Genomic DNA, 72089 nt, shown 5'->3' with positions numbered 1-72089 from the left:
CAAAGTTTGTTCTTTTGTAAATTCAGTTCTGCTTTTTCCAGTTTAACTCTGTATATGTATGCTGTAAATATATGCTCTGCTGTTTTAATCTACAAGCTCGCCTTTTGTCCATCTTCCAAGCCGAACGACACTAGAGGAAAGGTTCATATATGACCACGTCAATAATTTATTTGTTATCCCCCCCCCCCCCTTGTGTAATGCCAAACCCAGGGCCCATAAGGGATAATAAGTGATGATGACGACTCTCCGGAGCAACGCGTTAGGGCACACTGCCACTTAACAGCGCGTAGTGATACACCTCTTTTTTTTTGCGCACTACTTCCGTATCCTGTCTACAAAAAATTATATTTACATATGTACACATGCCAAGATTACCAGATGCAATGACATTCACAAGTATACTTGACGCTAAGCATGTAAGGCGAGCCAATTAAAGAGCTGCAATAAGCATATTTGAGCAACTAACAGGAATTGCTTGTGGGCGATTTAAAACGGGATAGCATACCTATTCACAGAAGAGTGAAACAGCAATAATCTGACACGGAAAAAATGACCTTAGCGACAGTTTGGTCTAAGGACCAGAACAAGACGATAGCTGTTAACAGAAATGAATGGGCACGACCACTGCCGCAGGAACTGTTCCTCTCCCAAGAAAAAGAGTTCCTCTGACAAGAAACTGATCAGCTCGCTTCGAAGACGGCCAAGTATTGGCCACACAGCTCGGCGTCGAAAGCCACCAGCGACCGCGGTGCATCGACTGCGCCATAAAGTAAAAGGACCCGAAACAATCAAGAGGCGAGCAAAACGGCCGCTGGGGAAACGGCCGCGGGAGACAAGGATCGAAATGCCCTGCCCACGGAATCCGGCATGAACAGCGCGCCAATAGACACGCGCTACCACGCAGGTGACTAGCGTGGCGATTAGATTCCGGAAGCGGGCAATTCGGACAGGTACTGCAGCGTAAAACACCCCATCGCTCCAGCCGATCACAAGTAGGCAGCACTGCCCAACCAAGTTTCCAAACAAAGAAGCGTAGATGGTCCGGGATACGTGTCGACGCTATGCGCGCCCATTGAACGCGGCGCATCGGTGAGCGGCCAGCCGCCGGCACAACAGGCAACAGCGAGCCCATAATGTCCACCACACGGTCTGCAACGATGTTGGCATGACGGGATGCCCCGATGACACTATTGCTGTGTTCCATGACAGTATTGCTATGTTACATGACTTTCCTTTTCGTTGCTGCGCAAGCCCGCTTTACTCAATATGTATTCACTGCGCACAGCAATAAACATTGTTGAAGTCGGCACTTTGTGGTGTCTCCCCTCGTGTTTGTGTTCGACTTTGCGCCTGTGAATGTAAACTTCGGGTTTTGGGGAATTTTTTTTTCTAACCCTCCGCGGTGGCTCAGTGGTTAGGGCGCTCGGCTACAGATCCGGAGTTCCCGGGTTCGAACCCGACCACGGCGGCTGCATTTTCATGGAGGCAAAACGCTAAGGCGCCCGTGTGCTGTGCGATGTCAGTGCACGTTAAAGATCCCCAGGTGGTCGAAAATATTCCAGAGCCCTCCACTACGGCATCCCTTTCTTTCACTGCCTCATTTATCCCTTCCCTTACGGCGCGGTTCAGGTGTCCAACGATATATGAGACAGATACTGCGCCATTTCCTCCCCCCCCCCAAAAAAAAAAATTATTATTTTGGTTTTTTTCGCAATTTTTTTTCTCATTGCAGGTTGCATTTCGCGCGACTTGAATGAGAACTTTCGTTCTGTTCAGAATCGCTTGAATATTATGCCGTGTTTCGAAATGAACTGCATGCATCTGTTCATTTGATGCGTACAGCGTTATTGTGAACTGTCCGAAATTCGTTGTCAGTGAGCTCGCACCGCCTTTAAGTCATCAGTGGCGTTTTCCGACCCCATTTTGCAGTATTGTGACTATACTTTATAGATGCAAGCGAGAAATATGTGTACAAAAAGATGGCGTTCATTCATCAGGTTTAATTAATTACCACGGTGGTGAGTGCTCCGCCGAGGCCCGATTAACAAGTGGCCGCCTGCAACTTTTGATTTCGCCGTTGCCGAGGAACCCACTCTTTTAGCAAAGGGGAGTTTTGGGAGAGTTGGTAATTCATGATTTGCAGGTTGGCTTAACGCGAGACAAGCGAGGACAAGAGAGGCACACAGGATGAGCGCTCGTCCTGTGCCAGCGCTCATCCTATGTCCTTTTCTTGTCCTCGTTTTCCTTGCGCTAAGCCAACCTGCAAACCCATTCCTTTGTGGGCCTCTCAAAGTACCTTGCATGTTATGAATTGTTCCGTGCAACCAGTTAGCGGCGGATGCAGTCCTCGCCAAAACAGTCTGGGACGTCGTCGTCCTCGTCGTTGTTATTGTTCTTGACCTCTGTTGGAGTGCCACTTAGCCAGAGCAGGGGATTTGACAGGGTGCCTTGTACAGTCAAATAATTGCGAAACAATGGCTCATTTAAGGTAGTCGAGGTTTAATTTTGTTCTGAAAAAAAAAGCGAATTATAAAATTGAGGAAGGAGTCTACCAGACGCAATAGTGAAATTATACAAATAATCGCACACTGGTTTAGGACATAACCCCTGGCACTTGCCCCGAAGGAGAGATGAACCGGAATAGAAAGAGGAAGCCCTGATAGAGCGGAGGAATCAGCAGAAAAGATTTTCGCTCAGAAGCAAACCGTCAACAGGAGAGGAGAAAGTGATTTAGTCTTTCGATTTCACCACATGCTGCACAAAGGTTAGGCAGAGAGTACCCCGATCGGAACAAATATAGATTTAGTCGTGGAATTCTGCACCGCGAGACGGTCACAGACACCTCGCATTGCCGTAAACTACATAAGCGCACACTCCAAAAGAAGGCCAAACGTTGAAAATCCGCTGCAGGAAGAATAGGTTAATGACTCAAGGAGTGCAGTTGCAGGAACCGTTGGAAGCGGGCTGTTGTCAGTTGCACAGTGTTTCTAGTAAATGGTCCCACGGCTCTGCAGAGGGCAGACAGCTAAAAAATCAGCCATCACACTAGCATCAATGCCGTTATGTCCTGGTATCCAGTGAAGGCACACTCTTTAACATGAGGTGGGATGAATAATCTTGAGGAACGGCCCTGAAGAGCGTCAGAAAGGATACAAAGGCTGTCATCAAGTATGACCTCCCTAACGCTGCAAGGAACCTCATGTACGGCCAAATGAATAGCTAGAAATTCAGCAGCCAATATATGCGCATAATCAGGGGCCCAAAAGCAATAACTCCAGTCAAGAGCCCAGGAATAAATGCCAACAGCTGCCATTTACTTTTGCTGAGAAGCATCTGTGATAGTTGCAGTACGAGTTGGAAATGTACCCAGATAGTCTTTTATAAACACATTTAAACATTTGCAGGCAAATTCTGTGAATTTCTTGGGATGACGTAGTCATAGTGAATACTAGCATCGGCCGGCAGGTTGTGAACCTTTACCACCGAACTGATTATGACTCAAATTTTTTACAACAGAGAATTTGTGAACACAATCGGAGGGAGATTATACCTAGGCCAAATAATACCGGAGAACAGAGTCTAGGAGGTCGTAAATGGGGGGCTAGTGAATCCTGGAAAAGGATCTAAATTTCTAAGAAAGTTCGGACAGTGAGGAGTTGAAACTGTGAGTTTAAATCAGTTATTGGCGCCTTCAAGAGCAGCACAGCATTGGCGACAGTTTTTGATAGTCCAACGCAAGGACACAGAGCACGTCTCTCCTAAAGAATCAAAGGTTAAAGCTAGCACCTTAGACAACTAGAAAAAAGAACGCAGCCAAATTCAAGTAGTGGCCTTAGATAAGATTTATAAAGAGAGAGCAAAGTGTCACGGCGAATGCAGATTTTTTTTTTGGCGTATTATCACCAACCGGCCAAGGGCGCGCTCGCCTTTAAACACATTTCTTTGAAGTTGTAGTCGCCAGTCTAACTTCGAATGGTAGGTAATACCTAGGTGTTTTACGGTATCAACTTGGGGGTTGGGGTATTTCGACACAGCAAGGAGATGTAAGGAGCGAATTCCACGGGGAAAACAAACAGGACACTTTTATTAACATTCAAAACTAACCTTAGGCTGTCCAGCCAGGCTTCCAGAGCGTTGAAGTACGCTTGCAACATCTGGTAAAAAGTGTGGACATCCTTCGCAGAACCGAAGAGTACAATGTCGTGTGCGCTGACAACCGGGTGGACAGGAATATCTCTCACGATTATATTAAACAGTAATGGTAAGAGTACTGAACCTTGAGGCATGCCCCTCGACTGAGGGTATGTGTTGGGATTGTAATGGTGTATCAGTGCAAAAAAATGCCTATCGTTTAAGAACTCTTTTATCCATGCAAGGAGGTAGGGAGGAGGTTTCAGATCAACTAGTTTATCAAGCAGAATACTGAGCTCAACACTGTCGTATGCTGTTGCAATATCCCCACGTAATAAGAACTGCCACTTCCTACTGCCCCACTGCAACCTTAATTCGGCTCTCCAAATCTATGTGTGCGGACCAAATCGAACACCCACGGCTAAAACCAACCTGAGCCTCACTGAGGGCACGTAGAATGGATACATGATTCTTAAGGCGGCTACATACCACCTGTTCCACAGGTTTGATCAAATTTGAAGTGAGAGAACAGGGCCGGATATTGTCAACATCAAATCTTTTTCCCGGGTCTTTTAGCAATAAAAATATTTTCGCTCTTTTCCAATCTAATGGAATCCACGATTTTTCCAGAGGCCAATTCAAAATGTGTAGGATATCTTGGGTAAAGTTTTGAGCTAATATCTTCGGCATGCCAACTGTGACTCCGTCAACACCAGGGGCGGAAGACAGCAGACCATTGACTATAGGCATTAAGTATGATTGAAAGACTGCAATTAGGTCTGCACGCGGATGCGGTAAGATAAAGAAACCATGCTGCGTGCATGAAAACGCACGGCGAGGCCCTGACCTATGCCATTCAGATTGCCTAATTCTTGTTGGAAGGGGGGGGGGATAGAACTGTAGCACATTGTCAGCATTTTTGCTAACAGCGCAACAAGAACGGGACACGAGACGAAAGACTAGCACAAACGAGAGCCTTGCTGAACATTGTCAGCAAGTGATGTGATGAATGAAAAAATAAAAAAAGCAAAAAGGAAAAACCAGCAGAAAAACCAGCGCATCACCGCATACCATTCTGTTTGCTTTAAGCTCGTTTGTTTTCTTTATGTGCTTCTTGGAACTTCTTATTATCTGAAGATGATAAATACAAATAATATACCCTACTTTTGTTTGCGGTCACTGTTAAGCTGCGCGAAAAGTTAGACATCTTAGTTTAAGCATGAGTACGGCATCGGCATGAGGCAAAAAAAAAAATTAACCGCCCACTCTAAAGTAGCCATCGACAAATACAAACAGTTTATTCGAGTTTGTTCTCGAATTTACAGTTAGCGTCAAATTTACATTTTCAGCAGTATGCGTCTTTTCATGGTACTAACTGTCCACGCTCGGCACTCACGCACTTTGTTTTTTCTGATAACCGTATTATTTGTTTTAATTTATGCAAGTGACGCGGGATTGTGGGCATGGGGTCATATCTAGGCCTGAGCTGAAGCGTCCAAAACACGTTTACTTGAAAGCTGGCCCCCGTGTAGGGTGCTTTCTTGATTTTTGGCATATGTGTTTGGTCTGAGCACTTTTCATGATGCATGCCAAAGCACTTACAGGTAAATGAATATCCTTTTGTGCCTGTTAGGTACTGACTTTTCTTCAAACGCATTTTTATAGGCATTTTTCCAACCTTCAAGTGTGACGATATGGAAGTGACGAACGCCAGATATCAAACGAAATTTTCCAAGTCGAAAACAGGGTGTACACAGCATCATTCGTGCACGAGCGAAATGGCAAGTGCAATTGTCGTCGCCCCTCCGAAGATTCCAGGAATGCTACTAAAGAGTCCCACATGGGTCGGAATCGAACGTCGTAGGCTTTGCACAGCTTAAATCTGGGTAGCCACTTTCGTGGGAGCTAACACTGCAGATAAATAGACGGCACTGCTGGCTGTTCCTTGAAGAGGAGATTTCTGGAAGTGTCTTGAATCATGAACATCTGTTTTTTTTTAAACTAACCTCTGGCACGCAAAAGGAGTGCGTAGACATAAGCCACAAGGCATTCGCCATTTTGTTTTCTGCGGAGCATTGCGAAGACCACTGGCATGCCTAAAGGTATCACGCAGTGTTAGAAAATTGTCGGCGCGTATAGAGGGGCCCTAACTACCCCCCCCCTTCCCTAATTTGTTATTTCGCACTGATGAAACTACAGTGCTGCACTGTTGGAGCTACGGATTGGGCCAGAAAATGGTACTCACGACGAATTGAGCTGTTTCTAAAAGGACGCGCATTCCCTTCTAGAAGCGTTCCTATCCACATGGGAGAAGTCGGCCGTACTTCCGTTTTCCATAGTTGCAGATTAAAAACTGCGTGCTGATTTTTTTTGCGTTTTTTTTCTAAATTACTATTAGCATACTGTTCAACACGTCCTTCAGGCTGACCACGTAACTGCTATTAGCGCAAAATAAAAAAAAAAATGTGTCGGCGAGGAGCTCTCGACGACGACAGCGACGAGCTCAAGCTGTTTTCCTAATGTATACGACACACTCTCAGCGACATCGAAACAAGCTTGCTGATGATTAGCTTTCTGTGTGCAATTAGTACGGCTCGTTCAAATGCTGCTGAAAATGGCCTCCCGTATTCTGAAATCGGGAAACTTCGCAATGGCGATCATTAAAAATGCGTTTTCAACAGTTTGCACATTTTTTTTTGCTGCAATAACTTTACGCGTAAAAAAGACTTGTGGCAGCGCCTATCGGTTAGTCTACTTGTAGCGGGGACCGAAAGTGTACTGTTGTGATCGGAGGCCCCGACAGCGGGAACAGAGGAGCCCGGCAGGCGCCATCGAACTATGTTTGACCAAAGGTGCTGTCGTCCTGAGAAGAGGATTAGGAACGGCTCCTGGCGACGGTGAGCTGTGACGAAAGGCCTCTCATCCCTTCGTCCGGAGTATGGAATGCGGCATTTCTCCCGAACTGCGCCCTCACGTGGACCGGCAGAAAGACCCGAACAAAGGCGCGGACCCGCCTCGCTCGCTTGCACTTGCGCGGCCAGACAAAGGGGGGGGGGGGCGGACACGGCTGATTCATCTTACCCTCTGGAATGCCCGGGGCCGTCAGGACGCATCTTTCCACGGAGGGGATCACCGCCTACAAAGCCAAGGACCTTAAGCACATGGTCAACCCGTCGGAAACCACATTCCAGGACGCCTCTTTCCCACGGAGGGGATCACCGCCTGCTAAGCCAACGACCTTATGCACCTGGTCAACCGGTCGGAAACAGCATTCCAGGACATCAAGGCGCCAGGATTCCTTATCGCCTGTGCACGTGTTTGTGGGGGCTTAGCGGTCACGGGGTTAGGGAAGAGACTATGAAGAGTGTGTCTGCCCATTGGACGCTTGATCAGCCACCGGTTTCCCTAGCTAGGTGCCTAGGGAATATCCACTGTATTTAAGCCGCGATTTGGCTGGTTTCACAGCACTTCATCTCTGACTTTTGGTCCCCCTGCTTCTCTTGTAAATATGTAAATAAACCTTCAAGTTTACCAACCCTCCTGAAGGCTTACCTCCGTCGTCTGCAGAGTTCATCGTCATGCGGTGAAGACCTCGGTCCTGATACCCAAGCATATCAACTGGTTGGCAGCGGTGGGATGGTCTGCGCCTGGTCCTGAGTCTGGTATGGGAAGTGCGCGGTCTTTCTCTTGGAGCATTGCCAGGTTTTACAACTTTGGAAAATTGTTAGCCTAGGTAATCGAAGGTTGGTATAAGAGGCAGCCGGGGCTCCTCTGACCACGTGAGTAGAGACTTGCCGTTGCTTAAATAGTCGTGGACTGGAAGAAGCTGCGCAAACCAGACCTAGTTCTCGTATGCGGGGAATGGGGCATTGATTGTGGGTCGATCCGTAGAAAACCTGAATTGATTAGGGCAATTGAGGATTTCGGTGCGGACGAGGAGGAGATAGTAGAATGTTGGGAGCTAATTAAGGAGGAGTTGGAGAAGGAAAAGGAACAAAGGAAGCGCGAAGAGCAGGAAAGAGAGCATGAAAGAAAGATCAAGAAAAAACGGCTCGATCTACAGATAGCCCAGGCCGCACAGGCAGAACGCACTAGGCTAGAGGTGCCGAACACAGTGGCAAGCCAGGCAGCATCAAAAATAAAAATAAAGGACCTCTTGCAACCGTACAAACTTGGAGAGGACATAGGGCTCTTTCTCGTGAACTTTGAGCGGGCATGTGAAAGTTGCGAGTTCCCGACCGAGTCTTGGCCGCAGAAACTTCTGACCATTCTTCCATGTGAGGCGGCCCAAGTACTCGCTCGTCTGGCAAAAGAAGAGGCGGCAGACTATACTAAAGTAAAGGCAGCACTCCTAAAAATGTATCGCCTGTCTGCAGAGGCCTTTCGGCGCCACTTCAGCGCAGCCAGAAAACAGCCTAATCAGTCATTTCCGGATTTTGCGTATAACCTTAAGGCAGACCTGAAGGAATGGCTAAAGGGAGAACAGGCTTACGGAACTCACGATAAAGTAATAGAGGTGATCTGCCTGCAGCAGTTTTTTGGCTCTTTGTGGGAAGAAATGCGCGTGTGGGTGCAGGACAGACCGGGAAATAAAACCCTAGAAAGTGCAGCAGAGCTGGCCGTAGAGTTCTACGCCAAGCGCGTAGCAGAGGGTGCGCGTGCCCCCGTAAGCCCCAAAGTAGAAAAAAAAATTTCCACGGATCCAGACAGCAGGGGCAGCAAGCCGCAACTGGGAGCGGAACGAGGGCCACAAAGCAGAATCAAGCAACCCCACAAAGGGGGCGACCGAAAAAGAGAGGGATAAGGCTTTTGAAGCCAGAAAGAAACCAGTGTGTTTCCGTTGTCACGAGCCCGGTCACTTCGCCCACGCGTGCAGGAAGCAGGAAACCGTTCTCTCCTTGGTGGAGGCGGGCGATAAGAACATGCGCCTGCTAGAGCCATACCTGAAAGACATGCAGGTTAATGAAAAAGCGTGCCGGGTTCGGAGGGACTCCGCGGCCACCATGGACGTAATCCACCCCACGTACGTGAACGCAGCTGATTTTACTGGGGAATGTGCAGGGATTAGGCAGGTGGCCGAAGAGAATAGCGCGTGCTTGCCGATCGCACGAGTTAGAATAGAGGGCCCGTTTGGCGTTCTGGGAACGGAGGCAGCGGTATCCCCGAATCTGCGGGAAAATTTTCTGTACCTTTTTCAAATCGGTCGGAGCAGATGCTCCAAGAAGAGGGTCGTAGTTTCGGCGATCGAACCGTCCAGGCGCTCACTCGTGCGAAGGCTCGCGAGATTGCAGTTGAAGTAAATCGTAGGAAGAACGAAGGCTCTCCCACGACGGGTCAGGCAGGGGCAAACCCAGGAGGCGATGCTTCTGAGACGAGCGGAGAGGCTCGCGGCAGAAACAGATACAACGCCGAGTACAAGGACTCAAAGGGGGTCCAGTTCGATCAGCTCGTGGTGCCGCAGAAATACCGCGCAGGCATCCTTAAATTGTGCCATGGTGGGGTTGGTCTTGCCACCTTGGAGTGAAGAAAACTAAAGCTAGGCTTCTACAGGAGTTTTATTGGCCTGGCTGCTTCAGGGATGTCGAGCAGTTTGTAAAGTCCTGCGACACCTGTCAGCGTGTCGGAAAGCCAGGGGATTTAAGGAAGGCTCCGATGAAGCTTGTGCCCGTGATTAGCGAACCCTTCCGTCGTTTGGTGGCGGACGTAGTCGGTCCTCTACCAGTGACTCCGTCGGGCTACCGCTACCGAAAAGGGCGGGAAAACGGGAATGCCGACGGTCTCAGTCGTAGCTTTCCTGCATAATCTGGCGTAAAATGCCCTAATGCTCGAGAAAAGCTACCGTATCATTTTCGGTATTTTTTTTCTTGCTTCTCCGTACCTACCTAGTTGAGTTTCCCCTTCCGGTGGCGATGAGAGGAAAATACTTGATGATGAAATCGGGGTTTCTTGATGACTCGGTGGTTCTACTCGCAAACATTCACATTACTCAAGGAAAGGAGAAGGTTAACTATTTATTTACAACACAGGTAAAAAAAACGAGACGAAACAAAGCAAGGAGAATACTATTTACATGACTAAATCGTGGATCAGACGAATTCAGCCTCCGCTCAACCCAGAGCGCTTGGTTTTAAACCGTCTGTCTCCGCCCTTAGCGGGCACAGCAACCAATAAGATAACAAACGACCCATCTCGCCAATCAGTGGTCAGGGAAAGGAAAATAAGGATTTCCGCCAACTAATCACAGATTGGGGAAAGAGTGCTGAATAAACATTTGGGAAAAGAGAGGTTGCAATCAAATAGACAAACAGCACAAACGCGACCACCCTCTCCCACGGCACCCACGGCCCAGCCGTTACCACTTCCCTATCTCTTTCGCACACGCGACAAAACGATCCCTAAAGTGTTTACAGAATACACCGCACGAGTCGAACACAGTCGTTACGGGAATAGTGGGTTTCCGGTCACTCGGCTAATACTCAGCCGTATCTCGTGCGCCCCGGAAACCTCGTCAACCCCTTAACCACCACATGTCGACAGCTGTACATGGTTAGCGTTTTTCCCGGCGGGTCATCCCCGTGACGGCGCGGCGAAAACGAGGACGTCCGCCGCACGAAGGGGAGGCAGGGACGGGACGGGCCCCTTTGTTGGGGACTTCCGACCCCACTGGAGCAGCCTTCCTTGCGAACACAAGACCAACGAGTTCGCGGAATGGTCAGCGAACTCCACATACCTCATTGCCAAAAAAAAGTTTCTTACCAAATTTCAGACGCATGTCTTTTGCGAAAAAAGGAAAAACAAAGAGGAACTAGTTTTGGTTCAGCAGACTTCCGGGCGTGAGCTGTTGGCGAGGGTTAAGTCATCCAAAATTTTCAGCCATATTGCTCTGTATTAAAGACCTGGCAATGTTCTGAGGCTGGCCGCGTGCTGCCTAGCCGGAGGTAGGGGCTGAGCTCAGATATGATCGCTAATGCTCCGTTGCGGACCCTTGCCAGCTGTGCAGGTCAAGTGGACTGACTACTACGAGGCCGACTGGGACTCTGACGCCCATTCGTGGTGCACCGACCAGCTGCAACCACTTCGTGGCGTCTTCTTGGCGGCGGACGGATTGCTGTGATCGGAGGCCCGACAGCGGGAACAGACGAGCCCGGCAGGCGCCATCGAACTATGTTTGACCAAAGGTGCTGTCATCCTGAGAAGAGGATTAGGAACGGCTCCTGGCGAAGGTGAGCTGTGACGGAAGGCCTCTCATCCCTTCGTCCGGAGTATGGAATGCGGCATTTCTCCCGAACTGCGCCCTCACGTGGACCGGCAGAAAGACCCGAACAAAGGCTCCGGACCCGCCTCGCTCGCTTGCACTTGCGCGGCCAGACAAGGGGGGGGGGGGGACGGACACGGCTGATTCATCTTACCCTCTGGAATGCCCGGGGCCGTCTGGACGCATCTTTCCACGGAGGCGATAACCGCCTACAAAGCCAACGACCTTACGCACATGGTCAACCCGTCGGAAACCACATTCCAGGACGCCTCTTTCCCACGGATGGGATCACCGCCTGCTAAGCCAACGACCTTATGCACCTGGTCAAAAGGTCGGAAACAGCATTCCAGGACCTCAAGGCGCCAGGATTCCTTATCGCCTGTGCACGTGTTTGTGGGGGCGGAGCGGTCACGGGGTTAGGGAAGAGACTATGAAGAGTGTGTCTGCCCATTGGACGCTTGATCAGCCACCGGTTTCCCTAGCTAGGTGCCTAGGGAATATCCACCGTATTTAAGCCGCGATTTGGCTGGTTTCACAGCACTTCATCTCTGACTTTTGATCTCCCTGCTTCTCTTGTAAATATGTAAATAAACCTTCAAGTTTACCAACTCTCCTGAAGGCTTCCCTCCGTCGTCTGCAGAGTTCATCGCCATGCGGTGAAGACCTCGGTCCCGATAGCCAAGCATATCAGTACGCTCTCCGAAGACGACGCTAAAGACATATGCCATTATTCTTTTTATTATTCACGCTATTGTTGTTGTTGTCATCAAGAGGAAAATGCTCCTCGAACGCGCTCGCCCAGACGACCCTGTAAACATAAGAAATAAAACGAAAGACTCTAAACAAAAAATAATATGCGCGAAAGGTGACACCGCAACGGAAAAACGCATGCGTGCCATTAAACTGTCTGCCGTGCGTGGTACTCGGCGGCGGCTAAAAACCTAATTACGGCAGCGAGCTGTAATCCTGCTCAGACTAAAGTCAATTCGAAACATGCCGATGTGCTTGTTCTGAGACTGTAGAGGAAAAAATAATGTGCGCGAAAGAGTTGATGCAGCTAATATAGCAATAGAAAAACACATTTGTAAACCATTACGCCAGCCGCCTTAACGCCGGCTAAGAACCCAACGACAGCGACGAATTTTAATTAATAAAATGAAGCACTAAGAGCTGGCATCGTCAGATTATAAACAGACCATGTAAACAGACCTACCGCGTCCGACTACGCACGTCTACGAAGACTGCTTAATTAACCACTAGTTTGCGTACCAATTAACTTAAAGGAATAGCCCACACTTGAAGGACGGTGCCTATCCATACCCGACTACAGTCCGACGCCCGCAAAGAGCACGACTCGCTCCGCGTACGTCAGCTCCTCCAGCTTTAGACAGGAAGTTAGCCTGCATCGATGTCGACTTCGGCGAAGCAATCATCTTGGACTGACTGCTTCGTGAGAAACGGAACGCGTCCAAAGATGGCGGCTGTCCGGCTAGACGTCTAAGCCTCCCTCATCTACCCACGTTGCGCAGTGTCCTTGCCTTGCGAGGGGTCCGCGACCTTGTCGACAATGCCGACTACCCGGGAAGGGGGCTCCTTGCATAATTTCTCGGAACGTCGCGCCTCCTTTTCTTCTCGGAACACAGTGTAGGCCCCTCAGCCTTGCAGCCCCCCCCCCCCCCTTCCTGTTTTTCCAGAAAGCCTGCCGTGCCCTCAGGTCTCTCACCACAGCACTGCCTGGTGTGGAGATATTCACACGCCACTCGCACGGATATGCGAGTTCCTCGCAGTGCGAGAAGCAACACCGGAAAAATTGACAAGGAGCGGGCAGGCGCGGTGGCGAGACCCGAGGCATTCATCTCTCCCTGCGCAGGTACGCGACTTTGGCTGGCTGCGAGGCTGGCGGGTTTTACCCACGGCTGACCCCATCGCAGCATGGGGCGTGGCACCCTCATCCCGTTGCCCGCAGTGCGGTCTAGTCGAAACATTAGAGCATGCAATGTTCAAATGCGTAGTAGCCAGAATCTTCTGGCGGCTCATGTCACGCATGTTTGGGGCTCATCTCGGCTCCAACAAAAGATCGCGTGAGCCATTCGTCCGCATGCTACTTTGCGTCGGCGCATTTGTACTATGGCGGCAGAGAGGAGCTGCGGCCTTGCGCGGCCGACCACAAAGGGCCATGTACCCCCTACTGCAGCGTGTACGTGCACGCATGCTAGAGCAAGCATGCGAAGACCTTGTGACGCTGGAGGAACACAAATTCCTTCGGCGGTGGTCCACCCGCTTTATCGGTGTGCGTCGCGGCCGTGTGTCTGTGCTGACTCTGCCGTTCTAGCCACCGGCAGAATTGTGTGCGCGTGGTTCTGCTGTGTGCCGTAGACTACAAGTGATACAAGTGCGCGGCAAACTTCGACATGAAATTCTGCTACATCGCTCAAGAACTTTTTCAGTGCACTCTTGTCATGTGCATTCTTGTCATATGCGTTTTTTTTGTCATGTGTTTTTGTCATGTGGATTTTTGTCATGCGCGGTTTATTTGTACCACCGACGACTTAGGTCATTTATGCATCACTGTTTGTTTGAGGGACGAGAGTCCCTGCTTGTTCTCAGTCCAATAAATTTCTCTTGAATCCTCGAGACCACCTGTACTACCAAGGGCGCTGTAAGCATAATGAGGCGGAGAGCTACCGACTGCAGAACTACAACTTTTGGCCAAAAATATTTATTATTCATTAAAAATTTATTATGCATTAAAAAAAATATACTAAAATACACAATTACTACGTTAAAGATATACTAAAAATACACAGTCAATACATTAAAAATATACTAAAAGTATACAATCAATACATTGAATATGCTAAAAGTATGCATTAAATACATTAGTAGTATAACTAAAAGCATATATTAAATACATTACACTACATTAAAAATACACAATTAATACAGTACAAGTACATTCACTTCGGCTCGGCTTGCGAAAGGTGGGCTAGTTGGATTCACTGGATAATGCTGATCAGTGTTGTCAACAGCAGAATTAATGACTGACCTGAATATAAGCATCAGGAGACAGACCATCCCATTTAAAACGCGTTGTAATCAAGAGGTTTGTGCCAATGCAAGGTCACGTGACGGGACCTGAATGTGAAAGATGTCACAACGTAGGAAATGCCGATGGAAAGTGACGTCTGCAAACACGAACTCCTCCGACAAGCCTAACACTTGGCTCCCCTCGTGAGGGGACACATTATCCAGACCGGTGAGGCGCTTTTCGCGCAAAGACTGTGGGTCCCCAAATTGTCGCACAAGCATCGGAGTGGAACGTTCGAATCAGCGGTCTATCTAGAACCGAACTGTTAGTCGTAACTTGCGTCCAGCATTGGTCACGTCAGGAGTCGAACTGTCAACCAACAAATACATGAGCGTCTATGGCAACTGGTCGGCCTTGCCAGTCGGGGTCCTTTTCGGTGACATGCTCGGGCCCGGAGGTGCGCATGGCGCCCTTGTCGGTACAGTGCTTTAACGCTGTCTGCACGTAATTTAAATAAGTGGTGATTGCCTTTCTGCTGGAAGTTAACATCTACGAATGGACGAAAAGGGAGGGTTCACTGCTCCCGGAAGCGTGATTTCGAGCACTAGGGTGTTCCACAGCAGCTTGAAGTGTGCTGAAAATATTCTGACGCGGAGTACCCATTTGTTACACTTGAAGTATACTACGCACGAATTAATTTCATATTTACCAAAGTACAGTTTAAATGCATTTCCAACATTCATTTCCAGAAATGACATTACGAGCGCTAACTGTTCAATGGCAGCTTGAAGTGTGCTGAAAATACGTTTACGCGGAGAGCTCATTCGCTAGAATTGAAGTGTGCTTTGGAGGAATTAATGCTGTCTTTGCGAAAGTACACTTTCAATAAAATGCAAACATGCAAAGGCCATTTCGCACAACGGCAGCTAAAAGTGTGCTTCAAATATGTTTAAAAGGACTGCCCGTTTGTTAAAACTGAAGCATACTTGCGACGAATTAATTTCGTATTTACGAAAGTACACTTTTAATATATGGGATGCTAAGACCGCAAACATGTTTGTTCACATGTTTGAAACGTGCTCGAAACACGCTTTAAGTGACGTGTACTTCGAATGCATTAATTTCATATTTACGGAAATACACATTTAATATCTTGACAAGATGCTATAACCACATTCATATTTTTCACATATTTGAAATGTGCTCGAAACATTATTTAGTGACGTATTTTTGGAAACTTTTAAGAATATATTTCGAATACTAAGCATAAAATTTCAGGAACCTATTTCCGGAACATTTTTAGTGCATTCATTACACAAAATATGTTTAAAATACATTATAAATATCCCGAAGTATATTCAAAACGTATTAGTTTTCGCTAAAAGAGCTGGCTCACATATCTCGGTGGCCACCCGAACCGCGCCGTAAGGGAAGGATATAATAATAATAATAATTGGTTTTTTGGGGAAAGGAAATGGCGCAGTATCTGTCAGGAAAATGAGAATTGGTTTTAAGGGAAAGGAAGTGGCGCCTGTCTCACATATCTCGGTGGACACCCGATCCGACAGGCGGTGCCAACTATACTACTACTACGACGCCGACGGGTTTTCGACCGAAGGTGCTGTAAGGCTGTCGCGTAAAAAGCAAAAAGAAACACAAAATTGCAGGGAAAAAAGAAAAATGGAGGGAGAAAGCGGACACGGAAATTCTTTCGCATTTCTGCTCATAAGCAGACTTAAGTGCAATCCTGTAATTTTTGGTCAGCGCTAATGCCTGCAGCCCATATCTTCCTGTCACCACCACGACGTGCCTGAAAGCGCGACTGAGGTCTTCACTGTCCCAGGGAGCCAGGTATGCGCCTTCCGTTCCTCAAAATCATCCAAGTCTAGAACGTTGTCGACGCTAACGCCAATGAACATAAAGAACGCCGACGGTCTATGGCTTCAGTGCCGCGTTTCTGCTACAACGTTGTGAATGCCAAACTACTTGAACAGGTTGGGGTTCTGTGGAGCAACGAAGTGGCCCACTCTCCTGCTCGAGCGTACGTCAACCGAACAGGGCACGCCGTAGACCGGAGTAGCGCTAGGGACCGGTTCGTCACATATATCATGAAATAACCCTCCATTACAGGGAGCAAAGACTCGTCTATCCCCCACCACACATCTCCCTCTCGAAATAACAACTACCTGGAGACAGCTCCAGGCTCGCACATTCCCTTCACCGGCTTTGTTAGCCCTTATCCACCCAGGCCAATACAGACCCGAATGCTCTCTTTGTGGGGCTCTGAGAGCCAACTTTGACCACATTTTATATCTATGCCGAGAATTCCAACCGCCACCTCGCTGGAACCTCACGGACAAAGAGGGTTGGGAGATCGCGGTCTCCAGCTCCGAACCGGCCTCACAAAGGCGGCTGGTAGAGTGGGCTGGACAGGTCGCCGCACGTCATGGGCTGTTAGCCACCACCCGATATCAAGAGCCAGACAAACCCCATAGGCAGTAACTCATCCATAAGGCTCATCAATGAACTTTTCACATACGTATACCTTGTCAATGCCAAAGCATGCAGCGGACATCTGTCACTATGGCCACGTATAACTTAAAGCGAAACTGAGGTTTGCACTGTCTTAGGGGGCAGTTATGTGCCTTTACTTTGCTTTCGAAGAAAATTGAAGATTGATTTTTAAAACTAGTTTTGAGGAACGGAAATGGCTCAGTAACTGTCTCACATATTACGGTGGGCACCCGAACCGGTTTTGAGGAAAGGAAATGGCGCAGTAATTGTCTTACTTATATCGGTGGACCTCCGAACCGCGCTGTAAGGAAGAGATAAACGTGGTTGGGCTGAAGGTCGGCTGAAGGTCAAACTCCGGCGTACGCGAAACGCGTCGCAGCTAGCCCAGTGAAGCTCTCGCATCAAAAACATACAAAAGCTATCGCGCTACGGCAGCGCTATATCAGGATCTCAAGATACGCTTCTCAGAGAAAAAATCCCCTTTCCTCCGAGGCGCTGTCCCCGACGGTGCTTTGCGCATTCAGTGGGCGAGAGATATACGCCAGCAGCTATCACGTGGTAGTTTATGTATTTCGCAGGCTTTTTTTAAGACCGGTAAATAAAGCTGCGTAAATGGTACCGTGATTCAGCCAGCTGTTTTCAAAATGATCGACAACTGAAATGACACTTTATTCTTGAAACCAATGTTTAAAATTTGGCTAATTAGTATTTACTAGTTTATTCCCTTTGGGGAAAGAAAACTGTGCTGTAGATCAGGCCACGCGACTCACAACATTACTCGGTTGGTTTCACTTGGCTAGAGCACCCCGCCTTATTTTACAACTTTTCCTACTTTCAGCTCGCGCACCCAGCATATTTCTGCATTGGCGTATTTGTTGTATATATTTTTCTGCCATGGCCTTTATTTTTTAGAGGGAGTCACGTGTCTTATTAATGCGATCGCATCTAGGTTGTCGTCATCCTGTTTCCGATTTCTCCGTAACAAAATTCCTTGTTTGGTCGAGAGAAGTCACGTACCTTGTGATGTCATAACAACCTGCCCTCATGGCCCATCTTGATTTGAACAGCAGTGTAAATTCAAAACTATAGGAACCGCTCCATTCGACCAGCAGGGTTGGATGCTTTCGGAACTCGTGCTCCCCATGGGGCGGCATCGCATGAAACACGTGGCGGAAGCCTGTCGAACATTTGGTTTCTTGATATGACCATTTGCGAGCTTGTCGACTGCCACATTGGAAATGGGCGTGGATTAACGCCTTGAGCTTTGCGAGAAACGCAGTGCTGACTCGGAGATATTCGGATTCTGCGCTAACGAATGCTATGGCCTAGACCGGAAAACTTCACCCGTCGACGGCCGCGAGAATGGCATATCAAGGAATGTGCTGCGAGTCACGTGGCCTGCAAGAACATGGGCGTGAGGCCTCAGCTTATGGCGGGGCGGGGCTTGGTGTGCCGGTGACCAGTGTGGCGTGATACTTTTATTTGTCGACCTTGCCCAGGGGGAAGGGAGAGGTGTGAAGTCATCACAATCTGCCCTGATGGGCCAGCCTGATTGGTCGAGAGAGGCCACGTGACTTTGTGACGTCATCTATACTAGCCGCCATGGCAAGTTGACCCCCAAAATTTGGAAGTTGGCCCACCGCCGAAATTTTGGAAATAAGTCCACCCCAGAAAATAGATTAAGGTGGATTAATGGGTCGTATTAGTATAGTCCCATATGATAATCCAATAAAAAGGTACTCGAACATTCTCGAAGTTGATGACTCATGCATGTCATATAAGGGCAATAGAACTGGTCGTGCCCGGAGTTTAGGCGGGAAATCACAAGAACACTCATTGCAGACAGCATAGAAGGTTACCTAAAGGCTATCACATTTTCTTCTCCAAGAATGTGGTTAAGAAGGCTCACAAGTATTTATTAATTTTGCTTTATGCCCTGCGTATGCCGACTCCTTGAAAATATTTTCCCCAAACCCTGCTAGTGTGATTAGCTGGTACGCAGGTGTCTATGCAAAATGATTATTATGTCAAACTGTCTCAGGGGCAAGAGCCATCGTCTTTCTTTTTTCTACGGCGATGGTTCGAATCCCACCCTTGGAGGAAGTTTTTCCTAAAGATGTTTTTTTTTCTGCTAGGATTAGGTTTTTCCTGAAGGTGAAGCTTTGTTCTGCTGGATACCTTTGTCATGGCGACGATACGACGCTCTAGTTGGCTTCCATCTGGCCGCTATGGGAGAAATTGGCGCTAACATCTGTATTCGCTGGGCAGTGGCGTATATTGAAGTTTCCTACCCCTGGATGGGCGCCTCGTGCCGAACAAGAATGCAAGAAATGGGTACGATATTAAAACTAGCCGTTTTAATATGGCAGGTATCCCAGCGCATGTATATCAAGTGTCATCTGATGTCGACGCAGATTGAATCGCGTGTCCGTTCTCTATGCCTGAGTTGCTGGCTGCAATAGATGATGCGTAACGGAAAACAGCGACCGGCCCGGACAATATTCAGTACGAGGTGCACAATAACCTGAGTAGCGCTGCACTCCCTCAATACTAGACACCGTAAACAAAGCATGGCTGGATGGCGTTGAGCGCGAGAGCTGGAAATCCGCTGTCGTGATCCCTATGCCGAAACCGGGAAAGCCTCCGACGGACCTTGCAAACTTACGACCTATCTCCTTAAATCCAACGCTGTGTGATCTGGCGGAGAAAATGCTAACCACACTATTGTTGTGGTGTCTAGAGCATGCAGCACGATTTTTACCACCACGCTCAAATTGTATTATGTCGTCCATATATTGGTACAGAGGGCGAGCTCCATATCGCTGTCTTGGCATCTGCATGCAGCTTTGACATCAACCCGCAGCCGCTATGTGCGTACCGTTATAGCAATGGAGGTTGAAAGGCTCTAGATTGATAATGAATTAGTTTTGCAGCTTAGAATACCAGGTGATGTTATTTTGTAGGGATGTGCAAAAATTCTTTACAAAACGTCGTAATTGATTAAAATAGAAAAATCGAAATGCCAACAGTTGTCCCGTAAACACCCGAAGGATAACGGAATCAATTTCCGTTTCAGAGCTGTACAGTACACTCGAAATCGTGAAAAAGAATTACTTCTATTACGGGTGGCAAAATCTGCCTGCACAATAATGGCAGCCAGCATGATACCTCGCTCACTGTTTCGAGAAACATTATTTACTGCGTTTGCTATAGGGAGTACAAAAACGTCTCATTTGCGACAAGAAGGTTCTTAAATAGACCTGGAACAGTGAAATCACTGAAAGGTGCCACAATCACTGCGAAAAAGCTGTGAATTCGTTGTGTGTACAGTTGTGTGCAAAGCGCCTTGAAGGGCTAGATTCACTCCTTGCGGAATACTTCTTTTCCTTCGGTAGATGCCCTTGACGTAACGCCATCGTGGCTGAATTTCACTTCTAATGGCTGCAGAAACAAAAATGCCGCCACCGTCTGGAAGACGAAGTAACGAACGTTAGCTGTTTGGTTTAGTAGAACTGATATGAACGAGATTAAAGTGAGGTACACTATTGGAAATACGAATTTTTACGTTTATGGATTTTTAAGTGACGTCCCCAATAAATCACCAATTGGGTTGCTATTGATGTCCTATTGCGGCCGCCATCTTGAATTTTTCGGTTACGTCATCAATTGGCGGCTATCTTCGATATATCAGCGACGTCACCGATCAATCAAAAATTTGATATACTAATGACGTCACCAAGCAATCACCAATTGAGTTGCTGTATCGATTTACTATGGGGGCCGCCATTTTGAATTTAACTGACTGAAAATTTCACGCCGAAGGGAGGGTGTAGCAGACCCCAAGAAATCGGGAAACGTGATGAATAAGAGCTAACGCTTTTAAAAGGAACATGGCACGAACTTAAAGGTAAAGTGTTTTGGAAGCCCATACCGAGCTTAAAATTATAAGCGTTTGAAATTAAAAAAAAAATTGGTAGGGTTTTAGCGTAGCCAAGCAGAGTAGACGGGCGAAAGCATGTGTTTAGCCTGGTTGGCTTCTGGTTTTCTAATGTACGACCACTAAACCGCACACTTGGGAATCGTCTAGTGCTCGAGTCGTATAATTGATGTCGAAGCAACAAACTTCACTGCGATTCGGTGTACTCGATAATAAACGATCAGTTTCGCTGCCGTCTCAGTGAAAACCTGTTTCCCAATATTTGCCCGGTGTTTGAGAGTGGAAGCAATAGCGAAAAAATAAAAGCAGGCCAATATCCGGGCCAATTTCATTTCTTAGATGGCCAGACTGCTGGCATAATGCGAAAAAACAACATTAAATCCAAGCAAACGACGGCTGCATAACCCTTAGTTCTGCCACGCTCACTCTTCAAGCAACGCCATACCTTACGGGGCTGGTAAGTCGCAATGCTCTTGTTTTTTTCGTGTGCTGTTTTTGGCGGTGTGCGATTTGTCGCGTGCTGTTTTGTCACGTTACCGTTTGTTCACTGAGCTGTTTAGTGACTGTGCTGTTTTGACGCATTTACACGCCTTGTTCCTGCTTGCTATTTCATCGCTCTCCTATATTTATTTGTTGACCTGATATCATCACAACTTGTATGGTCATTGAGTATCAGATGTTAATGTGAACTCTCTTTGAAGTAAAAATACACTTCCATTAAGCTAGAAGAGCTTCTTGTTACTTTGCAGCTTCCAGTAGGCAGCATCCGGTTAAACTGTTCCCACCTTTTTCCTACTCTCGAACGAATCTATGGGGAAGCGCTCGGGAACGACAACGGTTATTAAAAAAACACGACAGTTTTCGGCAGGAAATACGGAGGACTGCATACTTTAACAACGTTCTTATCTTGCTTCCATATAGGAGGAGGAGGAAAAACATTTATTCAGAGCACAAAAACTGGGTGGTTTCAGCACGAGAACCCATAGACTTTTTCGTTCCAGATAAGGACTAGTTAAGACCTCTGTTCCACACATTTTCTCTGCAGAGAGGCTCATTTCAGCTATTTTATGTGAAACACAAGCATTTACAGATTGCTTTATGTCTTCTTAAGTTGAATTTAAGTAGAACGCATTGGTATTCCTGTGACAGCCGGCTCGTCGTTCTTCCTCGGTGCGGGCGTTTGGTAAAGGGTACCAGTTTCCTCATGAAGTGTTCCAGGTAGAAATATGTCACTGCTCGCGAGAGAAAAAGGACTCCAGTGAAGTGGGTCCTTTTTTTTCTTCTGCCGTTGGTCACATGGACAGTGTACACCTGACATCTGGATTCGAATGAACTAAAAGTCGGTTGAATTTGAAATTCCCCCAGAGGGGCCAGTGCAAGAAGGCGCGTCTGCACGATGTTGTTTCTCACGCGTGCACTTCGTGAAGTTACCATTTTATGCTGGTCGATAGCAGTGTTGCGATACAGCGACGGTTGTGTCGGATGAAAGAGTGCTCTGTGCGTATTCGCAAGCTGCGTGGTTCTGGTTTTCGGCGAGGAGCTGCTGAGAAACTAGCGGCGGAACGACGCTTAACCACTGTACCGAAGCGAACACAAGGCGGTTGAAACGAGTTCATTGGCAGCTCCTAAGGGGTGTGACCACAGTGTGCGTACACGTCATTTGCACAGTTGTTTCTCTTTAGTTGACCACCAGCGCTGCGTATTGTGAGCCGTCGATGAACTAAAGGAGCGTATGTGGTGTATCGTAGCGCGAGGATAGACTCCATGCTTTACACGGTACGTGCGTCACTGAGCTTATGGTGCACTTGGCTCTTCCTTCAACGAATGGGTGGTTCAGATAAACACGCGTCGTTTTTGCTCCCTTTAGTGAGAGACGATGTTTTTTAAATAGTTTATGTCGAAAGCTGCACTTATGTGCGTGCTATGAAAACTGAGGAGACTGTTACTGTCCTAAGCTGTAGATAGACATTCGCTTACAAAGACGAACTCTGCGACGGAGGAGCTGTTTTACGCTGTTTTAGCGTGCTTTCTTAATCTGTCATTTAAGCAGCGGCCAGTCTGGCCAACATAAGTGGCACCGCATGACAGAGGGATTTCATAGATCAGCTTGCTTTGGCAGTCAACATATTGCGTCATGTGCTTAGTGCTGCAGATTTCTCGCTTTTTATCTGCCCCGTTTAATTTCCCGCACAACCTGCGCAATTTGTTGGGTGCCGAAAACACTACACGTACACCTCCTCGTCCCGCAATATTTTTCAGCCGATGGCTGACGCCGTGGACATAAGTGATGGCCGCTGTCTTGACCAAACTTCGCTCAGGCTGCTTGGAGTCGACAGGTCTACGCAGTTCATTCAAAAGATGGTGGACAATGCTGTTGATAATGGCCTTCGGATAACCAGCAGCACTCAGTCTTCGAGCTTGCGCCTCTACACTTTCGAAAATGCGGTGGTGACAGGACCTATTGAGGGCATTCCTTAGAGCACTCACATCTATTCCAAGCTTCACCACTTTGGAGTGCGCCGAAGAATAGGGTGGAAAGCCCTTCTGCGAACGTGGAGCGTACTTCCAACAGAGGTGCCTGTCTTCCAAAATGAGCCTTGTATCGAGGAACTGCAGCTGGTTCTCCTCAAGCACTTCTTTGGGGACTTCAAAGATATTGACCTGCAATAGTATCAATCTTATATCATAGTGTTCTTTTAGTTTTTTATCTGTACTTCCTGTATTTATTGCGCTCTCACATGAAATACACTCAGTTGTAAGTTCGGTGCTGTGTGTGTTGCTTCTCTTTATCTTGTCCCGTTTTTTGCGCCGTTTTCAGTCTCGAATCATGAACCAATTGGCCCAACAATCCTCCCTTTTGTAGTAGAATTTAATTTCATTGCATTAAATATCATGCATAAACAAGCTTGCGCTGAGGCCGAGTGGTCTAAGGCCGCTGCTATCGGATGGACTGAAAGTACATCGCCAAGATATGGGATCGAATCTGAGCTCTTAACACGAATTTATTTTATGCCATAGCATAGCAGAGTCACCGGAGCCAAAGGCCAGCCATGACCGTCCGGCGTTGTGCAGAGAATTCTGATTGGCTGGCAGTGACATTGTCTGTGACGTTTCCAGAAGAGAGAGATCTCATTGGCTGGGAGGGGACGTGACCAGACCAATGCTCATTGGCTGAAGGGAAGTGACGTCACCAGAACAGGTTAGTATGTGTGAAGCTTCCACCTGGTAGCTGTACGTGGGCATGCCAGTCACTTCCAGTAATGTCATTAAAGTCTTCGAACGCTGTGCCAACAGATTTTAGAATTAGGTCCCCCCGTGTTTGAGATTCCTTTTCAAGAATTAGTTCCGTCAGTGTCCTGAAGGCATGATTTATTCTTTTCCGTGAGCTTGGGTTCAGCTCCAGTTTCACTTATGCTCGCTTAATAATAATAATAACTGGTTTTTGTGGAAAGGAAATGGCCCAGTATCTGTCTCATACATCGGCGGGCCCCTGAACCGCGCCGTAAGGGACGAGATAAAGGAGTGAGTGAAAGAAGAAAGGAAGAAAGAGGAGCCGTAGTGGAGGGCTCTGGAATAATTTAGACCACCTGGGGATCTTTAACGTGCACTGACATCGCACAGCACACGGGCGCCTTAGCGTTTTGCCTCCATAAAAACGCAGCCGCCGCAGTGGGGTTCGAACCCGGGAACTCCGGAGGATGGAAGTAGAAAAAAAAGATCTATACAAAAAATTCAGGCCTAAGTCCATTAGTTCTTCCTCGAGTTTTCTCCATGCTCGGTGCTACTGGTCTCTGCGCCTTCATAAAATGCACCTGCATCGGATGACGTATATTAATTATATACACGCATGACAAAACGAGTAAATAAATCAATATGAAAAATAGTTTAGTGCGAGAAGGTTGGCAGTTATTCGGGCGCTCTGAGCAGGAAGCTAATTTCGACAAAGCAACTAACTAGAATGGCTGCGGAGCGCTCCTATTGATTCACTGTTCCTGAAAATGCGACTACATGGGAACACAATTCGTACTCCTCGACTTGCAATAGCACTTAGGCTGCAGAAGTTACGAGTATGTTAAAAATTGCTCAAAAGATGGATGCGCATTATGATATACGTTGCGATGAGATGGTGTTCGCAAATCTCAGCGCGTAACCGTGGAGTAAAGTTTGCAGGGAGCGCATGCAGCACAGCTCTCGTGGAACTTGGGGCATTACTTGGGAAAGCGCGAACGATGCGCAATTTTTACGCTTGCATTATTAAACCGAGAAAGTCCTGTCTGCACGGCACTTGCCCTTGCCTGCGTATTTTATTTGGCTCCAAAAACATTCAGAGAGCAGCCTCGCCGCCTCCACTGAAATGCACGCACTCGTAGCAGGACTAGGCTGGCCGGCGACTAGATATGATGTCCAATACAGCCTGTTTCTCGCATAGGCCACCAGGAGAAACGCCTGCTTTTGCATCGCCGACCATGCTGCCGTGAATAGACGCAACAGGGACGAAGAACGAGGTCATTCAATTTTCTGTATTGAACGTATTCTCGAGATTCGACGGATCGCAGCACGCCATGAAATCGTGGACATTCTCCTTGCACTCTTGCAGGTGATAATAATCATAATTGGTTTTGGGGAGAAAGGAAATGGCGCAGTATCTGTCTCATATATCGTTGCACACCTGAACCGCGCCGTAAGGGAAGGATAAAGGAGGGGTGAAAGAAGAAAGGAAGAAAGAGGGGCCGTAGTGGAGGGCTCCGGAATAATTTCGACCACCTGGGGATCTTTAACGTGCACTGACATCGCACAGCACACGGGCGCCTTAGCGTTTTTCCTCTTGCAGGTGAAGGAAGCGTTCCTGTGGCGTTTGCGTTCGCATCATGCGTGATGGGTCTGGTCGTATACCCGCCGCGGTGGCTCAGTGGCTAAGGCGCTCGTCTGCCGAGTCAGAGTACCCGGGTCCGAACACGACCGCGGCGGCCGCGTTTCGGTGGAGGCGTAACGAAAAAGGCGCCCGTCTGCTGTGCGATGTCAGTGAGCGTTAAATATCCCCAGGTGGCTGAAATTATTCCGAAGACCGACACTGCGGCATCTGCAGCTTTCTTCTTTCACTTCCCCCTTTATCTTCTCTTACGGCGCGGTTGCGGTGTCCACCGAAATATGGGACACAGTTATTGCGTCATTTCCTTTCATCAAAACCAATTTTCATTTTTTCTTCGTATTTTTTTATTCACGCACAATTCTGCCATATTAATCGATGCTTCCTCACGAAAGTAAATTAAATTGCTTCAAATAATGATGTTCTCACAAAATACTTTTTTATCTTTTAATCTGCGTAGCGGGCTACTGCGCCACCTAGCATCGCTGGTCCGATTTCCGGTTATTCACGGCTACCACACTGGTGACGCAGTAGTACGGCACTTCTTCGCAAGGTAAGCTGATGCTCGACGTGCTATGCTTTAGGCTGTTCTCGCTTTTTATAAGCGTTCGAATTGCTCTTGTACTGCTTTTGTTGCTCGACACGTGCTTGTAGCTGCTTAGTAGCCTAAAAAAATTCTAGCAATGAGTTTAGCACCTCGTTTTCTCGCCTTTCGTTGTTCGCTGTTCGCGTTCCACAGTCGATCTTCAGCAGGACGCAATTAATCGTGCCCTACTTGTGCGACCGAAAATCATGGAGAGACCGAGGCCTTCAAAACTGAACACGGTGCGGTTCGTTTTCCGAACTCATGCACCCGTACGTGATATTTTTCCTTGGTAAATCCAGGGTCCCGGTTAGGCCTAGCACGTTTGCGTTCGAGATGGACCAGGGGGAAGACATGGTGGCGCTTGCGGCCATTTCGAGCCCATATCGGTTAAGAAAAAGGTTAAAGAAACAGAGAGAGCTCGGTGGAAAACAGGGATGCTGGCGAAATCGGCACTGGGAACATACAAGATCGTCAAGCAGGAAATTGCCAAAGAAAATATCTATGATAACTGTAGGGGAACCTCTTTGTTGTTGGAGGCCAGGACGGGAGTTTTGCGGACTAAGACATACAGTCAGGTACCACGAGATAGACACTTTGTGCGTTGCGTGCGGAGAGGAGGAGGAAACGGCTGAACACTTGATGCTTTTCTGTAAAGGGCTTCACCCTACAATGAAATGCAGCGGGGATGATTTATCCAAGGAATTGGGGTTTTAAAGACAGTGAAGGGAAAGTAGATTTTATTCCGGAGCCCTCCACTCCGGTACCACTTCCTTTTTTTTCACTCCCTCCTTTATTCCTTCCCCTACGGCGCGCTTCATGTGTTCAACGATATATGAGATGGATACTGCGCCATTTCCTTTCCCCCAATGCCAATTATTGTTATTGTTAAGATGCTTGCTCTGCTCGTTCTGCCGTGCACCATGGCGCTGGGGTCAGTATGGAAGCACTCCGCGCAGATTCCTTGCAGAACTCTCAGAGTGGCCATGCTATATAGTTAGCGTAATTCTCGCGAAGCGCAGTATATAATCTTTGCTCGTAATAATTAGTAAATTGCTTTCAGTTGACGCAGGTGACCGAGAAGTGTCCTACCTAGCAATGTCGATGGTGATGCGAAAGTGGGATTACTTTTCGAAAAATCGGCATCAGTTCTTCTCTACCTTTGTCACCAGCGACGATGCAGCCAGGCTGGATGTGAAGGATGAGACCTATGTGCCCTTCATCACTGACAACTTCGGTGACTGGACGGATGACATTGCCGTTGCACTGGGCAGCGACGTGCTTCGCCGCTGCATCGGGTATCCGGCGGAAAGAGTTCGTCTTCGCCTCTATAAGACATGGCTGGCCAACTTTGCTGCGCAAGAGTGGCCTGACACATTCGACCGGGATTTGCTGGAATCCATCGTAGCCACACCGTCCCCCTCAGACCCGACAAAACCACTCTTTGGTGACTTGTTTCGACAAGCGGCTGTACGTCCGCGCCCCGAAGGGACTTACCTGGACACCAGTACCTTGAGCCCCCTTTTCAAGAGACCCGCAGTGCTTGATGCAGACTTCAAGACGGCTAAAGGCATCGTGGCCTACTTGGACGGTTTGCTCTCTGTTGGCGACCGGGAGGCCTTGCACGAAGCAGGGCTTATTATCGGCTTTTTGAGCCTGCTGCTGAGCTCGGTATCAGCTGTTAGCGTCAACCGCCTCATTGGCATCTTTCGGAACCTCGAGAAATTCGGGCTAGCAACGGTGTTGCCCACGACGTTCTCGGGAGAATTCCCCTGCCCCACCAGTGCCAATCTAGAGAATCTCCGCGACAAGTGTGGCTGGGGCCAAAGCGCCCTCAGACCGTACATCCCTGCCCTTGCCGTCGCACAGTACACGCTCTTCATGAGGGCGATCGATGAGGCACCGAAGGAGGACGTTTTATTTTTAGGGCAATCATTTATGGTCCATACAAAATACTCGGGGCTCGACTGTGTTGATCTGTTGGAAATGTTCGCCAAAAGAACTCGCTTCCCCATGGACTACCTGAACCTACTGTTGGGCGGTAACGCCAGTGCCTGGACAAGGAAACTGATGGAGTTCTACTTGAGCAACGTGGCCTCTCCAGGGAACACGCAGAACTCGGCTCCTTGGTGTCGGGTCGTAGACCCAACTTTCTTCAGGGGGCTCGAGGTAGGAGACGGGCGGAGCTATGCGCTCAAGATGATGTGCTTCCTGACTCGCAGCCAACGGGGCCTGCTGTACAGGAAATGGAGCCGATTGGCGAACGAAACCATGTCCGAATCTGAAGTCGAAGATGCGCGCGTCTGGGCCGATAACTTCCGCACACTTCTTGCAAAGGGAAAGCTGCGTCCTGTCGAAGCCAGCACGGCAAGTGCCACCAACTAAGAGGACGTGGTTACGCTCGGCAAGTTGCGCAACGGCTTGAGGGTGCCGTATGTTTTTTTTTTCTTGCAATGAAATGTCCTCGTTTTTCTTCATTGCATTATTAACTAAATAACTGTCATTGTCTTGAGGTGACTCTGTGCTTTGTTATTTTTTCATTGTTTTCTGTTTGTGAATGGTTTAGTGCATTAATGGCTAAATGACGGTCATTGTCTTGAGATTGCACTGTGCTTTGTGATTCTTCATTGTTTTCTGTTTGTGAATGGCTTAGTGCATTATTGCCTAAATAACGGCCATTAATTGGCTTTAGTTTGCACTGCGCTTTTTTTTGGTGTGCTTTTTTCATTGTTTTCAGTTTGGGAATGGCCTAGTGCTTTGTTTCCTGAATTACTGTCATTAATCGGCTTGAGATGACATTGTGCTTTCTTATGCTCTTTCCATTGTTTTCTGTTTGTGAATGACTTAGTGCTTTATTGGGCATTAATTGGCTTGAGATCGCACTGTGCTTCTTATTTTGCTTTTGCCATTGTTTTGTGTTTGTAAATTGCTTATTGGCTTGACATCGCAGTGTGCTTTTTTTCAATTGTGTTCCGTTTGTGAGTGGCAAATAAAAGGCCGATTTCCTCTTAATGGGTGTATTTACTCTAGGCCTTATTTACACGGCCGGTTCAGTGCGCTCGTGTTTTCAAATGAACTTAAATGATGGAATGCACGGTCATTTATGCCTGCTTGTTGCCATACACAGCAGAATTTGCGGCGGGAGCTACGTTTGGCAGTGCTCGCCGGTTCGCTTTCTTCCATGTCATGCATGACTGCCTCAGCTCCATTTGATGCCACTGTGGCCATTCTGCGCAACGTTACTATAACCAGCTTTAGTTTCTAAACGGGGCGTTGCCGCTGCCTGGTGCGGCAACCGAACCAGGCTTTGGCGCGTTGCCGGCGGCTGCCGGTGTATCAGTGGCGCACAATGCAGCGTTCTTCACCATCGCATCAGCGTCTTGTCTACCGCAGGGGACCAAACACATGAACGCGTCTCCAGACGGGGGTGCTTAAACATCGTGAACAAAACCCCTCAATTATTCTCTTTCCGTCGCTAATTGTGCTAGTCATCGGCGACGGGAACCTACTGGGGGGGGGGGGGGGGGGATTGCGTGGAGACCTCCTGTCTTCGCAGAAGCGGCGCGTGCATTTCGGTATAATCTGAAGATCGCTGCCAATGGCTTATGGCGGTTTAACATCCCAAAGCGATTCAGGCTATGAGGCACGCCGCAGCGAAGGGCTCCGGAAATTTTGACCACCTGGGGTTCTTTAACTGACATAGCATAGTACACGGGCCTCTAGAATTTCGCCTCCATCGAAATTCGACCGCCGCGGCCGGGATCCAACCCGCGTCGTTCGGGCCAGAAGCCGAGCGCCATAACCACTGAGCCACCGCGGAGATCGCTGCCAATGCGCGGCTAGTCATTGGTCCCCAGCAATCCCCGCTTACAGGGTGTTTCCGGCGCCGACGCTAAGATCTCACCTCACCAAATATCTGCGTCTCCCCGCGTCGCCTCGCTACAAGTGCCGGAATTTGGCCTCCCGCGACTCCTGCAGGCGAGCGCTGGCGAGCGCTGTGTGTGTGCGTGTCTCCTTTCTCGTGTCCCGTGTAAGCGCGCTGTTTTTCGGTGAGAATAAATGCTGCGTAGTGGCCGGACGGAAGCCAGCGAACTCTGGGGCTCCGTCTTTCTGCTCGTGTGAGCGTCGGTGAAGCAGCATGCCAACATGCTGCCTACCCTGCTGCACAAGTAGACATAAGGGAAACAAAGGGAAAAAAAGACTTCTTGGCTCCACTAGGGTGGCTAGATTGGGAAGGTGTGAAAACCGGCCGGGGAAACATGGCCCCACAGCGCGCCGATGCCCTGTGGCGGCGCTGACGGCAGGGGCGCGGTAAGGCGCGCAGCCAAAATGAGCGCATCGCGTAGGCTAAATTTAACCACTGAAGCGAAAATGAGCCCGATTTGCTTATCGCGCGTTTTCTACTAGTGTCAAAGAATGGATCTTTATCATGAATTAGTGTTTCGTCAACTCGCATCATTATTCCCTTGAAATATGCTGCTTCACAAGCCGAGTTTGCATTGCATAGCTGAAGTGATGCGCTTTTTGTGCGTGCACATTTCGAGACACTGCCCAGGATGTGAGGGACGCTGTTAATGCCGCAGCGGAAGGCTTCGGAATAATTTAAACGACCTGGGTTTCAACGTGCACTGACTCTCTGCGTTGCGCCGCCACCGAAACGCAGCCACTACACGTACGTAAGGCGAGAAGAGCAGGTTGTAATGCGTGCCGTATGACCGCAAAACTGCAGTCGCATTGGCTGAAGGCGAAAATTAAAACTCGTTTTTAGGGAAAGGAAATATCCCAGTATCTGTCTCACATATATCGGTGGACACCTGAACCGCGCCGTAAGGGAAAGAATTATAAAGGAGGGACTAAGAGAAGAAATGAAGAAAGAGTGGCCGCAGTGGAGGGCTCCGAAATAATTTCGACCACCTGGGTATCTTTAACGTGCACTGACATCGCGCAGCACCTGGGCACCTTAGCGTTTCGCCTCCATCGAAACGCTGCCGCCGCGGTCGGGTTCGAACCCGCGGGTACCGGATAAGTAGCTGAGCACCCTAACCATTAGTAGCCACCGAGGCTATAGATGAAGGCGCCCAAAAGCACAAACCAAGCGCCCCAACGCACAAATCGGTTTTTGATGCCGCTTGCGAACCTGTAGCATGTATGTCATCTTGACGCTCATGTAAGCAATGAAGCAGCACATCTGGCCATGAAATCGTTTATTTACAAGTGAGGGCGAAAATTTTTCAGAATTTGATCTACAACACGCAAAGCTTCAGTGGTTTCCGTTTCTTCTCACTATCCTCCTGATTTGTACCCTTAAGGAAAAAAAAAATTCTTGTGAGGCAATAAAAACGTACAACTGATGCTGTCAGCGCAACAGAATGCTAAAAACGACTAATTTTTGGCGCATATCACTAATTGACTGTAGAATACCTCTTCCGCAGCTTCGACATGCAAGCGCGTTCGGCTGAACGCATGTGCAAGTTCGTTTTCAAGGATGGTGACAAGGCTGTAAAATGATACTGACGGCCTTGGCACTTGGGATCGCTCGAGCCCGCTTGGCAAACATTCCATGGGAGACAGGGGCACGGAACAGAAAGTGTTTTTTTTTTTTTGTATCCCGTGCCACACCCAGGCGCAAAGCACCAACGCTCCGTCTTCTTTGTTGTTGAAGGCATCTCGCCCTCGGACGAGAAAACGCTGCTACAGACACTCCAATATAGGCGACGAAACGAACTGAACTGACTAACTGCTACGGGGTGCGCAAGGCCGACGCGGCTGAGCTTACCGCGCCGCTACTAGCAGCGTCACATTCCTCCTGGCGGCATCGGTGCGCAGAGAGGTCACGCTCGGCCGACGGAAAGCGCCGCGCTCTTCCAACGCCTCCTAACTCTTCACACCTTTCCAGTCTAGCCACCTTAGCTCCACGTTATCCAAGCCCGGCGTGGAATCGCGTTAATCCTCTGCTAGACAGGAGGCTTTCGGGTAATTCACCCGTGAGTGGTATCCATCCACTTTCATGCACAGGACGCCCTGAAGACATGTACTCACGCCAATGGGCAGAATGACGGTCACAGTATGGGCTAATAAGTGACGTTGGCAAAATGACGAAACAGAGTGCGGAACAAAGAAATCAATAAACCGATATGTAGGACAATATGTGGTAACTTTTAAATGAAAAAAAAATGATTATACATTTCAGCTCTGATGTCTCTTCGAAGTGTTTTTGTGCTCTATTGTATCTTTGACGGGGAGGCTAATTACCTCTTTCAAATTAAGCACCCCTCAACGCGTTCTGTTCACGTATGAATGTGGTTTGGTTAGCGAAATATTTTTTAGATACCGAAACTGAAACTGAATTTATGCCGCCAGAGGGCCAGCAGTACTTTTGATACGACACTTTCGACAGTCAACGTTCGTCATTTCGATTCCGCGCTTCTGTCTTCGGTGGCAGTCCATGCAGCTGTCCACGTTATGTCTCTGCGTGTATCAACGGCTGTTTCAAATTGCTTTTTCGAATGCGTTTGCGAAGTGTCGTGGTGAAGCGTATTGTTTTTCTTATGCATATATGACCACAGGAGTACGCAGGTTCGCTAACTGTTGTCAGCGCGCCGCTTCTGCCTGCAAATGTTCTGCTGAGCGTGCGTTGTTCTAGGGCGGGAAAAAGGCCGCCGCCTTCTCAAATTTTAAATTGTTAAAAATAGGAAGCATGGTCAAAGTTATTGCGTGCGCGTGATCATACATTGGGATGCATTCTTAGTGCAGCAGTCTTCGTGTGAAAGTCGGAGTCATTGAAAACCCGGTGCTGTGATGTGGAGGCGTTGAGGCGCAACTACGCACCTGCCTGGAAAGGTAGTGCACGTTTCAAGGCATGCGTTGCGAAAAGAGCGGCCTGTCGGTTTGCATTACGCCTAGTTGGCCAGAAAAATTGCTACAAACGATTGCTCAGGGCTTTACCCCCAAGTGTAGGACAGTAAAAAGCTGACGCGGAATCATTCCACTTGCTGCTGTTATGTTTATCATGAAAGTAATGTTACAAATAATCGTGCATATGCTGCGCGAGCCACAAAATGAACGCTAATTTTTAAGCTTTCTTGTTTTCTAGTTTTTTCGCACATGATTTATGCGGCCATGCGCTGTGGGAGCATGGGCAGCAGTGTAATCAAAGTCTGCAGAGACATTTTAGACTGCTTACTCATGTGAGAGGGCACAAGCCCGGCCGCTGACTTTGTGAATGCAGTCTCCGCGCGCTGGGTCATAATGCAACCTGATGCCACTAAGCTGGCAATTCTACCTCCGCAAGGCTCGACGTATCCGCTGCACCCCTTCTCTTCTGCGCGCTAACATCGTGAAGGTAGTGCTGCTGTACCGCGGCCCTACTCCGCCATTAAAGGTATGATGCGATAGCTAACGGATTAATGCCCATGTATGCAGAATTCGACTTTCTCTATTTGTAGAGGAGAAAAAAAATTGCTCATACAGACTGATCATGATAACATCTGTTACATATGGGCTTGTAATGCACACTATTAAAACAGCTACAAATATTGATATAGAAAAATAGAATACTGGCCAAACTGCAAAATGGTTTTAGGCAGAGCAGACATTTGGAGAACAATCTGTTGGTAGTAACGCAGTGTATTGAAATAGCTATGACACAAAACAGGCTGCTATAATTGGCTCTTTTTTTACATGAAAGATGCACATGACAGTGAAAGCCGGAAATTGCTGTGGGACCTTCTAACGGAAGTAGGGCTCGATGCTGATGCACGGATATTAGAATGCAATAAAAAAGTGCGAAGGGTTAAATGCATATTTTTTGGCTCTTACAGTTTTACGGTAAAAAAATTGCATTCATTGCTGATAAAGTAAGGCATTCCAATAAGGGCAATGTTTACGACAAGGAGTAGGAACCTGAGGTTGAAATTTCTCACTATTAATCCGTTCTTTTAATATATCCGTTCAAAATTTATACATCTAGAATGGGCCAGTAATTCTTAATTGGTCATTGAAATCGTCTAAAATTTGAAAAAGGCAAATTGATGAGGATGATTCAGGAATGGACACATCGGCACAACGCTCATCATACTCCTCGTATTACAGCTGGCCCTGACTTTCTGGACCACTGTTGCGGCTTCCCGGTTCATCAACACGTGCCAACGATTGCCGAAGCAACTTGCTGGCTTCTGCCTACCTCATCATAGCGGGCCCAGTGGCTGCTGCATCGCCGCACGTGCATATGTTCCAGCTCTCCGGCTGTAGCACACTGATGCGCTGGGGCTTATAAAAGCTGACCTTCTGGCCCTGGCCGAACCATTGCTGAGGACAATTCAGGCACGGACACATTGGCACAACGCTCATTGTACTTCTTGTATTACAGGTGTGTAAGACTGTTTACTTGTATTTCTTTAAATGCACAGTTTGTGCCTGGGTCATCCTACGGCAATTGGTGATGATATCTCAAGAAGCCTGAACAATAGGGCCATGGTGTCTGTAGCCTTTGCATTCTCATGCTGCTCCGCAAGAGGTTTACTAACAAAACTAAATTTCTAGACTTATTTTGCTTCTTTTGTTTTGTTAATACATGTTTGTGCTGCATGGAATGGTACTTACTGGACTGGATTTTCTATCCTATACCTTGGGTGGATTTTGATCGTGAGCCACTTGAAACAAATCTACACTCTATGTAAATGCAAACAAAAACTTGGGAGTCTTCTTAACCACATTCTTAAAGAAGAAAATTTGATAGTATTTAGGTTGCCTCCTACAGTCTTTACATAGATTTCCCGCCAAAACTATGGTTGGAACCAGATCCGTTGCCCTTAAATCACCTTCTAGAATGTCAGAGTACCTTCCATTTGATTATCATATGGGATTATACTAATCTGGCCCACTAATCCACCTTAATTCATTTTCTGGGGTAGCCCTACTTCCAAAATTTTGGGGGTCCTTTAGAAATTTTGGGGCTGGGCCATCATTCAAATTTTTGCCAACTTCAAAAAATTGGGCAATGCCCTTTTATTGGTCCACTGCTGGTCACATAGAGTTGATGACATCATTACCTTCTCAGTCGCATTCATAGATCGCAGGGAGTCTTCATGCCACTACTGGTGCAGTGGCTAAGCGACGTGCCACGGTCCCAGCATGTGGCTGTTTCAAACACAGCCACCAGTGGGCCTTGTGAGACCCGGGTTGCTCTTCCTAAGCTCCTGTAAGGCTCATGCGCAGTGCCACGGTGGGGAGGTGGCAATTGCATTGAATTTATTTCAGTTAAATTCATTGCCACTGCCACGGGGAGCAGGTAGTTCAAAACCCAGTTGCCAGGTTGTGATGGCGTCGCAAGGCCACATGGCTTCTCTCGACCAGTTATTAATTTATCTGCCATGGTGGGCAAGTTATGATGATGTCACAAGGCCATGTGACTTTTCTTGACCAGTCGAGGAATTTCATGACAGAGAAGCTGGAAATTTTTGTGAGACGACAGTCTAAATGCTGTTGCATTATTAAAAGAAAGGTCTGCTCTGGACAGCTTAGCATATTTTCAACAACGGGCTTGTCTCCTATGACTTTAGTCACTTGTCCCGCAGAGCCACTACACTGTTTAATGAATGGATGTTTGAAATGTGTGCATGTCAGGGAAGAAAGGAGCACATGGGCAAATGAAATGCAATTTTATTATCCGGGTCTGCTGTGTACCTTTTCATCAGACTGATTGTACTGTTCACGAGAGATAAATTAGTGTTGGAAGGAATTTGAATATTTATCTTTGAAAAACAACTGTGCGCTCAAGAGACGGAAATGGAGGGAGAACAAACACGACACACCAGCAGCAACTTCCAACTATAACTGAATACAGGCGTGCTTTTATAAGTATCGAGAATCGCGATATCTTGGACCATTGGTGTGGGAAGATAATCTGTGCCTAAGCGCTTGTTTTGTTTTTGCTACTCTGCTTCTCACTTTAGCCAGTTTTATAGCTTGTTAAAGTCGTCTAGACACCTCTCTTTTTTTCTCACCCTTTTGGTATGTTGTTTTTCAAAGATCATGAACCAACTATCAAAAAGTGCTCATCAAAATGTGTTACTCGAATATTTAGCTTTTCACAATGTGGGAGCAAGACTCAGCAAGCTTCGGATAGATTGAAATAATCATTAGGATCTGTCGCGGCTCTTTCAGTCGATGTCCAAGTGGCAGTACAGGAAAACAAAAGATGTTTCATTTTAGTTCAGCAACACATACATGCTTACTCACCACGAATATTGGCAATTAATTTTGCTTGCTAATATTAAATGCATTTGTTTTTCCCAGTTTCATTATCACTGCTTTCCACAAGCCTGCATCAGCGTCAGTCAATCACATGTGTGTGATACCACTGCCTCAACACACTTAATATCTGTACTTTGTGTAAACAAGGGAAAATGCTCCAAGTGGTAAACAAGCCAGAAAGATTGCTAGTGGGGTAAACACATGCTGGCATCATTCTGCAGTAATAAGAGGTAGCGTACTAAAATCGGCTTCTTGTCTTAGCAAGTCTCTGTACACTAGCCTGCATCAAGCGCTTGGCGCGTATGGACAAGATATCATTCCTGCAAACTGATATGCTCGGTACGCATCCACTCATGCAGTATGATTCTACATGGCTTCACCACAAAAGTAACTGCGTTGGACATACTAGAACAGAGAATCATGCACGTGCATTTTGGCCATAATTGCAGTGACAACGGAGAGCCACGCTATGGCTGTGGTGACTGGCCCGCCTGAAGTTCCAAATTCTCTTCCTAAGGAGACCTCAGTGGTGCCGCTACAGGTGATGCAGACACTATATAGTGATACGTGTAAAAAACTTTTTCTTTCATTTTTAGGGCTTTTTATGGCTTTATATTGCTTTCCCCCGAAGTCATCATTTCATTGGTCATGTAGACTCTGCAGAGTATTCACAGACGTCACAGCGGCCACCATTTCGTTATCTGTGAAGCACTGCGATAGGCCCTGCACGTGTCTAATGAAATTATTGCCTCCTGCTACTACTGAAGCTGCACCCTGGACCACAAAATGATGCCCGTGACATCACATGAATACCCCCTATACCTGCATGTGTTGCCTCTACACATAGAAAGGCCTCTCTTATCCCTTGTTTTTACTTGGTGCTAGATTGGAAACAGTGAGTGCAAGCTGTGATTAATAGCATCTGTGCTTTCTACACTATAGTAGCATACAACTTTAAAAAATAGCCGCTGACCGGTTACAACAATAAATGAAATCAGCTGTTTAATGTTTGACTACAGTTGTGCCTCGTTAATATGACGCCCCGTTAATACGGACGTCTCAAATTGCGGACAATTTTTTGGGGAACAAACTTTTTCAATGCGTATATGCCTCACTAATATGGAAACTCTCTGTCCGGACGGTGTTCAGGGCGAAAATGCACAAAGCCCATTGGGGTCCATGTATTTCTGTTGCATTAATAACGACTGCGAGAAAACCAAATCTACCTGCCCCGACCAGATGTTTCCTTTCCTGTATTTTGAAAGCAAGACAGCAGCGAACGGTAGCATGAAAGTGCATGATGGTCTTATTATTTGTTTATTTTTTTTTGTTCTTTCATGTTTCACGAATTGATGTGAAGAGAAGCCGCTTTCAACAGCTGCCAGCGACTAATATGAGTGGTTTATGGGATGCGAAGAGTTCTAGAAGATATACCATTGCTCCATGTAACGCCATCATGTATGTGCATGGCACTGGGGTCTTCAAACTGCGGCGAAATATTTAAAAGGTAATGGTGACCAGAACAATGCTCTTCGAACTCCTGAAGTTTCGCCTAATATCCACTTCACTGACTACCACTGTGCTGAGAAACAGAACTTAATTATGTACTGATTATTTTTATTTCTGATCATTTATTTCTATGATTCGTTATGGGCGACACACTTTATAGCAGTTTTGCTGAGGAACCAAAGTGTCAATCTTTATTAACGAGGTACAGCTGCATATCAAATAAGCCAGAGGCATTGGTGACGATGCACTATGTGAACACAAGACTGACAGGAAAGAAACACAGCTTCCTATCATGTTGTTTCTTCCCTGTAGTCTATCGTGCAACATAATGGATAAAATTAATCTTTTTTAGGTTAAGTGTGTTATGACACCAGCAACTAAAAATGGAGAACTGACTTTTTGATGGTTGTACCAAGATCTTTCAATACTCCAAATGCTCATGAAACTCCCGCTGAAATTTGGTTTGTGGGCAAAAGTGGCCGCTAGGGGCGCCGTCGTCGATCGAGGAGCCATGAGCAGTGGCGCTGGTGCCCTATGGTGGGGTTGCACCAGAAAAACTTAGTTTTGTGCCTGGGCTGTTAATTCATCTTTAATATTTTATGCAGAATTGATGCGGTGATCCTGTATCTGTTAGAGTTCCGTAATCTTATCCCGCTTGAGGTTTGTATGGAGAAACAATGCTGCTGGCAGTGCCATGGCTCGCTGTTCAGCTGTGATCGTCTGGCTGCTGCTTAGACTTGTCATGCCTAACGGGACATCGAAACATTGCTTAAATGTGCTGTGCACTTATTAACTTACAATATACACATGACTGCAATGCAGTGTGTGATAAATCAAAGGCCAATGTTCTTGGACAAGGTCAGTTTCGCAGTTCCGCACAGGGGGTTGCTGAAGCGGTGGTCATGGGAACCAGTGGCATTGTAGTTGAGCTTTTCTACATTGTCTGCCAGCGCAGCAGTTTCCTTCGCTGTAGTAATGACAGGCTGGTCAGTTTTTGCTTGAATGGTGCTCTTTGTGATTGCAAAAACTTTTTTGGTGGAATCTGAGCACTTGATGACTTCAAGCGAGTGTTACACATTCCATCCTGCTTTGCACCTGGCTGCATAAGTGGCCAAATAAGCCACCGATCATCATTTTTTCACGGCACCTTGCAATGACAGCCAGATTAAAAGGTGGGAGCAGATATAGTAGTCGGCCTCAAGAACAGCTCTGTTGCAGGTATGAGGTATGTGAGCGTCATTTTTGAGGATGACAATATTATTAAGGATTACAAGCACGTTGTAAATGGGCAATGGACAATGTAATTCCTCCCAGGAGCGTACTGCACGCTACCCGATTTCATCCGTGGATCCTCTTTCCCTGCCTTCCGGAGCGACTCTGTGCAATGCAGGCTTATAAGTCTGGAAATCCTTGCCTAAACCTTGTGTATGTTGTCTTCAAGGGAGCCGTTATTGCGTATGTTGTCTTAAAGTGATCACTCATTCCGTTTCAGTTGATGCCATTTTCCTGCTCGGCTGAGACCAGTACTATGTCTGCCGTGATGCTTGGTAACCCGGTGACTGTGACGGTATTTTCTACGGACTGGCGACATCAACCTATATGCACAATGAAATAACCGGGAATGTGTGCGGAGTTTTCCACTGCAGAAAACTAGCAACGAATCGTCTAATAATGGCAAAGGCTCATGTCAATATGTTAGCTGTGTCATGAATGGCTAGAGCAAGCTGCACAAGCAGCCGTTCAAAACTGCAGCCTCTGTCACCAACCTTGAAAGAATCCTTATGGAAGCAGATGGCTTAAATATTAATGCAGTTGTAATTACAAAATTGACCTACAGGCGATAAGTCGGAAACTGCTCATCAGAGACAACTGCTATGTGGGAGAAAAAAGAGCAAGGTCTTTGCACTGAAGGCAGCACTCTCAGAAGTTACTAACCAAGAATCTGTAAGAGCACTGGTTGATTTCCCAACTTTGCAGTACCTGGCATTCATGCCATCGACATATGGCATGCTAGGCCGTTCAGAACACAGCTCAACTCTTGTGCAATGAAACAGTTTTGTCATAACATCTGATTGGTGTGCAGTGTTAGAACCGCCAATAAGAGCTTACTGCCTGGAAAACTAAAGTGCTCAAAAGGCATGACGCATACGCAACACGCAAGAAAGTGAAGCGTGTCTTGTCTAGTACCGCATCTTTCGTTCCAACCTTAGTGCCTTTGCCCTTGTGCCTGCCAAGCAGTATATATTTTTCACCAAGTACCATCACCAGCTAGGCCACATTATTGTTTTGTTTATGCCGGGAAAAAAAAATTTACCTGCAGGTATGTGTGCGGCGCTGCCTTTCTTTCCGGAGGCGTAGCGCACCATGCCTGAGACATGTATAAAAGCGTGACTGCTGCGCCGTTAGTTCCAGCGATGTCCGCAGAAGGCATGATAGCTAGCAGCTGGCTAAGGGAAGCTGCGAAATTGATTGGTCTAAGAATGTTGACAGAGTCTGTGTTAGCAGACAGCTGAATTTGTGTCACTTGCCTGGGTTCAGTGGACCTGACTACTGGTTTAACTGTAAGTTGTGCATACTGCGGTGCGCTTATCACTATATGACATGCGTTTTTAATGAAGAGTTTAAAGCATGGCTAATCCTCTGCAAGAAGCTGATGAATGCGTCAAGATGTCGCGCTGTCTGTTGCTGTGCTTGGCACCACAGCATTCAACTTTCGGAAGCACAGTACATTCGATTCTGCTCCCGATGCTAATGCAGCAGAGGGTATTTTCACTTGTTCATCTTTTGAGCTTATAAATGGCCCATTTTGGCAGGCGCAGCTCTGCCATTTTGCCAGCAGGGTACCGCTATTTCTAAGATGGCAGTGCTATGCTTAGGCACAGCGAACTGCCCCGAACCCTATCGAATAAGGCCATTCTGAACGGTGACGTGCTCAAGTATGCATTACAGCTCTGAATCGTGGGGCACGGCACTATGACCGCCGTGGAGATCTTACTGCTGCGGATTTTGCAGGCCCCGCTCCTATGTGGCTGCTGCTGTTTCCCGGGTTCTGCTATATCTTCGCCATCCGGCGCCGCTGCGCGATCATCGTTCCCGCCTGCTTCTTGGCCATGCCTGGCCGACACCAGTTTTTACACCTGGCAACGTGGATCTTCTGCTAGCTCCGATATCGGCGACGCATATAAGAGCAAGCCTGGAACCACCCATCTCGGGCACAGCACCGTGACCGCCATGGAAATCTTACCGCTGCGGATTTTGCAGGTTAGTGATTTGGAAGGCGCCACCTCTGTGAAGAGCAGCGATTATTGTCTGTTTGCGGTGTCGTGCCCTGGAGAGTGTATTGATGCACTGAAGCGTTTACTTACTTTTTTATGGTATGCTACTCGAATTATCGGGTGACACTGAAAGCAATTCTGGGCCTATGAATGCAACTGAAAGGCAAACTCTGGAAACTCTTTTGCTGACCGTCCAAAGAATTGTAGCTGGCCAAGCTACAATACCTAATGAAATCAAATAAAGGCAGGATGCTACCGAAAATGAAGTCAAACAGCAGCTGATGCTGAGACTTGCAGCAGTTGAAACACCAACAGCCTCACCCAATAAGCCTGAGTCTTTTTTGGCTGACAATGCCTTTCGAAACATTTCTTCCCAGCTTTCCAACATTTACTCAAGATGTGATGATGCTGAAAACAGGTTGTGTTAAAATAACTTGCTTTTCTTTGGCTTTGACGATGTGGAAGATGCAAACTGGGCAGATTCTGAAGAGCAAATTATCGCGGTTTGTTCAGAGCACCTAGGCTTATCTTTGTCTCCTTCACAATTTGATAGAGTTCATAGACTTGGCAAAATCAAATCTGATAGGCACAGACTGAATATAGCCAAAATAACGTTCTTTAAAGACAAGCAGAACATCCTTTCAAATGGGCACAAATTGAAAGATACTAGTTATGCTATCCGTGAGGATTTTTCTGCTACAACTCGTGAAGCTAGAAGCAAGTTGACAATGTTTGCTAAATCACAATCCATGCCTTATAAACTGACATTTGACAAAATTCGAATGGACAAAAAAAAATTGTGTATGACTGCACCAGTGATTCGGTCACATTAGTCTCGCCATAGCTAGACAATGCAACCAGCTTGCGCGAGCATCCCCAACCCACGTCATCCACCTCCACCCTGAAGCTGCCCCTTTCATTTTCTAATATCAGAAGCTTAATGCCTAAACGCGATCAGCTCTGTCCCTTTCTTAAAGATAGTGAATCTGATATACTAGTTGCTTTAACAGAGACTTGGTTGCACGCCGGTATCGAAGACAGTGAAATCTTTCCCGACGCCCATGCTTACAATATCTGCAGACATGGTCTCTTGCAGCGCAACTGCTAGCGGGGCTGCCTCGAGCATCGACAAGGCGCTTTGTAGCACTGGCCGCTTGCGTCGGTAGCCGCGACAGTTCCACTGCCAAATTTGGGTACTACTGGGCGACCTGTCCATTGCTAAGCTTGGTGATGCTCTCCTCAACTGTAGCGAGCCGTGCATGTATGACGGCATTTTCCCCCTTCAGCTGCTGAAGTGCCTCAGTTATTAAACGGAAATTGTTCTGCATTTGGTTCTGGATTTGGTGAACAAAATCCTCTAGTTTGCTATCCCTTTCCTTTGCAAAAGTTTTTAAATTTCTGTCCATTTTGGCTCCTAGTTTGTTTAGCTTTTCGTCCGCAGTCAGGTCTGAGTTGCTCTCTTCCCTGATTCTGCGCTTGGATGGGGGCGGGACGGCATCCTCGACCACCATGTCACTTTTGCTCTCCTGGCTGTTATTTAGTGCGGTTTGTGCTTTAGGTCCTACCAGGGATGGTGTACCTGTTTGGGGAGTGCTGACAACTGCCGTCGGCTTAGCCTTTGCCGTAGTTAGGGCCGTTTTTAGATTTTGTACCTCCCTCATAAGACTGGAGATCGTATCACTCATGTTTTTAACGATATTCGTTAGTTTTTCTATTTCCTCATCTTTCTCATCTTTCTTATTATTGTTGCCATCGCTCTGGGAGACCCTGCTCGCGAAACTCACCCTTTTGCTTTCGCCGCCCCAGGCCGTTGATCCTCCCCGGGTCCGGCTGGAGGTCCGGTCTCTTGAGCTCGAACGTCCCCTGGATCTGCTTCTTCCTCTGGAGGCGCTCCGTCCCCGAGAAGTTTGTCGTTGTTTTCCTCCCAGCCTCGGAAAGAAGTTGTCTCGAGCTGTATAGCCGCTCGCCTCGCTGCCTGGTTTAGTGCGCGGGCGGCTCTGGTGCACCCGTGACTGTTGCGATCGGTCACTGGCTCCTGTCGTGGCCTCCTCTTCTCTCATTTTCTTCTCCCAGTATCTTTTCTTGGCTTCATACGGTGTACGGTGTATTAGCTTGCATTTGCTGTCTCCGAGTATGTGGTCTCTGCCGCAGAGTTGGCATTTCGGCGTGCAGGAGTGGTTTACGGGAGGGTTCTCCTGCCCGCAGCCACGGCATTTGACGTTTTTTGGGTCCGGACATACGTCGATCCTGTGACCGAGTCGGCCACAGGCCATGCAGACTTCATATTTCTTCTGGTATAGGTAGCATCTGGGTGAGGCCCATCCTAGGATGACTGTCCTTGGTACTCTGCTTTCTTTGAAAAGAATTAGTATTGACGTGGAGTCCTTTCTAATCTTCTGGCTCCGATGATTTCGGGGTTCGCCTTGTGTCTTAGCATTCTCATGATGTCTTCTTGCGTGAACTCTCCATCGACGCCGTGTACCACGCCCTTGCCGCAGTCATCTGGCGTGACCACGTAGGCGAAAACCGCGATTTCTTCTTCTCCAAGTTTGATTCGGCTCATGCTGGCGTATTTCAGTTTTCTCTCTCCGCTCGTGGTGGCGATGAGGATTGAATGTTGTTTCGTGTTGGGAATGACAACGTCTTCCTCGCCTACTTCGTTACTATTTATACCCGCTGACGTTATGATGACTTTGGTCAGTTATGCGATTCCGCGTTTGAGGAGCTTGTCGAGTCCTCCGCTAGGGCGGATGATGATCTTGTCAGCTCCCTCTGGTATTCTAGTCTCTTGTTTTTCGACTGACATGGCCGCCAATCTTCTCCCAGCTTGCTTGAGCCTGTATTGCTCGGTCTCAATTTCTTTCTTGGTCTTCTCTAGTGGAACATATTTCTTTCCCTTGCATTGGAACCATTGGCCTGGTACGGTGAACTCTTGCGGGTCTACTGCGCAGCCCTCGACCACTTGCTTGCATGGTTGCGTAGATTCAAATTTTCGCGGACGGGTGACTTGCTGCTCTTCCCACTAGGGGTGCCACTGCGTCGCGCAGCTGCACCTTTCCGCCGCGGGTGTCGCTGCTGCTCCCGCGCCGCACCTGCCGGAGCCTCGCGCCCGAGTTGGCGCCCGGGTTAGGCTTAGCTCTGGCCTCGAAGTAAATGCGTGATTTCTTGGAAATGCGGACTCACTTTTCGGAAAACTTGGTATCCTCGTGGGCCTGGTGACTTCCGACGTTCGATTATGCAAACAATCTCTGGTAGATGGGCGAGATTTCTTCGGATATCAGCATCGAAACACGGAGCCGTGCGGAGACACGTCTGACCTAGCGGGCGCTCGCAGCGCCTCCCGAGTAGTTCGAGAACGAATTATTCAAAGCGTTTGCTGCTGTAGAGGTATCTGATGCGATACAGTCTCGCTTTTTTAATGATCACGAACGTGGATTGTGCTTGGTTAAATATCCTGGGAGCCTTTCGAACAACCTGGGCAGAGCGCCAGGCTTCAGCTTGAGCAGCTTTCATCGCAGCAACACGACATCCCCATTCACTACAAACTCGTGCCCATTGATGTTCGTGGGATTGCAATGTTTCTCAAAACCACACACGTTTCGCAAATCAGGATAGAAGTTGAAACTGCCAATTTCTTTTTTAAGGGATGGTGCATCTCCACGTCTCTCTCAGTTCGGCATCAGAGGAGAAACATTTTGTGGCCATTGCTCCTGTAGCCGGAGCGGCAGCCAGTCACAGAAGGTAACGGCATCATTAACAGACAGCATTCGATGGTCCACAAAAGATGTGCATTCAAGTACTTCGACACTGTAAATGCCTCAACAAGAAAATAACACACCAAAAATCGTCACTTTCTACTCAGCTAGGTAGCCACCCGCTCTGCTGCTTACCAAAACATGCTCCTCGATCGACATTAGCGCTGCTGTGCTGCCGCTTTGGGCAGTGCACCAAGCTGTTCCATTAGATTTATGGAGAAGTTTCATGACCATAAAGCGCTATTGAAGGACTCTGGCTCTACTGAGGCAGTTTCAAAAATGCATGCAAGCATTCTCCTTCGTAATCAAATCTAACCAATATTCACCACATGCTACATTGCTGAACTAGAAAAGCTTGGTACTTTATTGAATTACAAAACAGTGGCAGAGTGCTACACCTAGTGCTTAGGTGCACTTTGATAGTTTAGCTGATAACCTGTTTAGTGTTCTTGTCAATGCAGTTACCAATTGTGCTGAAAGCTGAAGGAATGATTTTTCACTCTCTGCTGAGGTATGCCAAACTGTGTTTGTCACAGCTCTTGTGTTGCTTTGGGACATTAAACTGTACAGTTTACAAAGGGCGACTTTGAGGGGTTTTCGAGATTCATGTATTCTTATGCTTTTAGTGTAGGTATTCCTCTGCATCCTGATCATTTGTGCCAAGCTTGGCAGCTGTGTGGGAATTCATTCTTGTGCAAATCGATTTTAGAGTTTTCTATTTCCATGGCCTCAGTTCAGACGATTTCTGCGAGTAACAGTGCATTTGCAATGTCGCGAACGTAAATCACATGTTACTGCCCACTCCACATCAAGATCAAACCTTTAGGCTAGTATAAGGTTGTCTGAAGAATTTTATGAATGCTGTCGTCATTTCAGCCATTCAACGTTTTTCCAATAATGTCTGTGAGGTCACCGCTGTGTCAAGTGGAGGATTGTCCCTGGCCATGAACCTAAGTTTTGCTTTTGGTTTGCTGTTTATTTCTTTTAAAATAGTTCTTATTGGTATTTCGAAATTCGGTTTCTTATGCCAAAGAGGTAGCCTTTAGGAATGTGTTTTGATAAGTAACTCAAAGCATTGAAAAAACCTCCAGAGTTGCCCTGTAAACATGCTTAGTGTGCTTTCATGAGAATCCGCTTTTGCTCGAACCCCTGCCTTCTGTACATATAACTGGAAGGCTCTAAGCGCATTTTTATGCACAAACATGCCCCCTCCTTTATATGAGTGATAGGTTTGTTTGGGCTCGTAAGCTTTTATCTGGTGCCAGAGACATTTCTTCTGATTTAATTGGTCATCTTTCCAATTTGGCAAATATCTTATGAGTGTGTAATGGCATCCTTTTTTAATTTGTTTGTATATAATGTAGGGAAACGGCTGTTAATATTTTGTAAATTACCTATTACATTTTCCGGTAATAAAATTAGCATATCTACAGCAATTTGTTTCTACATTCACTCCAAGCAGCCACTTAGCTTGAGCATGAGCTGAAGTTCAACGAAGGGTCCCTGAAAAGCAGTTCAGAAAGTGACTGTGAAATGCATGCATTGTGTAGAGTAAATGTCACTTGGTGTGCATGCCGCCTACAAGTCCTCAGAAGTGAGCCAATAATTTGCACTTTTTTTTTTTTTCAAATTCCCGCTTTTGCGCCTAAGAGCTACCTGCAGTGCCAGGCTTTCACTTGAATCCCTGCACGCTACATGATGCAGCGCACGTGACATCAGGAATAATGAGCTGTCATTGGCTTGCATAAACACTCAGCACGGAAGGCGAGGTGAATGGCCAGCTAGAAATTGTGGTATCTCCCTTTCCATACCCTCCTGTATTGTACAGACATGGCAGGAGAGTGAGCGGCAAAAAAAAAAAAGTCAAGTAAACAACTGAGGCTGTTCGCCTGTGTAACGGTTTCATAGACAGAGTGGGGTGCTAAACTGTATCTTTATTTTTTCTCGCTCTGTTTGCTGTATGAGTTGAAAGGGAAAATGCGAAGGCTGTTTTTAATCATAGTTATCTCTGGTGCTTGATGCGCTGGGCTAAAAATTTTTGTGCAAAGGTGATAGGTGATGCAATACCTATCGGTATTTTTTTTTATCTTGGTACTTGGTAGACACTGTTTAAGTTTCCCTTTGACGTATGAAGAACACATTAGCTAGATGCATAAGAATAAGCTTGAAAAATTTCCTGCTCTAGCAGGTTCTCGCATAACGTGAATGAATATGCATTGAAATTGGTGCATGAGCCGTCTTGACACCAAACACTCTTCATTAAGTATTCCAGTAGTACCAAACTTCTTGAAAGGAGCCTGCACATGTGTGCTAGAACCATCAGAGACCCTTTGCTGCTGGCATCTACTTCTTGTCATATTGCAGTGAGTATATTTGGTAGAGCGGGAAGAATATTAATGATAACGTCAGAGTGCTCAGTGTGTCATGGTTGTACATGTGCATAAGGTGATTTTCCTTTTTATGCCTGGCTGTAATTTTTAGCACTGAGTAGGTTGGGCTGCTTTGAAGATTTGCTCAGGTACTGTCACATAAAAGCCACCTTTCTGCGTGTGATAAAGCAGTACAATGAAGCATTTAAAACTTGCTTTGGAATGTATTTAGGAAAGTGAATGTTTTGTACCTGTTGATGAAACATGGGAAAAACATAACACAGACAGACAGACTGAGAACAAGATGGGATAAGTCAAGTGCTCAAAACTGAATGCTTGTTGGAAACATCCTTCTCAGGGAATGACTGCACATGCCGAGAAGCTTCCTTAAGAGCAGGAATGTGATATGATTGATACCTACGTATCACACAGCACATTTCACAAGTAAACAGATAACCTACTGAAAAACTCAACAATAGTCCCTATTCATCATAAGAAAAGCTCAAAATAACTTGAAGCAGCAGAAATTGCCAGCACTTGAGAAGCATAATCTTTTTTCTTTTGCATGAAACACAGCAGTGGGCGGGCAGGTAAACTCTGAAGGTTAAAATCAGAGGAATGTTTCTTGAGGCTTGTAGGTGGGGTCCTCATTGCAGGGCTCCACTGGCTTGAGCTGTCAGGTGGACCTGTTTTATGAGGGCTCTTTGGTCCTCGGTACGATCGCTCGTCAGCATCACCTCCCAATGCTCAAATGACGTGTACTGCGTCTGTGAGTGGTTCGGTTTCGCCCCGCATCCCCACAAAATATGGAAGAGTGTTGGGCGCGCCTGGCACCATGGCCATGTGTCAGGGTATAGTGTTGGGTGCATGAGGTGAAGTTTGTGGAAATTAGGGGCAGTGTTCGTTTGGATCTGATGCCAGGAGATAGCATCCTGGGTGTCTAATTTTTTGTGAGGAGGAGGGTATTATACACTGATATACATGCGGCTTCCTGGCTTCTGCATTATTGATGTATCAAGAATTTTGCCGGCAAACTTTAGCTTGTCCAGTGACTGCAATACTTTTCTGCTGTGGACAACAATCATACATTTTGCTGCATGGTGTCTTACACTGGTTTTAGAGGCAATGACTGGTTTTTCTTGTGTAAACACATCAACTGTTCAGGGATTGTGAATTATGGCTTTTGTGCAGACAACATGCAAATGTGTTTCATTCTGTGCAAAGACAGCTAGGACTGTGGTGTATTGTGTGGTGTACACTGGTATTGCAGAGCACAGTGGCATTTTCCTTTTTTACGTCCATTGGAATGCAGCCAGCGCGCATGGAATTTGATCCCATGGTCTTGGGTTTTAACACCTGAAATCTAAAGCCACTGCAATGGATCATAGACATGTTTCATGTCTTCCTCATTTGTAACCTGCACAGAGGCTGAGGTGCTTGCAGGGTGTCTAAAACTGAAATTTCATCTCATACTGTTTAGCAGCTGTGGTACTGGTGGGTTTCGATGAGGTGCCGGGACAGTATCTTTGACAGGCAGTGCCCAGTTTCTGCGAGCAGCTATACAGGGAAACGTCCCAGCTGAAAAAGTCCATTGGTTCCAATTGGAATTCCAGCTAATATTTAGTGGAACCAATTGGAGTTACTGGGTTCCAATTGGCGACAGCTTCTCCAACTGGTCTTGCGAAGTCGCATTAACTGGAACCAATTAGAGTTACTGGGTTCTAATTGGTAGCAGCTTGTCCAACTGGTCTTGCCAATTGGCAATAACTGGAACCAATTGGAGTTACTGGGTTCCACTTGGCTGCAGCTTGTCCAACTTTATAAATCCAATTGGTTCATGAGATTTCAATTGGACATTGCAATGGGCTGCACCGGTTTCAGGTGGCCGGTGTCACAGCTACATGTTGCTTATTATTGACATACAGCAGTGAACTAAAGAGGTTTTTGCTGAAAAGATATTAGCAGCTTTACCTGCTGAATTGTTTTCATCATTTCCACTACCACCGCAGGTGTGAGTAAATGAAATAATTTTGCTCAATGGACAAGCGTCACTGGCTCCACCAGGAGGAAGCAAAAGTGTGTTCTGTGGATATATACTGAGCTTATGTTGCTTGTGTGCAATGCTTTTGTGATGGTTGTTTAGCTTCACTTCCCTAACAGTGTGCAATTCTCATAATATCAGTTTCCCTGTAAAATGTTGGCACAAGGTAGAATGTTCCCCAATGGTCCTGGGAGAAAATTTAATTGGTTTCAGTTGGAACCAATTGTTTTTTGATGCCACTGAAACCAGTTGGAACCAATTGGAAGCACGTCCAATTGGTTTCCGAAAACCTAGCTGTTCCCAAATGGAAAAATTCCAGTTGGAACCAATGAACTTATTCAGCTGTGGTGTGCTTGTGCAATTCTCAAGAAAGCAAGTTTCCTTGTATTAGTGCTCATGGTGGTTCTAGAGTGCCTGTTAAAGGAGCACAGATTATGCTCATTGTTACTAGTGCATTGAAAAAAATAAAGAAAGGTTATGGTTTTCCTTATGCCCACTGACTCTCTCCCCATTAATTATGGTGGCAGAAAAGCCTGGATCAGCACATCGTTTTCAGGGCGCCCTGCAAGCTGTGTAGCCCGAGTGCCTTTACAATTGAAATACAGCGGCGAAACCTTTTTACAATGTAAAGAATGTTCTGTGTGCATTGGCTGTGGTTGCTTTGCGGGTTGCGTTGCCCAATTCGAGCCATAGAACACATTAAAAGTGCCAAGGAGAAGTTGGCCAGGGAAATTTTTGAGCTGGCACTAATGCAACAGGTAAGGGGTGACATAGGCATGAATGCTGTATCTGCTGCCCTTTAGAAAGAGTTCATTCTACTCAACTCATAATTTTTATTGCTTTGCATCAGTTTTTTGGAAGTCGGGTTTCCTTCACATTATTTCAAATTTTCCTCAACATAAAGTGAATTTTTTTGTTGTCTTTTTTGCTTTGATGTCCTAATCATATGTTCCACTAGACCTTTAGCTTTTGTTACTGTGGCTCTTCTGCTGCTATAGAAGCTTCTGGCAGCTCAGCCAATATTACGAACTGTGTGGGTGCAACTGTGCAATATTGTAAGTTTACGATGTATTTTGTTGCTGTGCTCCACTGAATAAAGTTTAAATGCCCATTTCTTGTGTGCTGTTTTGAAGGAACCTTAATAAAATTAATGGAAGCCTGGCATAGTCCATCGGCGTTCTGTAGAGAAACTTCGTGTCAGGCAAGAGGTCATGACGTCACACGTGGAGGTGTGGAATTGAAATTGATTGAAACATTAAATACAGTGTCATTCAAGCATTGCCACATGTCTCAAATGCCATTATAGCATGTAAGTCTACAAAGGAGCGTAATTGGGCTGAAAAGAAAATTGGAATAATTAGTTGGGAATCGAACCCCTGACCGACAGGTTGAGAGTCAGATACGCTACCCCTAGGCCATGAATTCACATTTGTACTGCTTGGTTAAAGGAGGCCTTTATATGTATGTAGTGTGGTCTTTCACATAATGCGGAAACAAGTTGCACGTCTCCATGGGCAAGAGGAACCATTGGCACGACCCATTAACTTGCTGGAAGCATTTTGTAAGCGGTTTGAAAGCACGCACTACATCTACAACAAACATGCCGGGGACACCTGCTTCCAGCAAGCAAACGCCAACTCGCCCAACTTAATGTTTTAACGAGTTTGACCCATTAATGTTTCACATCATGTCCTTCAAGGCGGAAGAAAGCGAAGCGTGACTACTGCAAAACAGCCTTTTATCCTGGGCCTCGCACTAACAACACGGTGCCTTAATTACCTTTAGCAACATGCCATACATCAAACCAATGCTTGATGCCTGGCTTCTCCACCACCCGGCAGAAAAGCCTGACACTGGGATGTCTGTATGAAAATGGACAACAATAACAAGCAAGGCACTGCAATTGCTGAGAAAAATATTTGTCTGCAGAAGCAGCACAACAACAGGACTTATGCATATCCCGGTCAGAGTGCCATTTTGAAACCCCCTTAACTGATGGTCTATCAACCCAAAGGCCTATTTGACGCTGCTACATGGGCAGCTGTAATGGCCACTGAATAAACAGAGGAGCGGAGAACTATGGTGATATTTGAAAGGCCTTTGAGCAGTGGCGGGAACCCACAGCCAGGCTCAAATGAATGAATTCATAGTATTAAAAGCAGTGAAATTTTACTGCAGTTAAAAAATACAGCTTATTTTGCAGAGAAAAAAATTGGGCACCCACAAAACACTGCAGCTAACATAAGGTCATTGTTTCCAGGCATATAAAAACTTCCAAATTGGCTTGCTCGAAATTGCATAAATACTACTACAGCTCGCTGAAAGCAGTTCTCATCTTTGGAAAAATTCTTGCTGTAAAATTAAAAATTTCAGTTTCAGCCTTTTCAAGGTAAAAAATTTTCATGCTGATTGTTTGCAAGCCAACAAATATTGGTGGTGACAGTGGTGCTACAGCAGCTTTGTGGGGAAAAATGGAATCTTCCAGCAGTGTTCGAGCTTGTGTGGCAGCGGTACAATTTTTTACAGCTCAGTGGCTATTGACAATCTTGGTGGCAGGCTCTGGGCGAGAACTGATTGACTTCGTGCAGGGCCTCTAGTGCATCATCCCACCAGCTATGGCAAGCAGACAAGCTGCTTCACAGATGACACTGGCGATCATCGACTGTGCAACTGCAATATTCCACACCCAGCATGGCTTGCTGGTTTCTGCGCAGCTTCGTCACTGCCATGTGGCCATCGCGTCTGAACTCACTGGCCAGTTGGAAGTGCCCATGTGACAGGGGTATTAGCAAAACATGACACATTGCCTTTTCATGCCTTAGCAATGTACAGAACCCGGGAGTGTTACCTGTGGTCAGAGAACATACGGTGACACCTGCATTCTCAAGGGTCTCCAGGCACTTTCTGAGCCCTTCCTTTTCCATCTCCACACTGTTTGGCACTGCACGTGACTGTGAAAGAAACAAAAAATTAAAACATGCTGATTCGTTGAGCAGCTTCTTTCATTCCTTACAATTATCAGCTCAGCTGTGTCCATTACTTCCAACTAACCCTGTCCAGTGCCAGCTGCGGCTTGCGAATTTCCCCATGTCACCTGCTTCTTTGACTCTGTTTCACCCTGCTGTGTTTGTCTCCTCTTGGAATCCTGTTCGTTATGCTAACGGACTGTCAGTTATCTGTTCTCTACCATTTCCTCCTCTTCATCTCGGCTTCATTTGTGGAATATTAGTAAGGTGCGGTTTTACTTGAGGGGTCTTTCAAGTGCCCTATAGTTATATAACTTCCATGGTGGCTTCCTTCTTGTGTGCCTGGTGAATAGTTGCTACTTAACCAAGACAGATGTATTTTCTACTTCTGATACCTCGCTACTTACTTTAAACTGTCTTTCCCTTTCACTTTCAGTCGTACCATTGCCCTTGACATGTTCACGTCCTCTGTTGCGCAGTACAGTACCTCCCCTGAATTACGTACAGAGCACTGTCATTAGCAAATCAAAGGTTGCCAGGGTGCTGTTCATTAGCTTTTATAACAAGTTTTCATTCCTCATGTAAACATGCAGTGAGCAGTGCAAGAATTTTGTCAGCGTGTATGTTTCTGATTACTGTTTGAACTTTTCGTGTAAAGGAGCATGATTACTGTGCAGTCTGTAGGCCTCTTCTGAAACCTTTACATATGCCTCTTTTATTTCCTTGTTATGCATAGCTTGCATGACTGCTGATATTTTAACTGAATGGAATGCATTTTTCTAATGTAGCCCAAATTCTTCTTTGCGGTGGCAGTGGAATTTAAACCAAGGGCCTTTTACAAACAAGCCAGGTGATCAATCTTTGTGTCAACATTGTGACATGATTGCATTGCTCTTTGCTCGCAGGTATGAAAACTCGCCTCTTTAACCACAACTTGTTCCGTGCAGACAATTTTGCTGACTTTCACGGCGAGCAGGCTGTACGTCAGGTATTTGGCGCTGCACCCTGGTGAGTCACAGCGACCGTCACCAGCCAGTTCAAGTTGTACGCCTTGCAGTTCTTCTGCCAGCGTTGCCTGCTGCTCCTGAAAAAACTGTATGCAAGACAACACATACTTTTCATTTCGTTCCTCAATCAATAAACAGCTCACTTGTGGGACATACATGAGCCCCATATTTCAGTACATGATATAGACTCCATATTTTAGAGTTTCACAGTCATGGCTAAGGCCCCTGGTTTGTTGCAATTCCATGAAATATCACAGACATGCATTTTTGTAGAATTTGTTAGCAGCCACATTCTCTGTTTAGTGCTATTGTTTTGACAGTAGACCAGCGGGAATGGCAGTACGATAAAAAAAAATCACTGATTTATCTTATTAAGGCGATAGCCTTTAATGGTTCATACTCGCATCCGCCCGTTACATTTTATGTCACGTGACCTTGTGATGTCACGGCTGGCCAACCATAGCCGAGAGCCCCCAAAAAATGCAGATGGCACGCTACTAAAGAGGTGATTATTAAGATGCGCATGCCACAATAGAGGGAAGTGAAGCCTGCAATACATATAAGACATGCAGCCGCCGCTGATGCGGCAGCAGTGGACATCACTGCCTTGCTGCCGCTACTCGGTTTTGAAAGCTGCCCACTCTGGCGCCTGTTTGCCCTTTCTTCTCCTACTCTGCTCAACTCATTTAGTGCCTTCTCTTTCGCAGCGACCCACACTACCTTCTTTCTTCATCCATAGCCGCCTTTTCTGCACTTGCGCATGGTCCATTGCCCCAAGGCCGGCAAAAAGCTCCTCTCAAGCCTCATGACGAAGGTCACTTTAGCTACCATGAAAAGCTTGAAAACAACTCGCACTGTAGTATGTATTCTGCAGCATTATTTGATACTTCCCGCAGAAAATCACAATTCTTTGTTCTCAGTTAGCAGAATTTTCAATTTGCTACCGGAGAAAGTTAGGGGCCTTAGTCATGGCTATATTCTGGTAAATAATGCTTGAAAAGGCAGCTGTAAGGAGCGATAAATACGATATCTTTTCTAACTTCCGTGCCAAATTGTGAATCATTAAATCATGCAAAGAAAACATGTTTTCGCATTGATGCAACAATAAAAGAAGGACGTATCAAATCTCAAAACAGTGTACAGCGCCAGAATCTGACAGCCACAAGCCAAGGTTCATAGTGCCAGCTCCAACGCTTATTTTGATTTGAAAAATGGTCTGCCATACTAACTTTAATAGATAAATAGCACCTGCCCATGTGAAGCTTCACTTGCAGCTATACACAGTCATGCATCCTTAGAACTGTACGATACTACTTGCATCGAATTCCTTCCAGAAAACAAATTAACTAGGCCTGCATCATTACTGACTGAATTATTGCTTTTGTATGTTTTCTTTCTCTGATGAAACTGGTGCTTGTGCCGGGCTATGAAGTTGCACACAGCTTGGTACAGCATGCAGCCGTTACCTTCTTTACAGCGGGCAGCAAGTAGGCCCGCTGATAATTGTAGAATTTTCTCTCGCAGATGGTCTGCACATTAATGGACCTCAAACAATGCAGTGATGCAGTCACCGGGCATCTGGAGAACAATATCGCCGCAGCCAGTAGAAGGATGCCGGCTGCCGTATCACCCACATGTGGCTGGCTCTCCCAGGTGTAACTATGGCCTAGTGCACACACAGCCTGCACTGTGAGCAGTGTGCCCTCCACAGTGAAGTGACTGCGGCAGGGATGGCAGCAGGTGCCCACTAGCTCTCACAGGCACCTCTCAAATACAATGGTCTTTCACTCACCTTGAACAGGTACATCTGCATGTGAACTGAAAATAAATAGCATTCCACTGCATTTCAGTTGCCATGCACTCATGCATTTTTTTCATTGCAATACAAAAGATTGGACCTTTCACTGAGCTGCCCTTGTCCGAGGTTTTCACAAGTGCACTCCTACAATGCGAAATGAATGTTGTCAAAGTAAACACTCCTGGTGGCTTCCACGTTTTTTAGGCCCGTTTGGCGCTAACGCTGATGTTAAGACTTCAGTACCTATTGAAGTAATTGATATGCCACCCTACCTTCAAACGCTGCATATACCTTATTTCATAGTGCACTTCAGCACATGCACACATAAATTAGCTATGAGCAAAAAGGAAAGCACAGTTCGTGTATCACTTTGAATGGATACCTTTCATGCAGTATGAGGGAAGGAGTTAAAACGGGAAAGAAAAAGGCACCATAGTTGAGGGCTTTGAATTATTGCAGTGAAATGGAGCTCTTAAATATGCTCTCCCATCGTTCGGCATGTGGATGCCTTCTGCATTTTGCGTGCATCATTTCGTTAAGGGCAAGAATTAATCACACATTATCAGGCTGAGCTACCGAACAGTGACCATAAGGTTGCTGTGACAGGAGCAGATTCTGGTGTAGGTGTTACAGTATTAATCATACACTTCACATACCTGCCGACACTTGTATCAAATGATGGCATGTATGTGGTGTCGAGCTCTGCAGCTGGCTGTTCACCTCCATCCCAATCAAAACTGTCCACTGTCTCCGACACCACACTCGCTGCCTCTTGTTTCTGTGGCGTTGACGCACCCTGCTCTCTGAAGCTGGGTGGTATGGGCGACAGCAGGACAGGCAGCATTGCAGGTGGCTCGGTCTGTGTCCTGGCCGCAACAAGAGGTTTGATGCTGAAGTTTACCTGTGTAGCTGCAGCAATTTTCTGCACTTATTACCTGACTAGTAGTGGTTTCCAGCCTTTTTAGGGTAGAAGCCCCTACCATGTTGCGGAGTGCATCCTACTTACCAGAAGACCGTCGCAGCAATGTGCTGGGCACATCAGGCCACTGCTCTGTGGTCTGTGTTCCCACCGTATACCTTATTGCAGAGCACGTGCAGTTATGAAGTGGCTCCTAAATATAGACAGATGGAATTATCTGAGAGTAGTGAACTTATGGCATGTTCACTAGACTGGTGTGTATAGCAGTACTCCTACCATTTTCTTATGCATGCTGATGCTCTTGCAGAGCAAAGGAAGGCCTCTCTTTAGCTGAAATTCTTAACAGCCTCAAAGAAGCAGTGCTGTGAGTTGTACATCTAACCTTTGTGAACATCATCTGCTCGGTATATGCCGTTGTCAGCCATGTGTAGGAAGCAAAAGACCACAATCGCGAACAGAGTCAGAATGGTGTGGTTTAGGGGTGTCGTATCAATGGGACTACACTAATTTCCCTTATGCCATGAAATGAATTTCCACAGCACAGCAGCATTGAAATGTTTACATTGGTTGTGTCTAAGGCACGTGTTTTGTGATAATAATGCTAATAAGCTGAGGTGTTGCACAGTAACTATTAACAGTTCCTAGCTTATAAAAGAACTAAGACAAGAGTCATGCAGCAGACAACTTGGGCTACAATTTACAGCAGTTCTTAGCTCCAGTGGCTTCACTGTTTTCTACCACAGCCTGCGTTGGAACATGACGCTGAAACCAAATTGGGGGTCTTGCAGCATCATAAGGAAGCACAATTTTTAATATCTATGATGTGTATATTAAACAAGGCTGAGCTACCTCATTTTTCTTTTGTAGGAAACAAACTGCAGGGCATGATAAAACTATCAAAAACAGTCAAGGTGAACCAGCACTCAAATGCAAGAAGAAATTTTCTTTTTGATGCAGTGTTGTTCATTTTGTTTATATTATGAAGAATACACAAATTTACTTCTTCCTTAAGTAAATAACTTGCGATATTTTGCACAGTGCTATATAAAGAAGCCTTTTCTGTTCACTGAATACTGAAAACGAAGTTATCAATTAGTGCCAGAAAGAGAAATCTATTTCATTAGAAAGTTTATTCGGTGAACTTATAATTAAAAAAGTATAACAAACGCAAAAATAGTTGGCCCAGCTGTTTTCAATATCTGCTTAATTGTTATAGCGCTTTTGAGTGGTGACCTCTCTTTTATAGCATTACTTTTCTTGACTTCCTTACAATGGCCGGCATGCCTTTGCACTCATGAAATTTTTGCGGACAGAAAAATTCCCCCATAACTGGCAGGCTATACGCGCATTTTCCTAGAATCAAAATGCATGGTGACGAAGGCTTTGAAAGGCACTATTGCATTTTTTTTGCGGTAGTCCTACTTTCTTGGGAATGACTGAAATGTTTTTGCTGTCGTGAGGACTGCTGCCAAATCACGCATGTTCGTACGGCACAGTTGATCCTGCACAGAAATCGCACGACGCTGAATATATATATATATATACATACATGCATACATATACACAGTACGTGCTGGTGTTGGGACTTAATTATTAGTGTCACACTGCAGTTTTGCACACAGGAATACTTACTTTCGTCGTTGGAAGAAATAACGTCGGCAGAGCTCTCGGCTTAAGCCTCAGCTTCTTCACATTCACACCCATTTGCCGCACGAACTCATGGTTGTAGCAGTAGTCTTCAGGCGAGAAATGCCAACCATGCACAAACACCGGGGCTGTTGCGCTTGTCCGACTGGGAGAGTCCGATGCGCTGGAGCCAGACAGCTCGCGTGCCTTTATCTTTCGGCAGAGCGTGCGGAATGGTAACACTTTCCCGATCCCTAGCTTTACAACCGACAACACAGCACGGCCCATCCATTCTGGTCGCGCATGCGATGGAGGTCGTGACCGATATCGCTGGAACGTTAGCACTAGCACCGTTTCTAAAATTCCGAATTCTACTACGTTTGTTAGCGAGCGTACTTTTCGTGTCTATATTAGTTGACCGTTGTGCGTCCCCTTCTAACAAGTTGGAAAGACGTTGGGTATAGTTCCCGATTCAACAGCGGCGCCGGCGGAGTGGCACAAGTGCTACGAGCAGACGACAATATTGAAAACCGGAACTGCAGCGCTAATTTTTGATGCCGCACACACAATAACGGCGTAAACATGCATATAAACGACTACGTACCTTAGATTAGAAGCGTTTCCGAAAGAAGCAAAATTTTAAGTATTTAGCGTTTTTATTTCGATAATTACGGGTCTGGCGTTTGGTCACGTTGGCATGGTGAACCAATGGGAACCCCCGGCTCCTGACGTCATTTGCAAAATGTGACGTCGTCTGCCAGATTTCGCTCGAAAGCCCGCCACCGCTGATCTCCGCGAAGTGCGGAAAGCGGGGATTTTTTAATTGTATTGAAATTATCCGCTCGCTTCTGACGCCTCGTACGTGGCATGAACACTCAGTGGTCTGTACTCTGCTTAATGAAACCATTTCATAGCCAACCTCAGACACCCCTTTCAGAGTCCCTTTAACACACGTTTTTTCCCTCACTCTGCCCGCTTCTGGTATCTTAACTTTACACCCATAATTTTTATTCGTAGCTCGCTGCGTTGTCCTTAACTTAAGCCTTTTCGACAGCCTCCGCATTTCTGCCCCATAGGTGAGTACTGGTAAGATACAGCTGCTGTATACTTTTCTTGTGAGGGGTATTGGTAAACTGCCATTCACGATTTTCTGCGAAACAGATTAACACAGCGCAACGGAACGAGGACAAGACAGAAGAAACACGTAACACAGGACTGGCGCTGTCCTGCATAACACATCTGAGGCAGTCCTGGTACAACCTTGTCCTGCATAACACATCTGAGGCAGTCCTGGTACAACCTTACTTGTCGCCACTCGCCAGTACTCAGACTTCAGGACCTTGCCGACGCGTCGCGCGTGGCCCCATGGAGGGCGCCAGTCCACCAAACAATTAAGGCCTGAGCCTCTTGCGGGATGATTCTCGAGGTATAGTACACGAAAGCCCTCTCGACTGGCAGGTGGTGACAACTAGGTTGACCAGGGCTATAGCGGAGCCGTGCTTAGGTCGTGGACAGAAAAAAGAGCCCAATGTGGGAGAAATACGATGAATGAGGATTCTGGTGTGGGCTAGTTGGTTCATATATACTTTCTGCGAAACAGATAAACACAGCGCAACGGAACGAGGACAAGACAGAAGAAACACGTAACGCAGGACGGGTGCTGTCCTGCATAGCACATCTGAGGCAGTCCTGTAACAACCTTACTTCTCGCCACTCGCCAGTACTCAGACTTCAGGACCTTGCCGACGCGTCGCGCGTGGCCCCATGGAGGGCGCCAGTCCACCAAACAAGGTCTGAGCCACTTGCGGGATGATTCTTCTCTTGAGGTAGTATACGAAACCCCTCTCGACTGGCAGGTGGTGACAGCAACTAGGTTGACCAGGGCTATAGCGGAATCGTGCTTAGATCGTGGACAGAAAAAAGAGCCCAATGTGGGAGAAATACGATGAATGAGGATTCTGGTGTGGGCTAGTTGGTTGGACGGACGGAAGGACGGATGGATGGATGGATGGATGGATGGATGGATGGATGGATGGATGGATGGATGGATGGATGGATGGATGGATGGATGGATGGATGATGATGGATGGATGGATGGATGGATGGATGGATGGATGGATGGATGGATGGATGGATGGAATGGATGGATGGATGGAGGATGGATGGATGGATGGATGGATGGATGGATGGATGGATGGATGGATGGATGGATGGATGGATGGATGGATGGATGGATGGATGGATGATGGATGATGGATGGATGGATGGATGGATGGATGGATGGATGGATGGATGGATGGATGGATGGATGGAATGGATGGATGATGGATGGATGGATGGATGGATGGATGGATGGATGGATGGATGATGGATGGATGGATGGATGGATGGATGGATGGATGGATGGATGGATGGATGGATGGATGGATGGATGGATGGATGGATGGATGGATGGATGGATGGATGGATGGATGGATGGATGGATGGATGGATGGATGGATGGATGGATGGATGGATGGATGGATGGATGGATGGATGGATGGATGGATGGATGGATGGATGGATGGATGGATGGATGGATGGATGGATGGATGGATGGATGGATGGATGGATGGATGGATGGATGGATGGATGGATGGATGGATGGATGGATGGATGGATGGATGGATGGATGGATGGATGGATGGATGGATGGATGGATGGATGGATGGATGGATGGATGGATGGATGGATGGATGGATGGATGGATGGATGGATGGATGGATGGATGGATGGATGGATGGATGGATGGATGGATGGATGGATGGATGGATGGATGGATGGATGGATGGATGGATGGATGGATGGATGGATGGATGGATGGATGGATGGATGGATGGATGGATGGATGGATGGATGGATGGATGGATGGATGGATGGATGGATGGATGGATGGATGGATGGATGGATGGATGGATGGATGGATGGATGGATGGATGGATGGATGGATGGATGGATGGATGGATGGATGGATGGATGGATGGATGGATGGATGGATGGATGGATGGATGGATGGATGGATGGATGGATGGATGGATGGATGGATGGATGGATGGATGGATGGATGGATGGATGGATGGATGGATGGATGGATGGATGGATGGATGGATGGATGGATGGATGGATGGATGGATGGATGGATGGATGGATGGATGGATGGATGGATGGATGGATGGATGGATGGATGGATGGATGGTGGGTGGGTGGGTGGGTGGGTGGGTGGGTGGGTGGGTGGGTGGGTGGGTGGGGCGGGCGGGCGGGCGGGCGTGTGGGTGGGTGGGTGGGTGGGTGGGTGGACGGACGGACGGACGGACGGATGGATGGATGGATGGATGGATGGATACGGCTTAACCTTTTAAACCGGGCGGTGGCTCAAGCCACCTAGCCAGGACTTCTAAGACACAAGCAGCGCCATCTACTTCATGAGTTTTGCACTACTAGTGCGATTTACAGCAACGTTTGCTATATCCAGTATATTTCCTGGTTATATAAGTTGCAAAATTTTATAAACGTGTACATCACAAACGGACAAATCATTTGACACCATCCGGAACCCACTGCGACTAACGGTTCGGCCGTAATGGCCGTCTGAATGTCCTCGAAATGCACAGTTTGGGGGCGGAAAGTAGTCGTTGTGAGTCGTATACATATTTTGGGCTTCATCTCAATGAGTCACTCTATCTTCAGGAACATTCCAAGTCATCTGACACCACTTCGAACAATGTGCGTCAAACGGGTGGCCCGCAAATTTTATGCAAATGGTGGTCCAAGGAGAGGGGGGGGGGGGCACTTCAATAGCCGCTATACTGGTAAATACAGATATAACGGATCGAAAATATAGGTATCAACTGAGGCGCTACGCGCCCACTGTTGCTACGACATATAGTGTTGTGGTCACGAGGTTATTGTTTTAATCAATGACCTTCGTTGCCGACAGACGCGTCCTTGACAGATGCAAGTAGCAAGAGCTAACGCTATTAAAAGATTGGTCTGCTGCCCATTGCTTACCATGAGCAGTCTTTCAGTGACTATAATTTAGCCTCACCTGGAATACGGTACTACGTACTTGAACTGTGCAAATTCTCGAAGTACAGCTTGTGCAAGAAATGCGGTACATATGCACGTACTGCACGTTGTATCGTGTGTGCAACATGCTAGTCCAACTACAAAAGTCTATTCCGTCCGTTTATTTTTTTAAAGTGGTACGAAGATAGTTTTGAATGGTCCTTGGACAAAAAGTTCCACTCACCGACTTGACGGCCCAGGGTGCACTAATCTCTGTATGCATTATATTATATGTCATAAGCAGTGAGTCATCTGCATGCGTAATTGAGAATGGCGGCAAGTCATGCGGTGAGTCTTCTCCAGCATTCCCAAAGCATGACGACTAAACAGGGGAGTTCTCATTTTTTTTCAGGGCTTGCATCGGAGATCATAAAGCCATTCTTTTCTAAGGGAATTTTTGCGCTATGTCTAAAACAAACCGGACCCTGTCGGTGCGTTTTTCGGTCGTAAAATGTTTGTCAATGGAAAGTTTTATCCCTAAAATTTAGGAAAGAGAACAGTGCTGCTAGCTCCACAAAAGACGGTTCATGTTCGTGACAAAAATTGCATACTTATCATCGTCCCAGTTTCTTAAAGTATGGTGCGCCATTGGCGGAGGAGGTGCCCTCAAAAAGAAAAGCATTGCACTAACCACCTGTATACACTTCCACATTATGCCTAATGTTGTTTACTTGAAGTACAGATTTAGTACTGATTTAGATATTTATAGTTCATTTTTCGCACGGGTGGATTTATGGGTCAGTCGGGGAGGAGGCGGTTGAAGAGGGACGATCCCATTTAAACCATGTATTTTTGGTAAAAAAAAATGGAGTCCAGCACAGTTTTCTCGTGTGAAATTCTTTGCTTCAGGAAGATGGGGGAGGGAGGAGATCCCTCTCCCTCTCTCTTATAAATCCGCCCCTGATCATTGGCTGTGAACGGCACAAGAGATTTCCACGCCTTTACTACCGTGAGCATCATATTTCTTCAGGGGAAATACGAGGGTCTGAAATATCTTTATTTGACATAGTACCATTATTGAAATAAATGTGATTCACGAGCGTACAAAAAGGAAAAAAATGCAAATAAGTGGCCATCCGGTTGTTTCCAACCTTCTTTAAACAAAACAACACGTTCTCCTTAAATAATGCTGAGCTTCACACCCCATTTCTCGCGCAACAGCGATGGCCGGCTGGCACTGAGGGCTGACCAGTCACAGTCAGTCAGCGAGGAAGGCATCGGCCAAATGCGAAACGCACTGGCGCAACGGAAGCTTGGAGAATATCGCCGCAAGCTATACATCTGGTCTACACCAGCTTCACTACACAAGTAAGCGGCAGGGTTCCCGAAAGACCTTCTGCGGAGCTTAGCCGAAAAACTTGTGCAAGATATTCATGAAATACCCGGGAAAAAAACATCAGGACATTGACCGCTCACGCTCAGTCGTCGGCGCCTGCGCGCATGGTGTGTCTCACAGGACGAAAAAGGTTGAAGCAAAGGTTGGAGTACGCGTTATATTTTGGGCTCCAAAAAAACTTGCTGCAAGCCTGTGCAAACGGGTTAACAGTGATGACTGTCAACATTTAGAATTCGAGAAAAAAAACGTCAGAACCCATTTATAGAATGCAAGAAACGCATTTTCTATGAAATTCCGCTTTCGTGCGGCAAGTCCTATATAGGGCAGGCAGTAAAGTGCATTAACGATAGGGTGCGCGAGCACGCCAATGCGACAACAGGCTCCAACTTAGTTATCCATTGCGCGAACAGCAAAGATTGCTTCCCCGTCCTTGATCAAGCCCGCGTTATTTGGAGTTATCTAAGCAAGAAGGCCAAAGAAATCTGGGATGCCTTTGTCACCAAAAACAAAGACCAGAGCTGCGTCTGTGCGCCACCCATCACGTTGCTTCCTAAACAAATGGCATTTCTTGATCATCATATATCCATGACGCATGCCAAGCCGACGAGGTGAGCGTTCCTTAATCTAGTTTCGTTGTTGTTAACATTTACATTTGCCTGATGTAACCTGTTTACACTTGTTGGATGGTTGTTACCGTTTATACTTGCTTTTGTTTTCCTGGATTTTTGAGCAAATGCAGTCACTTTGTTTCATCTCGTCATAACGAGGCACGTGCCTATCGTTTCACCACTCAGCATTCTACGCATTGAATCAGTTTGTGTTATTGTTTGCGGCGATGCGGTATATATACGAGCCCTTCAGAAATAAAACTACCAGTTGTCAGTCAGCGCTTGTGTCGTGTTTTTTTTTTTTGTCATCCCATTCAAGTGCTGTTACCAACATGATGCCCGGAGGAGCAGACAATTTATGGATTTAAAAGGCTGAGATATATTGCGGTGTCAAGGTGATCTCAACGGCGAGAGCTGAGAGAAATTAGTTTCGAAAGGTCGACAAAAGCTTTCGTCGCAAGCAAAATGAAGTTTACTATGAAGGCTTTTCACTTGGGCTCCTTGACTCCAAGTTTATAGTTTGCATTCCACGCAGAGCTGCGATTAAGTTCTCAATGCATGTAGTTTCGTCAACGCTAGTCATCTGAAGACGCGACATTTGTACAAGAATTTGGTTGCCATAGACGAAATGCGTGAACTTCACCGAGTGCACGGCAGTGGTTATCCTACCGGAAGCGGTCGGGGAGCACTTAGTCCTTGTCCGGAGGACCTCCTCTAGGAGCTGCTTTCTTCAAAACAGCGCGTGGGACAGCGTGGCATAATCGCTAATCCCACATAACATGGACTAAGAAACGAACGCAACAGGACGTGGTCCTTAGTAAATGTTCTAGGGCGCTTCTAACTGTCTCACCGTTCTAACTATCAACCAGCCCAGCTTTCCGCTTTAAACATACGTGGACATCGCACTCTCAGACGATGTAAGTCGTGTTCGCAGTCCTGCATAATCGTTCGGGCCACCCATACAAGCCGTTGCACATCGTTTGTTTACAAAATGTTTAAATCACACAGAGGCAGATCAGCGGATAAATAGCCTTTAGCTCCTCCGTCCGATACAAAATCGAACGCCGATAATATTTTGGTGCACTTGCCTGCGTGAAGAGGATCGCTGCTATGGTATGCTGGTTGCTGAGCCTACGCTAATCCAAACCTTCCTTCTTCCTTTCTGCACTTGAGGAGCTCTGTGCTTCTTTTAGATTGCTTTATGACATCTGCACAGGCGTAGCGCACAGCAGCTCGGCCATTTCGATGTGCACTACATATGCACCATGACGATGGACGAGGGACGCGACAACACGCTGAAGGTTCAAGTAAGACAAGGCAGGGGGCGCGGTGCGTTGTCAGGGCGGCGTGCACACATTGAGGGCACAGAGTACACGCTAACCGCGAGACGCGAATGGAAGACGCTCACTATTTGCATCAGACCTCGACCACCCATTTCGCAGTAAGATGAACCCAACCAGTGAGAACAAACGAAGCTCGCCGTAGCTTGCTGAAAGCTATACTTTTTGGCGCGTTCCCCAGCCTGCGCCTTGCTCACCGGCTGCTGCGTTCAGCGCATGCATCTAGACCTGGTATTTCCCCGCTGCCCCGATCACGGCGGTCAGGTATACTGCAAAGCATGATAAAATACAGCTGCAGTTCACTCGCGAGCCATCTTTTGTTTCTGTGCTGAACTACATGGTTCACATTATAGTCTACTATAGTCCACATCCCTGTGTCGCATTTCTCCTTGTCCTACATTCAACATGGCGGAGTTTTTGTTTCTTTTTTTTCAGGCGCATTGGTTAATCTGTTAGTTGGTGCATATCTATTTGTGAAAATTCTACTTGGAAGTTCGTGATGTGCAATAAACAAATCAATGAAGAAAAATTCTTACTTCATGTTAACTTTAAGATCGCTTAAGGTCTCAACCATTGGGAGCATTTGCTGGCGCTGCATAGTTACTACCGACACACTAATGGCTATGTCTGAGATACTTAACGTTGTCTCAACCGTGTGCTCCGTAAGCTCTGTGGTAAACAGGGTTTCTTACTATCAACTAGAGGGAAAGCTGGCGCCCCGCCTATGGGAGTTTGCATGGAGCTTCCTCGAGACCACCTTTACCACCATGGGCGCTCTAAGCATCATGAGGCGGAGAGCTACCGACTGCAGAGCCACAAATTTTGGCCGAAATATAAAAAAGACGTTCAATAATTAAGAATGTCCTATCATTCACTATCCTGTCTGTAAATCATAACAAACAAGCAGAAAAGCATGTAAATGCAAATTTTGCTCAAAATAAGCAACAGCTTGTTCTCCTATTGGCCAAGCATTGCAGACCACAAAAGCCAATGTTTCGTGCTTATCAGGCACAATTTAAAAAAAATATGTTTTTGAAAAAAATGTCGCTACAACATTTTAAAAAAGTTTTTCCACAGCATTTCACAAAAAAACCTTTTATTGGCGTCGTGTGCTGTTGCGTTTTCGCTACTATGGCTTTTGCACACAACTTTTACGCCGAACTCGAAGTCGTCTGAGCGCGGAGCACGCCGTGGATACGGAATGGGACATCTCAGTAACGCCACTCTGTGTTCCTGAAAAAAAAAAAAACCTACTGTCCCACATCAAGTAGCTCATCGCCCCATGATGCTTTGCGCGCCCATGGAGGTTCAGGTGCGGCGCCGCCAGCTTTCCCTTTAGTTAATAGTCAGAAACTTTATGGTGGTCAAGACAAATCGTTTCACCACTTCCACTGAATGCAGTTCAAAACAAAGTAATCAAAGCTTTTAGCACGAGCAGTCAGCATTGGTCCATCAGCCACCGTGCCGTCGGTGGAGCCGCTTGCCCATCGTGGCGCCATGAGCAAAGTGCGTCTGAAGGCAAAAAAAAAATAGACACATTTTTCAATTCAATTTACCTTTAGCATAGTTTCTCAAAGTTCTTTATAGCGCTACAAAAAAAAAAAAACAAGGACACAGGAAGAAGTACACAGGGCGGGCGCTGACTCCAACTAACTTTAGCGAGGCTTCCACAACCTGCATTTATACAAAACGAAGGACCAGAGCGCATGCGGGTGAAATATTTCTGGTAGATTAGGGAGAGCAGACTGCATACTATCGTCTATTTAATAATCTGTATTCGCTGTCTCGCAGGGAAACTGATGTGGTGCTGACGCACGTGTCGCCCCTTTCTTTGATAAAAAATGCTTCGGCCAATTCGCGTGCTAATCTATCCTTACTTGTGTTTAGAATTTTGATACGCTCAAGTCGTGGCTCACAGTTTTGGGCGTTCTCATCTTTGCACGAGCGGCAGTGGGCGGGTAGATTTTCAAACGATTCGTAAACGTTACCAGGTGAACGTTCATGTTCCCTGGCACGTTCGTTCACCTAAGCATTTTTATCAAACAAAGGGGGGACACGTGCGTCAGCACCACATCAGTTTCCCTGCGAGACAGCGAATACAGATTATTAAACAGACGATAGCATGCAGTCTGCGCTCCCTAAACTATCAGAAATATTTCACCCGCATGCGCTCTGGTCCTTCGCTGTGTATAAATGCAGGTTGTGGAAGCCTCACTAAAATTACAGTCAGCGCCCGTGCTGTGTACTTCTTCCTGTGTCCTTGTTTTTTTGTAGCGCTATAAAGAACTTCGAGAAACTATGCTTCACCAACTAGCCCCACAACGTGTTTTGTTAGCTTTAGCACGAGGTCATAAACGGGGGCTATATTATGGATAAGTCATTTCCGGCATATCACCTGCAATGCGATCGTACTTCAAGGAATAGCGAAACCGCACCCAGTGCAAGAAATCTTTGGACGGCCGCATCTCAGGTCAACATCTCTAAAGCCGTCTTGTGCAAGTTGCCCTCAAAGCAGCGATGAACCATACCCCATCGAAGCCATAAGTTTCTCAAGCAGCCCCGTCAACGAGGAAGACACTCCTGTTAAATCAGCGCTGGTGGTGTCTCCCTTCTTGTTATTTATGCTCTGTGAAAGTGTGCGCTGCTTTTTTCCGTCATAACATCTGCTCTCTTATTAAATCTCTGGTTCAGGGCATCCACATGAGCGCCCAGACACCACTCTGGAGGCCGAACACGAGAACAAATCTGCGCAATAACATGTTTCACATTGAAAGATGCATTGAAAATCTGATTGTTTGTAGCTCTAGAATTCTTGAAGAGCGGGTCAACATACTGAGGAAAAAATACAAGAATGTCTACAAAACTCAGTCCCTGTCTCAAGTATAAAGAATATTTTACAACATTGCTATACGATGCCCAATGGACGTCAAAAACTCATGCTTACTTCCCCATGGCCGCTGTTCAGAATGAGGCCTTTGTGGCAGGTAATTGGACTACGGGGACTACGCGACAATATTTGACACGTCCTCTGGACACTCGCGACATGCGAGTGTTCGTAATTAAATGCTTCAAGACCAGTGTGCAACCGATTGGGAGGGAAAAGAAATAAAAAAGCTAAAAACTGCATTGGCATGAACTATTATATTTTCACAGGTTTCAAGCCTCTAAATCTGATTGCAGCGGCAACAATTCAAAAATGAATTTCCATGCCCAAAGCTTGAATGGCTACGCGCACTGAAGAAAAAGTGTGCATTGTATTCTATCGATAAATGTTTGGAAGTTGTGCTATGGAAGAGCTGCAACGATTCAAGCGAGACTGCTTTCGATTTCCAAGCACTGATCGCTTACACACCTGTTAATGCATCGGCAAACAATGTGCGCCTTAAAAGAAGGACTTGCGCAAGAGAACAAATAAGGCACACTTAAACAAACGTCGCATGATCCAGCAAAGCATATCGGGAAAAAAGTTTTTCAAGAAATAACTGCGAGAGAAGGAGTCAGGGGCGCATTGTGTATCTTAATAGTTCGCTGTTTACGACACATCACTGGAACCGGGAGTCGCTGCTCTTTTGGAGTCATTCCGATAGGACTGATGGGAATCATGATATGAAATGATTTATGCGGCCTCCAGACAAAGAAATACACTGGTCCGCCACCAGGAAAGAGCGGGCCGTAGCTGCAGGTTTCGCAACCAGGGCACATCACCGACTCTTTCCTTAGCTTGCCGCCGCACTATAATGTGACCTGAAGTTTGATTCCAGTTGTCGTGTAAGGCTATAGATGACGCAACACTATATATGAAAATGCTCATAAAGCCTTGGTTTGATATGGCAAGACTTGGCATTGTGCGGTGCAGTGCGGTGTTGTGTAGTGTAGGGTAGTGTAGTGTATACGGTAGTGCAGTGTAGTGCTGTCATACGAAAGTATGCTTACGATGTAGTCACCACGCATAACACTACAGAAAACACCGCAGTCCTACCACACTAACGGTCCTCAAGCGTAAACCACGAAGTCACACTCATACAGTCTTGCTACCAAACGCGGGTGCGTGCAAGCCTATAAAGCAGAGAGAAGGCTTCGAAGGGGAAACTAAAGGCGCCACACTTTATACATGACAGAAAAAAAAACAGCGCACTACACACACACCATGATAACATCACAGAAAACACCACAGTCCTACCACACTAATGGTCCTCAAGCGTAAACCACGAAGTCACACTCATACAGTCTTGCTACCAAACGCGGGTGGTTCGCACGCTATCCCGGACGCGGAGTACGGACAAAATCCCAGGTGGTACCTTTTTTTTCAAGAGACGCCGCTGTTCCACGACAGCAGTGTTGAGGAGGATCAGGTGATGGGAGCCGGTGGTGCCATGTCGCCTTAGCTGAATGTCGGCGTTGGAGCGCCCTCGTACGTGTGGCGAGGTCTGGGAGGTAGCAATAGCCGCTGGCTGAGTCGTCGTTCCGGAGGCGTTGACACAGGGCCCGCGTTCCGAAAACGGGGTCAGCGTCGTGATCCACGAGACCAGGGCATCAGCCGGTGGGGACCACGCCTGTCCAGTAGGCCTCACTAGAGTCACTAAATAAAGATTTTATTTAGTGACTCTAGGCCTCACGATCGAACACCCTGCAGCCGCTGACGGTGGTGCGCCAACGTTCGCACCTAGAACTTGTTGTTGTTGTTGTTGTTAGCCTATGAAAAGATGGCACATACCCACACTGGGGGATCGGCCAAGAATCGGGTGGCTATTCACCTGAACGCAGTTAACAAAAAGGAAAAGCACGTGGGAGCGCAACACCGGTGAATTTTTCGTCATGAAAAGAAAAGGGATGAGTGTTTTGATCTTAAAATTTTAAGAATAATAATAAAGAGAGGGATTAAATATTAATGATTTAGTCAAAATGTAATAATTGATAGAAAAGAAAAGGTTAGAACGCTTAGCAAGGCAGTCGGTGAGATTCTATCAGGAAATTTTGAACAGCGGTGCAAACAGATCTGTGGCTGAACCCAAATGTGGTGGCGCCAAATGATAGCAAGAGCGGGCTGCTCAAACGAAGGCCAAGATGCTGCAAGGGCTCCTCCAGCAACCTTTTTCTCAGTGAGTTGAATCGGCGACAATACAGCCAAAAATGTTCAATAGATTCTGGCTCACGGCAAAATGCACAAAGGGGAGAGAGCGCCAAACCCGACTTGTGTAAATAGAAATTTAGAGGGGGATGCGGCAGCGTAGCCTCGTCAGTGATACTTCAAGCTGCCGAGAGCAAGAAATTTTCCTGTTCCAATAGTATTTGAGGTCCTCATAATCCGCCGATGTTAAAAGTGATGTGTCTTGCGTGCTTAAAAACGCACGTCGCCGAAATCTAGATGCTGTAATGTAGGCTGTAGCCGGGATGATTGGCAACACGGGGCCTCCTGTCCACGTCGCCACCCCTCCTTTCTTCTTCTTCTTCGTCCTCTTACGGCATGGCAAATACCCAATCAAAATTGCCGTTTGGGCGAGTTGGTGTGACATGATTCGAAAAGACCAGCGCGGAAACAGACAGGGACACGAGAAGAAAAAACACTGACGACAGGACGAGCGCTGACTAACAACTCTTTATTGTCTAAGAACACCCAGCACAATATATGCCGAAACACCACGTGACAGTCAGGGGGCCAAAGATTACAACCTAATCCACAGTCATCGAGGGGCGGCCAACACATGCTTGAACCAGAAGGAAAAACCACAAAAAGTGAAAGAAAGGGGTGAAACTTTATGAAGTGAGCATATTAAAAGTACTTTAACCAGCAAAAACCAAGGAAAAAAAAAACCAGCGCCAAACAACATCGTGGCCAAAGGGCGGTGTCAAGAACACTTTAACAACAACAAAGAGCGAGCCTAAAAGGGCCCAAGCAAGCGAAGCAAAAGCAGAGTTAGAAATCTAAAAACAGATAAAACGTCATGCAACCCTACAGATGCCACAAACAACTAAAACCAAATGAAAACAACCTAAAAAGCAAAAACTTGTCAACGCCAATAAGGTAAGAGGTAAAAAACAGTCTGCATGTAAAAACACAATTTGGACAATTACCACTTATGAGCCGCACCAAAAAACCTGAGGAGAAGAATGCGCACGGGCTAGCATAGGAAAATTTATGAGCAAACGGGAAGTGGCAGGCGAACACGTAAAATCAGTAATCTTTAGGCATGGTCAAGGAAGCGCATTTCATTCTCGTGCAGTGAAATTGAGGGCGTGCTTACGCAACTGTCCCCTGCCTTAGCAATAAAGTAGGCCTCAATGACCTCCCTTTCTGTTTTGTTTTTTGAAGTTGCTAAGAACCTTGTGTTCTCTAATATAGGTTTACACTTGTGGCGAGGCTGGTTGCAGTGGTCTGCTAGATTACTTCCAGACCCTCTATCTACGTTGAGGAAGTGCTCCCTGGCCTTGACATTAAAACATCTTCCCGTCTGGCCTATGTACACACAACCGCACGTTAGGGGTATCTCATAGACAACCCCTGTCCGGCAGTGTGTGTACCGTTGCCCGTGTCTCGTAGTGCAGGTCGCCTGTCTTGCCTTGTTGTTCAAGACACATATCCTCGATAGCTTGCACGGTGCGGAAAAGACGACCTGGACGTTATACCGTCCTGCTACCTTTCTCACGGTTTGGGACATCTTGTAAAGGTACGGTATGACTGCAACGCGTTTCTTCTCTCGCTCCTTCCCAACCTGCCTCCCCTCCTTTAACTTTTTGACCATCGCCTCACATATATTAGTAACTAATGAAGGCGTGTACCCGGCAGAGTAGAGGCGCTGTACCTGGTTGTCAAAGCTTGATTTTGCCATATGCACACAACTCTTGGCTAACGCCGCCTGAAGTGCGTTT

At 46.7% G+C, this 72089-nt stretch overlaps 2 protein-coding genes across 11 annotated transcripts; both read left to right on the top strand.

Annotated features, from left to right (window-relative positions):
- The first annotated feature begins 26227 nt into the window (after positions 1 to 26227).
- On the top strand, positions 26228 to 28873 carry LOC144096030 (uncharacterized). Its single transcript, XM_077629371.1, has 2 exons — positions 26228 to 26285; positions 27379 to 28873. The coding sequence occupies exon 2, from the start codon at positions 27414 to 27416 to the stop codon at positions 28698 to 28700; it is 1287 nt and encodes a 428-aa protein (XP_077485497.1). The 5' UTR covers positions 26228 to 26285; positions 27379 to 27413; the 3' UTR covers positions 28701 to 28873.
- Positions 28874 to 32761: 3888 nt separating this feature from the next.
- LOC144114846 (uncharacterized) lies at positions 32762 to 55325 on the top strand. Of its 10 annotated transcripts, none has more exons than XM_077648845.1 (7): positions 32762 to 33155; positions 34407 to 34683; positions 37019 to 37110; positions 41091 to 41339; positions 53432 to 53492; positions 54231 to 54350; positions 55016 to 55325. In XM_077648845.1, the coding sequence occupies exons 3-7, from the start codon at positions 37039 to 37041 to the stop codon at positions 55051 to 55053; spliced, it is 540 nt and encodes a 179-aa protein (XP_077504971.1). In that variant the 5' UTR covers positions 32762 to 33155; positions 34407 to 34683; positions 37019 to 37038; the 3' UTR covers positions 55054 to 55325. The 10 variants fall into 10 exon arrangements, 6 of the variants coding, with proteins under 6 accessions (XP_077504971.1, XP_077504972.1, XP_077504967.1 ...); XM_077648842.1 differs by having other exon boundaries at positions 32763 to 32891; positions 33069 to 33155; positions 54231 to 55325; XM_077648843.1 differs by having other exon boundaries at positions 32763 to 32891; positions 33064 to 33155; positions 54231 to 55325.
- Positions 55326 to 72089: the final 16764 nt, after the last annotated feature.

This window comes from Amblyomma americanum, chromosome 1, assembly GCF_052857255.1.
Source record: "Amblyomma americanum isolate KBUSLIRL-KWMA chromosome 1, ASM5285725v1, whole genome shotgun sequence".
Taxonomy (NCBI): Eukaryota; Metazoa; Arthropoda; class Arachnida; order Ixodida; family Ixodidae; genus Amblyomma; species Amblyomma americanum.
This window is presented reverse-complemented; position numbering and strand designations above follow the sequence as displayed.

Coding starts and splice junctions, on each gene's coding strand:
- LOC144096030 (XM_077629371.1), top strand. CDS start 27,414: ATGTCGATGGTGATGCGAAAGTGGGATTACTTTTCGAAAAATCGGCAT.
- LOC144114846 (XM_077648841.1), top strand. CDS start 37,039: ATGGCTGTGGTGACTGGCCCGCCTGAAGTTCCAAATTCTCTTCCTAAG. Junction 41,340..53,431: donor TACCGCTGCGGATTTTGCAG/GTTAGTGATTTG, acceptor TGTTCCGTGCAG/ACAATTTTGCTGACTTTCAC. Junction 53,493..54,230: donor GTATTTGGCGCTGCACCCTG/GTGAGTCACAGC, acceptor CTTCATCCATAG/CCGCCTTTTCTGCACTTGCG.